Source organism: Phyllobates terribilis, unplaced genomic scaffold, assembly GCF_046119375.1.
Source record: "Phyllobates terribilis strain yellow unplaced genomic scaffold, ASM4611937v1 Scaffold_2__4_contigs__length_985480577, whole genome shotgun sequence".
Lineage (NCBI taxonomy): Eukaryota > Metazoa > Chordata > Amphibia > Anura > Dendrobatidae > Phyllobates > Phyllobates terribilis.
The window spans coordinates 160751326-160823414 of NW_027362762.1; positions in this window are offsets into that span (position 1 = coordinate 160751326).

Consider the following 72089-nt stretch of genomic DNA (forward strand, 5'->3'; position numbering starts at 1 on the left):
CAGTTCCCTTAGTGCTTGCGTGCACTAGAGCAACATTCCGTCACAACATTACATCACAGAGGACAGCCATGTCTGTAATACATACCTCCCATCAACTATGTGTCCGTGTGTCCGTTAACCACCTAACAATATATATATTATTTTTTTTTACCAAATTATTCCTTTTATTATCCTTTCCATATTTTATGGAAGTGCGATAGATATATATATATATATATATATATATATATATAATGGATACTATTCTTTCATAGTGTGATATTTTTCCATATCAATATTATACAGATATACGTCCTAATGTCTCTTTAATGTACAATGTGTGCAGAATTATTAGGCAAGTTGTATTTTAGAGGATCATTTTTATTATTAATCAACAACTATGTTCCCAATCAACCCAAAAAACTCATAAATATCCAAGCTTAATATTTTTGGAAGTTGGAGTGGGCTTTTTTTTAGCTATCTTAGGAGGATATGTGTTTGTGCAGGTAATTATTACTGTGCAGAATTATTAGGCAACTTAATAAAAAAACAAATATAATCCCATCTCACTTGTTTATTTTCACCAGGTAAACCAATATCAGTGCACAAAATTTAGAAATAAACATTTCTGACATGCAAAAACAAAAACAAAAAAATTAGTGATCTGTATAGCCACCTTTCTTTATGATGACACTCAACAGCCTTCCATCCATAGATTCTGTCAGTTGGAGTGATCACTCCTTTTAAGATGCAGACTAACGAGCAGATCTAATTGGATGCAGGTGTTAGTTTTGGAAATTAAAATTTACAGGGTGAGTCCATATTTTTTTCCTCCGAATTGAGTGATTCCATAATTTTTTCCCTCTACTTGCTCTGAAAAAAATGACCCTTACCGAGTACCACATTTTATATCTTAATTTCTTTTAGTGTTTCTTAAAGCCATAAAGTTGCCATTTGAAATGACTTTAGTTTTGTGCCATGTCTGTGAGCTGCTTTTTTTCAACAACATTAAACAACGGAATGAACATCCTCCGAGCCCGGTGATTCCATAATTTTTGCCAGGGGTTGTATACCTAAATACTCAATGTATTGTTATAAACTTAGGATTGTTTCTTTAAAAAAATATGCACCAACATTGAAAGTGTTGTAATATTTATGACAGGAAATGTTATTATTTGGTCAATAAAACCTCTATAAAAGTCGCCCCATTTACTACATTAGGGGTTAATGTTTTTAGGTCGTGCGCCTGTAACTGAAGCAGCCCACACTGACCGGCGGCACTTGATGAGCTGGAGGGCTCTGCTCCCACCCCAGTTGGTGTGACCAGAACCTCTGCACTCCACCTGACTGCAGACCAAAAGTCACAGTGGCGTGCGCCATTGTTACCTTATAAGCTGCTGTTCCTTATGACTGGCCTATGTTTTTAAACCTAGTGATGTCTCCTCAGCCTGGCACGGCCCTGGAAGAAGCATATATATAGATTGATGGGAACCTATATATTGTTATGGTAGTTATGTCTGGTTCCTATAGTGAATGTACTGTATGTTTCTTACTATTAGGCCATCATACTTGTACCCTACATTAGTCACCTTTTAGACCTACAGGTGCATCTCACAAAATTAGAATATGATCAAAAAGTTAATTTATTTCAGTTCTTCAATACAAAAAGTGAAACTCATATATTATATAGAGTCATTACAAACAGAGTGATCTATTTCAAGTGTTTATTTCTGTTAATGTTGATGATTATGGCTTACAGCCAATGAAAACACAAGTCATTATCTCAGAAAATTACAATAATTAACAAAAAACACCTGAAAAGGCTTCCTAAGCATTTAAAAAGGTTCTTTAGTCTGGAGGAAGAGTGGAGAGGACACAATCCAAGCTGCTTGAGGTCTAGTGTGAAGTTCCCACAATCAGTGATGGTTTGGGGAGCCATGTCATCTGCTGGTGTAAGTCCATTGTGTTTTATCAAGACCAAAGTCAGCGCAGCCGTCTACCAGGAAATTTTAGAGCACTTCATACTTCGCTCTGCCGCAAGCTTTTTGGAGATGGAGATTTCATTCTCCAGCAGGACTTGGCACCTGTCCACACTGCCAAAAGTACCAATACCTGGTGTAAAAACAACAGTATCACTGTGCTTGATTGGCCCAGCAAACTCGCCTGACCATAACCCCATAGAGAATCTATGGGGTATTGTCAAGAGGAAGATGAGAGACACCAGAACCAACATTGCAGGCGAGCTGAAGGCTGCTATCAAAGCAACCTGGGCTTCCATAACACCTCAGCAGTGCCACAGACTGATCGCCTCCATGCCACGCCGCATTGATGCAGTAATTGATGCAAAAGGAGCCCGACAAAGTATTGAGTGCATTTACTGAACATACATTTCAGAAGGCCAACATTTCAGATTTTAAAATCATTTTTCAAGCTGGTGTTATAAAGTATTCTAATTTACTAAGATAATGACTATTGTGTTTTCATTGGCTGTAAGCCATAATCATCAACATTAACAGAAATAAACACTTGAAATAGATCACTCTGTTTGTAATGACTCTATATAATATATGAGTTTCATTTTTTGTATTGAAGAACTGAAATAAATTAACTTTTTGATGATATTCTAATTTAGTGAGATGCACCTGTATTTTATGTCTTATTGTTTAATTTCAATAAAGGAAAACTATATATTTTTAGACATTTAGGCTTTGTGCCCATGATGCGTTTTTTAAGCGTTTCCGCAGCGGCAAAAACGCTGCAGAAACGCTTAAAAAACGCATGGTAGAAGACCTGCCATGTTCCCCAATGATAATCCGCATGTGCTATGCACATGCTGCGGAAATTTCCGCTGTGGGTTATCATTGCGGAAAAAAACGCAACACTACCAATTATTTTGTGGAAGCGCTGCATTTTCGCCGCCATTGACTTGCACTGAATCGCTTGGATTCCGCATCACTGCATCTGTAGATGCACATTCCATGCATTTCAATGTGCGGATGGTACCCGGGTCTGGAGAAGAGGAGACTCTCCTCTGGACCCGGGTACCATAGAACCTGTAAAAAAAAGAATAAAATAAAAAAAATATATTATATTTACCTTCTGATGGCCCCCGGTCTCCTTGTCTTCGGTTGCCGTCAGATCGCGGTGGACTGAAGGACCTGCGCTGACGTCATTTAGTCATGCGACGGGTCACGCGATCGCTGACGTCAACAGGTCCTTCAATGTACCGCGAGCTGCCGGCAAGCCAGGACGGAGCGAAGCAAGACTGCGGGGCCATCAGAAGGTAAGTATAATATATTTTTTTTTTTTTTACCATTCTTTCGGTCACACTATATAAATCTATGCCGTTTGCATGGATTTATATAGTGTGACCAAGTTGTTGGAAAGCGCTTGATAACCTGCATGCGGAAACGCATGTGAAAAACGCTTCACATCCGCATGTCCCTGGCAGGAAAAACGCATGTACAATCCGCATGTACAATCCGCATGCATTTTTTCTGCCAGGGAGATGCAGAAACGCTCAGGAAAAAATCCGGAGCATTTCTGCATCATGGGCACATAGCCTAATGCTCATTTTCTTCAGTGACCTATCTTCATCACTGAGTTGGTCTAACGATATGTTTATAAGTACTGTCCATAACTGCTTTTTTTTTATAATAGGACGACTATATGTTGATTAATGTATTGTAAGAAGTGATAGTGCTATAACCCTTCCATGTATAATACGAGCTTCCCTGAAAGTTATAATCCACTCAATATGACCTAAGCTGACCCAATGCTATACCAGTGTCCTAAAGTGAACCTGACAGCTGATACGGGCAGTATGTATCAGGCACTGGCTGAATGATCTCAGCCAGGTATGTTTGACTCTGAAACGTATGTAGGCAGAGACCTGTCAATCCAGGGCAGTAGGCGGGAAGAAGCCTGTCTGACTAGTCTACAATGCTCACGTGTAGATTAAATTTTCTTTAATGGAAGTCCACATACAAGACGTTTCAGCCTTCCCAGGCTTTTATCAACTGACAAAAGCCTGGGAAGGCTGAAACGTCTTGTATGTGGACTTCCATTAAAGAAAATTTAATCTACACGTGAGTGCCAGGATTCATTATTTGGTTCCATGCTGTTTGTTCCTCCACATGGCGACTCTAATTACTATTGAATCTAGTCTACAATGCTGACTTGGTTCCCGGCAGCTTTTAAAGTGTTTTCCAGACATACCTGGCTGTGATCATAAAATCAGTGCGGCCCGTGGATTGGGCAGCATGTATCAGCTGTCAGGGTCACTTTAAGGCAAGAAAATCCAGCCATGCACATCTAATAACATAATTTAATAATAAGTTATATTATTGTTATGTTTTTTGTATTTTTTACATATAGAGCTTTGAAACAGACAACGTATGAAGAATTTACGAGAGAACACATGGATTTTCAAAGTAGATATAAACATTATTCATTTACATAACATCAACTTTCTAAATTGTGTATATTTTTAAATCCATATATCTTGTTATCTCTCCATAGATATGGCTTCAGCTACTTTATTCCCATTCACTTATGGCCTGTTTATGTTGCTGATTGTAGTAAGACTTCACTAGTGTTGAGCAAACATGCTTGACACTGCTCGGTACTCGCCCGAGCATCACGCTACTCGGGATGTTCGGCGAGCACCGAGCATTTCCGGGTTACTCGGGCGGGAGCTCGGGTCTCCGCCCTGCATGTTTGGCGCTCTTTACAGAGCCAATGAACATGCAGGGATTGCCAGCCAGTCACTGTAATGCCGCAGCCATGTTGTTTGTGGGCATTACAGTGATTGGCTGGCCGCACAGCGTCACCTCGAGTATTTAAAACCGGGCGCCGCCATCTTGGACACAGTCGCTCCGGATCAGACAGTGTAGGGACAGCGCTGCTGATTTAGGGAGAGATATATCCTGCAAAATAGTTAGTGTAGGGTCTGTAAAGGCTGCCAGATCAAACAAACAGTCCTTCTCAGGACTAATATCCATCCCAGGTATATCAGGCAGGCAGGCAGGCTGTATAGGAGACGCAGTGGTTATACCAGCAAACGCTGCATTACAGTCCTGTGTGCTGCGCCTGTTGCTGAAATTGCAGGACTTAGCTCCAGGTCCCGGGGGCCAGGAAAAATCCTTTTTTTTAATCTAAATCCTCTTTTTTTTTTCCTCCTTCACAATGTACAAATACCCATCTTATTAACCTTTTGGTGTCCCCCCTCCCAAAAAAAAAAGTGTGCCTCTGATTTTTCAGACACAAATATATCTGTTGAAAATAGTCTGGTGTAGGCCAGAGAAATAGAAGTGTGGTTTTGCAGTTCTATGGGCCATTTGTATCTAAAAAAAACTGTTTGAGTGTGTCGCTCACTGTTCAGCCGCAAATATATATATATTTTAAAAAGCCTGGTTTCCACCAGTAAATTATTACTGTGGTTTTGATGTTCCACTGTAAAACATCTCTATTATCCTGTTTTTGGCATTTTTTGCTGTATAAAAATAATAATAGTGTCTCCCTGATTTTTCAGACACAAATATATCTGTTGAAAATAGTCTGGTGTAGGCCAGAGAGACAGAAGTGTGCTTTTGCTGTTCCACGGTAAAAAATCTCTATTATCCTGCTTTTTGCATTTTTTGCTGTAAAAAAAAATAAAAATAGTGTCTCCCTGATTTTTCAGACACAAATATATCTGTTGAAAATAGTCTGGTGTAGGCCAGAGAAATACAAGTGTGGTTTTGCAGTTCCACGGTACAAACCTCTGTATTATCCACTTTTGGGCCATTTGTATCTAAAAACACAGTTTGAGTGTGTCGCTCACTGTTCAGCCGCAAATATATATATATTTTAAAAAGCCTGGTATACACCAGTAAATTATTACTGTGGTTTTGATGTTCCACGGTAAAACATCTCTATTATCCTGTTTTTGGCATTTTTTGCTGTATAAAAATAATAATAGTGTCTCCCTGATTTTTCAGACACAAATATATCTGTTGAAAATAGTCTGGTGTAGGCCAGAGAGACAGAAGTGTGCTTTTGCTGTTCCACGGTAAAAAATCTCTATTATCCTGCTTTTTGCATTTTTTGCTGTAAAAAAAAAAAATATAGTGTCTCCCTGATTTTTCAGACACAAATATATCTGTTGAAAATAGTCTGGTGGAGGCCAGAGAGACAGAAGTGTGCTTTTGCTGTTCCACGGTAAAAAATCTCTATTATCCTGCTTTTTGCATTTTTTGCTGTAAAAAAAAAAGAAATTGTGTCTCCCTGATTTTTCAGACACAAATATATCTGTTGAAAATAGTCTGGTGTAGGCCAGAGAGACTGAAGTGTGCTTTTGCTGTTCCACGGTAAAAAATCTCTATTATCCTGCTTTTTGCATTTTTTGCTGTAAAAATAAAAAAAAATAGTGTCTCCCTGATTTTTCAGACACAAATATATCTGTTGAAAATAGTCTGGTGTAGGCCAGAGAAATACAAGTGTGGTTTTGCAGTTCCACGGTACAAACCTCTGTATTATCCACTTTTGGGCCATTTGTATCTAAAAAAAACAGTTTGAGTGTGTCGCTCACTGTTCAGCCGCAAATATATATATATTTTAAAATGCCTGGTATATACCAGTAAATTATTACTGTGCTTTTGCTGTTCCACAGTAAAACATCTCTATTATCCTGCTTTTTGCATTTTTTGCTGTAAAAAAAAAAAAATAGTGTCTCCCTGATTTTTCAGACACAAATATATCTGTTGAAAATAGTCTGGTGTAGACCCGAGAAATACAAGTGTGGTTTTGCAGTTCCACGGTACAAACCTCTGTATTATCCACTTTTAGGCCATTTGTATCTAAAAAAAACTGTTTGAGTGTGTCGCTCACTGTTCAGCCGCAAATATATATATATTTTAAAAAGCCTGGTATACACCAGTAAATTATAACTGTGGTTTTGCTGTTCCACGGTAAAAAATCTCTATTATTCAGGTTTTGGTAGTTTTTTCCATAAAGAAAAACAGTAGTGTCTCCTGACTGTTGTGACACAAAAATATATCTGTTGAAAATAGTCTTGTGTAGGCCCGACATCCCAGTGTGGTTTCGCAGTTCCACGGGTCAAATCCCTGTACTATCCAGTTTTGGGCCTTTGGTATCTAAAAAAAAAGCAGTTTGAGTGTGTCGCTCACTGTTCAGCCGTAAATATCTCTATTTAAAAAAGTGTGGTATATCCCAGTAAACAATAACTGTGGTTTTCCTCTACCACGGTTCTAATCTACTCTTTATTACCCATTTTCCATTGATAGTGCAAGTGTAAGCTATTTTACTTCATTTACAATGGGCAAGGCGCGTGGCAAGGGACGTGGAAGTGGACGTTCTGGTGATGGTTCGTGCAGAGGACGGGGCCGTGGCCAAGGTGAAAATGTGCCACAACCAACAGCCACATCTTCTCGCTCCCACTTCTTGACCGAATTACTAGGGAAGCACAGAACAACACCAGTATTGAGAACTGATCAGTGTGAACAGGTTATTAATTGGATAGCAGACAATACTTCCAGTTACCTGGGCACCACCACCTCCGGTCTGTCTTCCACACGGTCAACTCTTAGTAGCCGTGAGTCTCGACCGCATACTCCTCCTCACCCTGATGCTCCTTCCTCCCACCATGCCGAGTGTCGTCAGTAGTGTTGCGCCACCCCCGTAGTGTTCGAGTTCGGTTCGGTTCGTCGAACACCCGTGTGTTCGCCGAACTGTTCGTCGAACTGTTCGTCGAACACCTTCGAACACCGTTAAAACCAATGGCAGGCAAACAAAAACACATAGAAACACATAGAAAACACCTTCAAAGGTGTCCAAAAGCTGACAAACTGCTCAGAAGACATAACTAACACATGGAAAAGTGACAAGTACATATAGTCATGCGAAAATAAAAGAGGTGGAGGAGTAAAAGGAGGGGGAGACACAGATATAGGCATGTCATGCCCTTCTAAAAATCCAAAAAGTGAGAAGCCGACACGGCCAGTCCGCTCCTGCCTGTGCCACCTCCGTGTCGCCGGGTTTGTGCCAGAGCCGCGGTGAACCCTGATGGCCAGCCCCCCTCTCCCAATACTGGTGCCTGTCCGCTGGTGGGTCGAGCGAGCCCCCTGTGGTGGAGGCAGCTCTAAGCTTTTTAATTTAAATTGTCTCTCTAATTTGAATGAATACACTTTAAATCCATTTACAAGGATCTATTGGAGGGCAAGTCTCATGCCAGCAGCCGCGTAATTCCAGCTCCAGTAGCATCCACTAAAGCTGCTGCAGTTAAAAAGCTTTTATAAGGATCGAGCTCGGCTGTCCACCGCAAGGCATCCTACTGCCAGTCCCAGCCCCTATGCCTTGGGGTGCCTCCTGATGCTCTTCACTGAGTATCCCATGGTCCCGAAGCATTTCCTTTGAAAAAATTAAGTGTCTAAACTACAGGTGGTGTAGCTTGCTTAACAGCCGGGATAATCCGCTGACTAGCAGACACTGCTACTAGGCACAAAGTATTTCCTGGGCTAGATGCAGTTAAAAATTTGTAATTAGATACTCTCGTTGGATGCTGAGAAAGCATTCCATAGAGTCTCCTGGCACGCCATATATGATTCTCTTAAAAAGCTTGGGGTAGGGGTCTAGGGGACCCTTTTATAGCCAAAATCACGGCCCTGTATCACAATACGTCACCTAGGCTGAAGATAAATGGAACTGTAGCACCCTGAGGGCTCGGTTGCTACAGAGGTATTGCACCTCACCCAGAGGTGTGATATTTCACTCTCAGGTAAGGATGGAGTGTGGATCAGGACCCGACACCTGCATGCATTACACCACATTGCCGTGGGGCAGGGCGACCAATATGCCTCTGAGATGGGCACGACAGTCCCTGTCCCTGGCTGGAGTGGGGGGAGGGAACACTGAGGAAGGGGAACCCTGTAGTGCAGGAGCAGGGAGGAAGCAGTTCCTGGGTGCATTGAGAAGGGAGTATAAAAGGTGGGCACCATCTTAGTTCAGTGCAGAGAAGTCTGAGCAGAAGTGGCAGGGAGCAGGGGCTCTGCATGAGCTCTGCTCCGGAGGCGGGCCTAGTAACAGAGGCCCAGGCCTGGAAGAGGGAGAAGGAAGGAAGAGGAGCGGAGAAGGCTCCAGGAACGAGGAATGAAGGGATCCCAGGGGTGCGGACGGGCGAGTCGCCACCGCACGCCCGAATCCACCTGCGTGGAGGGGTCAGGCCAAAGGGGGAGACCGGTCCCCGAAACTAGTGGAGGCAGGAAACGACCCTCAGCTAGAAACCGGAGGCTGTGACATTTTATGTGGCGCAGCCCCTCGCTACACCCGCTAGGAAGGCACCACATAGGGTCAGGGAAACTGGCTCCAAGTTTACCAAGAGGAGGCCCGAGGCAGCCGGACAGAAGTGTTGGTAAGAAAGGCCAGACAAAGGACACACAAAGGGGGTCCTGTGAAGCGCTCCAAAGTTATCTGGGAGTTGTCTGAGCCCCTCACCTGGTGAGCACAGTACGACGTGGGCAGCCGTTACCTGCAGATGTGGTCTGGATAATAAGAACTGTGAGTAAAGGCCCTGGACTGCATCACTGACTCCGTGTCGTTACTGCTGCTGCCCTGCACCATCACCCCCATCCTCCGCATACACTGCCCTGAGGCTATACTCCTCCCGTGGGGAGTTATGCTACGCTCTGCTGCACCCACAACACCAGCCTCAGCGGTCTGCCCTGCAGCGGCGGTTCACTCTGACCGCAATCCACGGGTGGCGTAGTCGGACATTTAAACATCAAAACCACATAAATAGTTCCGCCACTGGTTTGACCACCCTGAGCCACGGAACCGGGTCGCCGCCACGAAGACTACAACCACCAGCATCCACCAAAAAGGGTCCGGCTCCGGGTGTCCCAAGGCCCAGGGGGTGCATCAGAACATTTTCATCACCTTTCACAATCACCAATGGGACAAGGCAGGGATGTCCTCTGTCCCCTCTCTTATACATCCTAGTGACGGAGCACCTGCTCTGATCAATTCGCCATAACCCCAATATTAGGTGGATTGAGGTGGGAGGCACCGAGTACAAGTGCTATCTATTTGCTGATGATGTCCTAGTATATATCACTCAATCACATATATCCATCCATGCTGTTATGGCTGAAATAGATCACTTTGTTACATGGTCAAATTTTAAAATCAATGCAGCGAAGTCTGAGGCCCTCGATGTCTCCCTCCCCAAATCCATATAGGATTCCATCCAGTCCAACTTTCCCTTTGCCTGGCCCTCACAGGGTATCAAATACTTAGGAATTCCTATTCATAGAGACCTCTCCCATCTATGTTATCTTAATTTTGGGCCCTTTATTGAACAACTCCATACAGACCACGGTTGGCAAGTTAGAACTGTAAGATTCACTACGTGAACCACTGGTGTTTTGTGGAAAAGCACATGTACACTGCGTTCCAAATTATTATGCAAAAAGTGTTTAGGAGTGATAAGGGAAGAATTTGTTTGTTTGTCAGTTAAACTCATTGATGGTGATGTGTGTCAGGGCTCTTTATATCACTGTAAGCAATTGCAGACACCTGTGCTAATTAGTTTGGCAGGTGTGTCCAATGAAAGGCAAGACTACTTAACAAGGCTGTCTCACATTATTAAGCAGCCTACATTTTCTGCCAAAATGGGAAAGAAAAAGGATGTGTCGGCTGCTGAGAAGCAACAAATTGTGGAGTGTTTAGGTCAAGGCATGACTACAATCAACATTGTGCGATGATCAGGATGAAGTGTCTTGGCAATCAAGAAGTATGTAGCTGATTCACAGTACACACGTGTGCGTGCTGATAAGGGCAAATTGAGGACTCTTTCCTACAGGCAATTACGTCAGGTTGAAAGAGCAGTGGCAAAAAAGCCTTGTCATAGCAGCAGACAAGTTTTTGAAGCTGCTTGTGCCTCCAACGTCCCCCGAACAACAAGATGCAGGGTCCTTCAGAGGTTTGCAGCTGTGCATACGCCATCCTGTCGACCTCCTCTATCCACTTCACACAAGCAGAAACGGCTCCAGTGGGCCAAACATTACATGAAGACTGATTTCAAAACTGTTTTGTTCACGGATGAGTGCCGTGCAGCGCTCGATGGTCCAGATGGATGGAGTGGAGGATGGCTGGTTGATGGACACCCCACGCAAACACGGCTACAGCGCCAACAAGGAGGAGGTGGAGTAATGTTTTGGGCTGGAATCATGGGGAGAGAGATTGTCGGTCCCTTTAGGATCCCTGAAGGCGCTAAAGATGAACTCCATAATGTATGTGGATTTTCTCAAACAGCACTTCCTGCCATGGTTCAAGAAGAAGAACCGTGTATTTCACAGCAAGATCATTTTTCTGCATGATAATGCACCATCTCATGCTGCACATAAAACATCTGCATCTCTGGCTGATATGGGCATAAAAGGGGACAAACTTATGGTGTGACCCCCATGCTCCCCTGACCTGTACCCCATTCAGAACCTTTGGAGCATCATTAAAAGGAGTGTCTATGATGGCGGGAGGCAGTTCACATCTAAGCAACAGCTCTGGGAGGGTATTCTGTCCTCATGCAAAACAATTGAAGCAGAAACCATCCAAAACCTGACAAATTCAATGGACGAGAGAGTTCAGAAGCTCCTTTCGAACAAGGGGTCCTATGTGAAAATGTAACATCACCTAGAATAAAGTTTTGAGTTGAAAACTGTTTGATTTCAGTTTCTAACAACCTGCTAATGCTTATAATTTCAAAAATGACCATTTTTTTGGTCTTTATTAAAATGAAAAGGTTGATCGAAAAGTTTGGGGGATCTAAGAGTGTGGCAACCCAGTAGTCATGATTACTTCGAATTCTGACAATATGAGGGTCATGCTGCAGGTAGTGCAGCAAGAAGGCACTTATGTGTCTTCCGCATCTCGGAGCCCCAAAATTATTTTCCGGGCTAGATGCAGCTAAAAATTATTATTAATTTTAAAACTGGTGAAGCTTTAGTATAGATGGCCTAATAGGATCAGTGCTGCACACTGCTACAAAGCCCAAATTATTTTCCAGCCAAGATACAGATAAACATGATTAGTAATTTGAAAGCTTAAAACGGTTGGTAGGGTGATTTTAACCAATCATCAAGCTTTTACTCTCCCCAGGATGACACAGGGGTAGAAAAGTCGTTTCGGATCCATGATTTGTTCATCTTTATGAACGTGAGTCTGTCTACATTATCAGTGGAGAGCCGCGTGCGCTTATCTGTCAGCACACCACCAGCAGCGCTGAACACACGTTCAGACAGAACGCTGGCTGCGGGGCATGACAAGATCTCCAAGGCGTAAGTGGCTAGCTCCGGCCATTTATCCAGATTGGAAGCCCAAAAAGAGCAAGGGTCCAGTGACACAGTCATGGCTTCAATGTTTACTTGGAGATACTCCTGTACCATCGTCTCTAGGCGTTGACTATGTGTCAGACTTCTTGTCTCCTGTGGCCTTGCAAAGGATGGGCTAAAAAAGTGGTGAAATGATTCCGCAAAATTGATGTTACCAGCAGATACTGTGGTTCTGTTACGGTTTGAGTGCTGAACACTTGACGGTCCCACGGTTGGCAAGTTGGAACTGTGAGATTCACTACGTGCACCACTGGTATTTTGTGGAAAAGCACATGTAAGATTCTGCAACAGTCTCTGCTGATACTCCTGCATGCGTGCATCCCTTTCTATGGCAGGAATAATTTCTGCAAATTTACTTTTGTACCGGGGATCTAACAGTGTGGCAACCCAGTAGTCAGGATTATTTCTAATTCTCACAATTCGAGGGTCATGTTGCAGGTAGTGCAGCAAGAAGGCACTCATGTGTGTTGCGCATCCAGGAGCACCAAGTCCCTGTTGTGTTGGTGGCGAGGTAACAATCATGCTTCCTTCCTCTGTCCTCTCCCCCCAACCTCGCACAACAGAAATGTGATCAAGGTCTCCCTCATCTGATGAGTCTTCCATCAGTTCGTCCTCCACTTCTTCCTGGGCTCCTGCACCTTCCTCACTAGTTTGGCTGCTACCATGCGCCCTGGTAAAACCATCTCCCCCACCCTCACATGCCTGCCGCCTTGGTGCTGCCGACCGTCTGGACCTTGCAGATGTTAGCCCTTCCGCATACAACTCCTCCTCCTCTACTTCCTCCACCTCCTCTTGTGCCACCACCTGACTCCGAATTCTGTTTAACATGTGCTCCAGCATGTAAATCACCGGAATAGTCATGCTGATAATGGCATCGTCAGCACTAAACATCTTCGTCGCCATTTCAAAACTGTGCAGAAGGGTGCATAGGTCCCTGATCTGAGACCACTCCTCCAGCGTGATTTGCCCCACCTCTGAATCTCGTTGGCCCAGGCTATACGTCAAAACGTATTGCACCAGGGCTTGTCGGTGCTGCCACAGTCGCTGCAACATGTGCAGAGTTGAATTCCACCGGGTAGGCACATCGCATTTTAGCCGGTGAAGTGGCAGGCCCAACGACTTCTGTAGAGATGTAAGTCGCTGAGCTGCGGGATGCGAACGGCGGAAGTGAGCACACAGCGACCGTGCCCTCTGCAGAAGGCCATCTAGTCTGGGATAGTGGGCTAAAAATTGCTGGACAACCAGGTTCAACACGTGAGCCATACAAGGCACGTGTGTGACATTGCCCCGGCGAAGGGCCGCACCCAGGTTTGCAGCATTGTCGCACACGGCCTTCCCTGGTTTCAGGTCCAGTGGAGACAACCATTCATGAAATTGGTTCTCCAGAGCTGACCACAACTCCTCAGCTGTGTGACTCACATTTCCCAGACATTTCAATGTAAAAACCGCCTAATGACGTTGAGCCCTACTGCCAGCATAGTAAGGAGGTGTGCAGGATCCCTTCTGCGCAGTTAGAAAGCTTGTGGCATGACCAGACAGGCTTTGGGTGCAGGTGGAAGACCGAGAGGAGGTTGAGGAGGCAGAAGCAGTGGAGGAACTTTGACATAAAGAGGATTGACGCACAACTCGTGGGGACGGCAAGACTTGGACAGCAGCCCCTTGTCCTGCTGTCACCATAGTTACCCAGTGCCCAGTCAGCGACATGTAACGCCCCTGTCCATGCCTACTCGTCCAAGTGTCTGTGGTGAAATGCACCCTGTCACACACAGAGTTTCTCAAAGAAGCGGTGATGTTGTGTGCGACATGCTAGTGGAGCGCAGGCACACCTTTCTTTGAGAAGTAGTGCCGACTGGGCATCTGGTACTGGGGCACTGCGACGGACATAAGGTCTCGAAAATCCTCTGTGTCCACCAGGCGGAAAGGCAGCATTTCTGTAGCCAACAGCTTGCAGATGGTGAAATTCAACCTCTTAGCTTTCTCATGGCTAGGAGGAAATGGTCTTTTACTTGTCCACATCTGAGGGACCGAGGGCTGGCTATTGTGCTTAGACGGGGTTGATAAGGGTGTCCCCGGCAAACTGCCGGTCTGTGAGGAAGATGCAGGCGGACATGTTAGGTTGCCTTGATCCAAATGTGGTGCTATCGATGTCGGACAGCGCTCAACACCAGCTGGTGTTACCACCTCCAAAGAAAATGATGACCTGCCAATCACGCTGGCTGTTGCGGGTAAAGAGGTGGCAGGTCTGCGCCCCAAAACAGGTGTGACTGATGTCCCCCCAGTCACAGAGGATGAAGAGGCCGCGGATGCACAAGATATGGCAGACGGTGGTTGGCCCGGCCGGCTAGGCCGCATTGTAGCACACTGAGCTTCCCACTGCAACTTATGCTTCATGTCCATGTGCCGGTTCATGCATGAAGTACTCAAACTATGTATTTTTTGGCCTCTACTTAGCTTTTGCTGACAAATGTTACAGATAACACGAGTTGGGTCATCTTTATCGATCTGAAAAAATGCCCAGGCTATGCAAGGCTTAGCACCCATGCGACCTGAAGAGCCACCACGACTTGTGGTGAGAGGCAGAGTTGTGTTTGAGGATGCAGTTGTTGACGTGCTTCCAGTACTACGTCTCTGTCCAGGAAGGCGCAACCTGACCTCGTCGTCACTAGCATCTTCCTCCACCTCCTCTGCTGACCTCATCTCTTGGCTGACTGTGGGTTGACAGTAAGTGGGATCTCCAACCTCATCATCATCACCCTGTGTGTTCTCACACCCGTCGTCCTCAGAGCCAACCTGTTCCTGCCCTGACAAAAAACTAAAGTTGTCGCTCCAATCAGGTATTTGAGTCTTATCATCGTCTTCCTCATTGTCTCCACCAACAGGAGTTACAGTTTGGGAATGAGGGTCTACATTATGGTCAGAACCTTCTGCGTCTGGTCCTGGATCCGACTCATAAAGATTCTGGGCATCAGTGCAGATCATTTCCTCGTCTGGATTCAGAGAAGCGCTGGAGTCGACCTCTGATTCCCAGGCTATAGTATGAGTAAACAGCTCTGCAGACTCAACCATCTGTTCTACCTCATACTCAGACGGGCAGCTGGAGATTTGGGAGCTGTGAGGAAGCAAGTGCGATTTGGGTGACACCTTTGAGGACTGGAGTATTTGTGATGTTGAAGTTGATGTGGAGGAGAGCCCACTTAAAGGAGCACTTGATATCCGTTGAAGCACCTGCTGTTTTTGTGCCTCATCTGGAATTTGTAGCGATTGGCGTGGCCGTAAGAAAGGGATCTTATCACATTGTCCGCTAAAAGAAGTAGACATTTTAGTTTGGCTGGAAGATGGTCTTTCTTCTGCAGATGTTACTGTTGCTTTAACACCTACCCCACGGACACAACCTTTTTTCCCCTTCCCAACACGCCTATTCCCCTTTCCACCAGCAGCAGGCCTTTTTCCACTCATTTTGGTGGTTAACTAATTCACAACTCTGGAGTTGTTTGCACAAAAAAACAATGGATGGTAACCGAGCAGAGCTGAGTGGCCAAACTGTGGTATTAGGCCAAAACTATTGGCTGGGTTAGATGCAGAAAAAAATTATATTCAATTTGCAACCTGATGGAGGTCAGTATAGATGGACTAATACAACAAGTCCCACACACAGCTAGAAGCCCAATATTTTTTCAGAGGTAGATGCAGAAAAAATTATATTCAGTTTGCAACCTGATGGAGGTCAGTATAGATGGACTAATATAACAAGTCCCACACACAGCTAGAAGCCCAATATTTTTTCAGAGGTAGATGCAGAAAAAAATGTATTCAGTTTGCAACCTGATGGAGGTCTGTATAGATGGATTAATAGAACAAGACCCACACACAGCTAGAAGCCCAATATTTTTTCAGAGGTAGATGCAGAAAAAAATTATATTCAGTTTGCAACCTGATGGAGGTCTGTATAGATGGATTAATAGAACAAGACCCACACACAGCTAGAAGCCCAAATATTTTTTCAGAGGTACTGTAGATGCAGATAAAAATTATTTTTAATTTGCAACCTGATGGAGGTCAGTATAGATGGACTAATAGAGAAAGTCCGACACACTACTAGAAGGCCAAATATTTTTTCAGAGCTAGATGCAGAAAAAAATTATATTCAGTTTGCAACCTGATGGAGGTCAGTATAGATGGATTAATAGAACAAGACCCACACACAGCTAGAAGCCCAATATTTTTTCAGAGGTAGATGCAGAAAAAAATATATTCAGTTTGCAACCTGATGGAGGTCAGTATAGATGGACTAACAGAGAAAGTCCCACACACTACTAGAAGGCCAAATATTTTTTCAGAGCTAGATGCAGAAAAAAATTATATTCAGTTTGCAACCTGATGGAGGTCAGTATAGATGGACTAATACAACAAGTCCCACACACAGCTAGAAGCCCAAATATTTTTTCAGAGGTACTGTAGATGCAGATAAAAATTATTTTTAATTTGCAACCTGATGGAGGTCAGTATAGATGGACTAATAGAGAAAGTCCGACACACTACTAGAAGGCCAAATATTTTTTCAGAGCTAGATGCAGAAAAAAATTATATTCAGTTTGCAACCTGATGGAGGTCAGTATAGATGGATTAATAGAACAAGACCCACACACAGCTAGAAGCCCAATATTTTTTCAGAGGTAGATGCAGAAAAAAATATATTCAGTTTGCAACCTGATGGAGGTCTGTATAGATGGATTAATAGAACAAGTCCCACACACAGCTAGAAGCCCAATATTTTTTCAGAGGTAGATGCAGAAAAAAATATATTCAGTTTGCAACCTGATGGAGGTCAGTATAGATGGACTAATACAACAAGTCCCACACACAGCTAGAAGCCCAATATTTTTTCAGAGGTAGATGCAGAAAAAAATTATATTCAGTTTGCAACCTGATGGAGGTCTGTATAGATGGATTAATAGAACAAGACCCACACACAGCTAGAAGCCCAAATATTTTTTCAGAGGTACTGTAGATGCAGATAAAAATTATTTTTAATTTGCAACCTGATGGAGGTCAGTATAGATGGACTAATAGAGAAAGTCCGACACACTACTAGAAGGCCAAATATTTTTTCAGAGCTAGATGCAGAAAAAAATTATATTCAGTTTGCAACCTGATGGAGGTCAGTATAGATGGATTAATAGAACAAGACCCACACACAGCTAGAAGCCCAATATTTTTTCAGAGGTAGATGCAGAAAAAAATATATTCAGTTTGCAACCTGATGGAGGTCAGTATAGATGGACTAATACAACAAGTCCCACACACAGCTAGAAGCCCAATATTTTTTCAGAGGTAGATGCAGAAAAAAATATATTCAGTTTGCAACCTGATGGAGGTCAGTATAGGTGGACTAATAGAACAAGTCCCACACACTGCTAGAAGGCCAAATATTTTTTCAGAGCTAGATGCAGAAAAAAATTAGATTCAGTTTGCAACCTGATGGAGGTCAGTATAGATGGACTAATAGAATGATGCTATGCCCAAAAGATTTTACTTCACTAGGTGCAGTAAAAAAATTGGTATTCTATACACAGGTGGTATATCTTGCAACACAGATAGGCTACTCCACTGACTAACACACTCTGCAATAGGCCAAAAAGGATTAGCTTTGCTAGATTCAGCCAAATGCTGTGAAAAAAACTTGCACAGCACTGGCACAGACCTGCCTGGCAAAAACTGATAGGAACTGATGTAACCTAGTCCTGAAAAGGACTCCAATTACAATTAGTCTTTACTCCCACAACCTATCTATTTAAGAGCACAGACCTGCCTGATAAAAGTCGTAGGAAATGCTGTAACCTAGTCCTTAAAAGGACTGCAATCACAACTATTCCCTACTCCCAAGCTATCTGTATATTTGTGCGAAAATTGGCTTGAAATTAACAAGGTATAGCGCACACAGCAACAGCGGTGCCGTCTAACACGCAGCTGCAGCAGTGAGAAAATGGTGGCGACGGGGAAAATGGCTTGGTCTTATAGGGCAAGGACATGTGACATACACTGCCAATGACACATGCCCTTGCTTGTGTGAAAAAAAGCACTTCGCTCCGTGTGTGCGCTGCTGATAGGCTGACAGATTGCACCTCCCCACTGTAAATGCGGGAAAGAGAAAAAAAAATGGAGATCTTCATTGTTCCTGCAGAGATCCATCCCCTGCCCCTCCCCCCACCCCGCTGTACACTCAAACTGCGTATTAACATTAATTTTCATCATTACTGAGAAAAAATCCAGTTATGATTTTGGTGCACGAACAGTTATCGAACATAACCTCGAACAGCCGAATTTTTCTCAAATTGTTCGTGTTCGCCGAACGGCTCGAACACCGCCCAAAACAGCTCGAATTTGAGATTGGCGAACAGTTCGAGTAGAACAACGCTCATCTCTAGTCGTCAGACAGCAAGTGATCCCACACTTGGACACTCTGAAGAGCTGTTCACTGGTCCATATTTGGGCCCCTCGCCTGATACGCTTGAAGTGGTGTAAGAGGAGATCCCATGTTGCGATGCCCAAATATTTGAACAGCCACGGCCACAGGAAGTCGACGTTGGCAATCTGTCACAAGAGGTGGACGATGACGAGACACAATTGCCAGGAAGTGAGGAAGAGGATCGTGGTGCGCAAGTGGAAGAGGAGGAGGTGGTGGATGATGTAGTAACTGACCCAACGTGGAAGGAGGACATGCAGAGTGAGGCCAGCAGCACACAGGGGGAGGGAGGCAGAGTACCCCAACAGGCAGGAAGAAGCAGTGTGGTGGCCGCAGACAGAAGGCAGGCAACCGTTCCCCGTAACACCAACACGAGGGACGTTGCCAGTACAAGCGGTAGGTCTTCCAGAGTCTGGAATTTTTTTAAAGACTCTGCTGATAACCCCAAAAAGGCCATATGTTCCACCTGCCATGCCAGCATCAGCAGGGGTGACAAAACTACCAGCCTGACCACCACCAGCATGATCAGGCACATGGCAGCAAAGCACCCGACTTTGTGGGGCGAAACTCAGGGTCCTCGACCAGTGTCAGCGGGTGCCACCACTGCTTCTTCCACTGTTGTGCGTGCAATAGAACCCCCTGTTGTGTGTGCAAGGCAATCCCCTGTCCATACTGCATGTAAAGATGCCCCCTCCTCTCAGTCTTCACTTGTTATGGCAGTTTCTCAAGAAACAGCATCAACGTCCATGTCCACGTCCCACCGCAGCGTTCAATTGTCCATATCCCAGACCTTTGAACGAAAGCGGAAATTCGCAGCTAACGCCCCACAGGCCACAGTCCTAAATTCGCACATTTCACGACTGCTTGCATTGGAAATGCTGCCTTTTAGGCTGCTGGAGACGGAATCCTTCCGCAATCTTATGGCGGTGGCCGTCCCTCGGTACTCGGTCCCCAGGTGACACTATTTTGCCTGGTGTGCCATCCCCGCACTACACAAGCACGTGTCCCAAAGCATCTGCCGTGCCCTCAACAACGCAGTTACTGGGAGAGTCCGCCTGACAACGGACACGTGGACAAGTGCTTGTGGCCAGGGACGGTACATCTCTCTGACGGCACACTGGGTAAACATAGTGGAAGCCGAGACCCAGTCGGACCTTGGGACGGAACACATCCTCCCCACACCGAGGATTGCGGGCCCTATGTCAGTCAGAGTTGCCCCCACAGTGTACAGCTCCTGCGCATCCTCCTCCTCCTCCTCCTCCTCATGTTCAGCCTCCATCTCAGATATCACCACATCAGTTACAAGCTGGAAGCATTGCAGTACTGCCTCCGCCAAGCGGCAACAGGCTGTGCTGAAACTCATAAGCTTAGGTGATAAACCTCACACTGCTTGTGAGTTGTGGACAGCTGTGAAAGAGCAGGCAGATCTGTGGCTGAGACCGCTGAACCTACATCCCGGCATGGTCGTGTGTGACAATGGCCGTAACCTGGTGGCGGCTCTGAGGCGAGGTGAGATCACACACGTACCATGCCTGGCTCATGTGCTTAACTTCATGGTTCAGCGGTTTCTTAAATCGTACCCCGAGTTGCCAGATCTGCTCGTGAAAGTACGCCGCCTGTCAGCTCATTTTCGCAAGTCGGCTACAGCTTCCGCCGCCCTTACTGTGTTGCAGCAGCGTTTGCAGCTTCCGGCACACCGACTGGTGTGTGATGTCCCCACACGTTGGAACTCTACCCTCCACATGTTGCAAAGGATTTGTGAGCAGAAGAGAGCAGTTGTGGAGTACCAGCTGCAACAAGGCCGTCGATATTCAGGTCAGACTCCACACATAAGACCTCAGGAGTGGACCTGGATGTCTGACATATGTACCATCCTGACAAACTTTGAGGAGGCCACCAAGATGGTGAGTGGCGATGACGCCATCATTAGTGTCAGCATCCCACTTGTCGGTCTTTTGCAATGCTCTCTGCAGAGAATTAAAGAGGAGGCATTGCAGCCAGAGTATGATGAGATGGATCAAGAAGCCGTAGCGGGCGATTACACACAGCCCAGCCACATCTCATCCCAACGTGCATTGGGGGACAATGAGGGAGAGGAGGAAGAGGAGGAGGAGGAAGAACAGGAGCTGCTATCATGCGTTGTAGACGGTAGTACCTGTACAAGTGTCATACCGTCGGTTCAGCGTGGGTGGCCTGAGGACAGGGGGGAGGAGGAAGAGGAGGAGGAGGAGGAGGAGGAGAGCATGGTCAGTCGTCATCTTGGTGAGGACACGGAAATCTTGCCCGTTACCAGTCTGGCACGGATGGCTGACTTTATGTTACGCTGCCTTAACCGTGACCCTCGCGTTGTCAAAATGTTGGTTGACAGTCATTACTGGTTGGTGACACTTGTAGACCCCCGCTACAAGGAGAACTTTCACTCTCTTATTCCTGAGGTGGAGAGGTCTACAAAAATGGGGCAATACCAGAAGGCCCTTGCTGCAGAACTCTTAAAAAAATTCCCATCTGAACACGCTAGCGGCAGAGGTCACAGTTCGTTGCCCAACCAAGGCGTACAGGCGAGAGAGATGCAACTCCAATCCAGCAGAGGCAGGGGAACACTGTCAACGGTCTGGGACAGTTTTCTGACACCCGCCCAGCTTACAGGCCCTGAGGCGCGGGGTACTCTCACAAGGAGTGGAATGTTTCAAAAGATGATGATCGTACCAGCGTCCTCCGTGATTCCTCTGTGCCTTTTAATTATTGGGTATCCAAGCTGGACACTTGGAATGAACTCGCTCTGTACGCCTTGGAGGTCCTGGCCTGCCCTGCCGCTAGTGTGTTATCGGAGCGTGTTTTTAGTGCCGCTGGGGGAATTATAACTGATAAGCTGTCACGCTGTCTCTGTATACTGGAGGTAGGGGGCCTAAGCTGACCCTAAGCTGGGGCCCTGACTAATCCCTCAACCTGGAGGTACTGTTAAAGGTACAGAGGTCCAGGCCGCCAGCGTAACCCCTACCTCCTGAGGATCCCTGCACCTAAGTAATCTAGTCCTGAGAAGGACCCCGATCACAACAAAAGGGGACAAGTAATAATATGCCCACACACAGTACTTAGACGAACGAGACAGTACAAGGGAAAAACCAAAACCACCTTGCATACAACAACTACACAACTACAACAGAGGGAACAACAACAGGAAAGGAGATAAATGATAAAGCGAGGAAGGGAAAGAACACTCCAAATACACTTATCTCAGAAACTCCAAACACCACGATCCGCTCTGTTAGTCAGAATGAAATGCTTTCACCGACGCTTCCCAAACAGACCAGCAGGCATATGAAGGAGTCTCACTACAGCAGTATTGATTGCAGCTGGGCGAGGCTGGACCTCGTCTAGCACAGAGAGAGAGAGAATTAACTCCCTCACTGCTGAAAAACACAAAGCACCAACAAGTCAGCTGCGAGAAGTCAGGCTGTGTACTCGTGACGATCTTCATGGCGACACACCCGTGACAGTACCCCCCCTTCTACGAGGGGCCTCCGGACCCTCAGGGCCAGGTTTATCCGGGTGAGTCGTGTGGAAGGCCCGAACTAATCGGTCTGCGTTAATATCCGACGCAGGAACCCACATCCTAAGTTGGTCGGTGAAAATGTCACGCTGTCTCTGTATACTGGAGGTAGGGGGCCTAAGCTGACCCTAAGCTGGGGCCCTGACTAATCCCTCAACCTGGAGGTACTGTTAAAGGTACAGAGGTCCAGGCCGCCAGCGTAACCCCTACCTCCTGAGGATCCCTGCACCTAAGTAATCTAGTCCTGAGAAGGACCCCGATCACAACAAAAGGGGACAAGTAATAATATGCCCACACACAGTACTTAGACGAACGAGACAGTACAAGGGAAAAACCAAAACCACCTTGCATACAACAACTACACAACTACAACAGAGGGAACAACAACGGGAAAGGAGATAAATGATAAAGCGAGGAAGGGAAAGAACACTCCAAATACACTTATCTCAGAAACTCCAAACACCACGATCCGCTCTGTTAGTCAGAATGAAATGCTTTCACCGACGCTTCCCAAACAGATCAGCAGGCATATGAAGGAGTCTCACTACAGCAATATTGATTGCAGCTGGGCGAGGCTGGACCTCGTCTAGCACAGAGAGAGAGAGAATTAACTCCCTCACTGCCGAAAAACACAAAGCACCAACAAGTCAGCTGCGAGAAGTCAGGCTGTGTACTCGTGACGATCTTCGTGGCGACACACCCGTGACATAAGCGCACTCGCCTGTCAACTGACAATGCTGACAAGCTGACCCTTATCAAAATGAACAAGGGCTGGATTGGGCCAGACTTCTCATCACCACCAAATGATAGCAGAGTAACATAAAGTCAAATCCACTGTGTTATTTCGGGAGGTGTATTCACATGCACCGCTTCACACCCACACATGGGTATACGCTTCCTCGTTTCGGCTGTTTAATCTTCTTCTCCTTATCCTCAGCCTTCACCACCACTATACCACCAGGGTGCCAGCATTGCAAGTTCCTCCGTCCTAATTTTTGGCAGCTTTTGCTGGGAAAGCATAAGCAAATACCATGGGACACCCACTCCCCAATAATGGGACTTATGTTTGTAATATGCTGTACTGCATGGCTCTTGTAAGGGGCATTGCAAGTTGCTCCGTCCTAATTTTTGGCAGCTTTTGCTGGGAAACCATAAGCAAATACTATGGGAGACCCACACCCCAATAATGGGACTTATGTTTGTCATATGCTGTACTGCATGGCTCTTGTAAGGGGCATTGCAAGTTGCTCCGTCCTAATTTTTGGCAGCTTTTGCTTGGAAAGCATAAGCAAATACTATGGGAGACCCACTCCCCAATAATGGGACTTATGTTTGTAATATGCTGTACTGCATGGCTGTTGTAAGGGGCATTGCAAGTTGCTCCGTCCTAATTTTTGGCAGCTTTTGCTGGGAAAGCATAAGGAAATACTATGGGAGACCCACTCCCCAATAATGGGACTTATGTTTGTAATATGCTGTACTGCATGGCTCTTGTAAGGGGCATTGCAAGTTGCTCCGTCCTAATTTTTGGCAGCTTTTGCTTGCAAGGCATAAGCAAATACTATGGGACACCCACTCCCCAATAATGGGACTTATGTTTGTAATATGCTGTACTGCATGTGACGCGCCCCCTGGGCCGTGTGTACACGTGTGTGGGATACCCGGTGCCGGGTCTCTGGGGTCTGTAGTCTCCGTGGCGGTGACCCGGTCCCGTGGCTCAGGCTGGTCAAACCAGTGGCAGTCTTTCTTAGGTTTTGAGGTTAATTGTCCGACTGCGCCACCCGTGGATTGCGGTCAGGGAGTACCACCGCTGCGAGGCAGACTGCTGAGGCTGGTGTTGTGTGCGCAGCATAGAATGGGATAACTCCCCTCGGGAGGAGTATAGCCTTAGGGCAGTGAGTGTGGATGATGGGGGTGATGGTGCACGAGCGCAGCAGGAACGACTCAGAGTCTTTGCAGTGCAGTTCAGGGTCTTTACTGATGATTATAAGGTAGACCCTCCCGGGAGTACTGGCTAGCATAAGAGGCCTGGTCAGTCTGTGAGCAAGCAGGAGTTCCCCTGGCCAGGTGGAGTTGTAGGCCTCCCCGTCTGTCTGCACTCTTCCTGGCTACCTTGCTGTAAGCGGGTAGAAGTAGCCCACGTCCCTGAGTGTACCGTGTAGTGCTCACCCGTATGGCTGGTGACTTGGGGCCTTCTGTTAGCCTCCGCTCCACGACGGCGGTGCTGGTCCCTTGCTTGTGACTGAGCCTCCGGGCTTCTATGGCCAGAGGACCTGAAATCCCCTGCCGGCTGGTTTCTGCTGCTGGATATATAAGTCCTCACAGCTTCGGACTCCTGTGTCCGGTTCCTATTGTCTTCTGCCAGGGCGAGCTCTCCTCAGCTTCCAGCCCCTGGTCTTTAGCTCCTAGCTCCTACAGAGCTCCTTGCTGTTACTTTCCCTTGCTCTCACTCTGACTCTGACTGTTCTCTGACTCACTCAACCCCGCCCCAGATCCAGTTTATAAGGGCAGAATTCTCCCCTCCCAGGACTGGGGCAGGAGGATGTTGCATGTTTAAGGGATCCTGACCAGGAAACCTCCCACTTGCTCTCCGACGTAATATCTCTATTACTGTGGTGACCAGACCCCTGGGGTGCCACACATGGCTCTTGTAAGGGGCATTGCAGTTCCTCATAATTTTTGGAAAGCCTTCCATTCACTGCTTTGGCCAACAGTGCACGGGAGACCCAGTTGCTATAAATGGAAAAAAAGGTTTACTTAACGCCCTCTGACCTTCATGTCATTTCCAAGGGGCATTGGAGTGGCTCGAAATTTTGGGTAGGCATTGCACTCACTGTGTGCCCTATAACTTTGTAGCCGAACCGCTCCTTTTGTTACAGAAACATATCCTACAAGATATATCTGGTTGACTGGCCTGATATTGATGTGAATGGTCTCTGTTCCTCCTGCTCTTTCTCCTTTGCCACCACCTCATCCATCATTTATCACCTGAAGCTTTGTTTTAACGGGAGTCATAGAACTGGGATAGTAGCAGGAAAACATCCAGCAATCCTCGAAGGAGGTAGGATATGTGCCAAAACGTGGACCACCTCAGGCCTAGCCGCTACTACATACATGCGCTTGCATTCCAAGAAAATAAAGCAGATGCTAACTTCTATCATCATCATCATGCTCCTCACCTTGGCACTCTCAACTCCCCTGATAGAGAAACCAGGGCCCACCGGAGGAGTCTGGTTCTCTGGTGGGCTCGTCCAATGCTGCCCTAAAGCTGGCCAGGCTAAGAAAAGTGTGGCGGAAGGTGACAGGAGAAATCAGGGCGGCTGGGGACCGAGTATGGACACCTGGCCGCCACCTGGCGGCTGGGGACCGAGCGTGGACACCCGGCCACCGGGCGGCTGGGGACAGAGTATGGATACCTCGCTGCCGAAGCGGCCATGAGGTAGTGGCCAGCTTCGGCCTCCTCCAAACTAAAAGGCCCCATTTCAAGTGAAAGCTAGCAGTATGGTATTGCAGCCTGCGGGTGGGTGGGTGGTTGGCTGCATATTTTCGCTTGCATTGCAAGGAATGGGGGAGGTACAATTGAACACTGCCCTGGGACAAGGATTTGCACGGGGATAGTTGCAAGTCTGCATCTTCTGATGCGGCAAGGATCACTTCTGATGGGCACACTTTTAGACAGTGACCTGGGGGTCAGAGATGCTTCCAGGGGTCTTCCCCATGCTGATCCCTTGTCTTTTCAGCACTGTATGCATGTGTTACACAGCACATGGCCAGATAAGGTTGTAAAATGTTAAAATGACATTTCCCGGTGAACGCATTTGTCACGATTGAAAGCAATACAAAAGTGCAAAAACGCATGAAAAATGCTACTTGTGAACATAGCCCAAGGTGTGGAGGAGCATTTTTGTTTTTGGTTATTTATTTTACCTTATACACAAGTTTTTACCCTGGAAAGGATATTCCTTAACATATTTCACAGGAAAACCGTTTCAGTTTCGTTTTTGAACGTTTTATTGTGAGCCCGCAAAAGTGGCTTAATACCTCTGACCACGTTGTTGACAGCAGTGACCTGGGGGTCAGAAATGCTTCCAGGGGCGATCCCCATGCTGCCCCCATGTCTTTTGAGCACTGTCACTATCGTTTTGGGCACTTTTTAGGCTTTCTACAGACTGCCGGTGGTGCTGCCGCAAAAATGCTCGGGTCTCTCATAGACTAACATTGGGCTCGTTGCTCGGGTCGAGCACCTGAGTATCACGGTAAGCTCGGCCCGAGGTTCGAGCACCCGAGCATTTTAGTGATCGCTCAACACTATCAGTCGTCATCTTAGTGAGGACACGGAAGTCTTGCCCGTTACCAGTCTGGCACCCATGGCTGACTTTATGTTACGCTGCCTTAACTGTGACCCTCGCATTGTCAAAATGTTGGGTGACAGTCATTACTGGTTGATGACACTTTTAGACCCCTTCTACAAGGAGAACTTTCACTCTCTTATACCTGAGTTGGAGAGGTCTAAAAAAATGGAGCAGTACCAGAAGGCCCTTGCTGCAGAACTATTAAAAAAATTCCCATCTGAACACGGTAGCGGCAGAGGTCACAGTTCTCTGCCCAACTAAGGCATACAGGCGAGAGAGACGCAACTCCAATCCAGCAGAGGCAGGGGAACACTGTCAATGTTCTAGGACAGTTTTCTGAGACCTGCCCAGCTTACAGGCCCTGAGGCGCAGGGTACTCTCACAAGGAGTGGAAAGTTTCAAAAGATGGTGAGGGAGTACCAGCGTCCTCCGTGATTCCTCGTGCCTTTTAATTATTGGATATCCAAGCTGGACACTTGGAATGAACTCACTCTGTATGCCTTGGAGGTCCTGGCCTGCCCTGCCGCTGGCGTGTTATCGGAGCGTGTTTTTAGTGCCGCTGGGGGAATTATAACTGATAAGCGCACTCGCCTGTCAACTGACAATGCTGACAAGCTGACCCTTATCAAAATGAACAAGGGCTGGATTGGGCCAGACTTCTCATCACCACCAAATGACAGCAGAGTAACATAAAGTCAAATCCACTGTGTTATTTCGGGAGGTGTATTCCCATGCATCGCTTCACACCCACACATGGGTATACGCTTCCTCATTTCGGCTGTTTTTTGCTCTTCTCCTTATCCTCAGCCTCCACGACCACTATACCACCAGGGTGACCGTGGTCCATGTTGCCAGCATTGCTAGTTCCTCTGTCCTAATTTTTGGCAGCTTTTGCTTGGAAGGCATAGGCAAAGACTATGGGAGACCCACTCCCCAATAATGGGAATAATGTTTTTAATATGCTGTACTGCATGGCTTTTGTAAGGGACATTGCAATTTCCCCCTTCCTAATTTTTGGCAGCTTTTGCTTGGAAGGCATAGGCAAAGACTCTGGGAGACCTACTCCCCAATAATGGGAATAATGTTTTTAATATGCTGTACTGCATGGCTCTTGTAAGGGGCATTAAAATAGTCTTGTTAAGCTACTGTGACCTCCACGTCTCTTCCAAGGGTCGTTAATATTGTCTTTTTATTCCACTGCGACCTCCACCACTCTTCCAAGGGGCATTAAAAGCATCTTGTTAAGCTACTGTGACCTCCACTTCTCTTCCACAGGGCGTTGATATTGTCTTTTTATTCCACTGTAACCTCCACCACTCTTCCAAGGGGCATTGATATTGTCTTTTTATTCCACTGCGACCTCCACCACTCTTCCAAGGGGCATTAAAACCGTCTTGTTAAGCTACTGTGACCTCCACGTCTCTTCCACGGGGCATTGATATTGTCTTTTTATTCCACTGTAACCTCCACCACTCTTCCAAGGGGCATTAAAACTGTCTTGTTAAACCACTCTGAACTCCACGTCTCTTCTAAGGGGCATTAAAACCGTCTTGTTAAACCACTCTGAACTCCACAGCTCTTCCAAGGGGCATTGACATGTTGTTTTTAATTACCTCTAACCTCCACGACTCTTGCAACGGGCATTGCATTTCCTCCTAATTTTTGTCAGCTTTTGCTTTTCAATGCATAGGCGAACACTAAGGGAGACCCACTCCCCAATAATGGGTAAAAGGTTTTTAATACGCTGTAATCCACGTCTGTTTCAAGGGGCATTGCAGTGCCTAATAATTTTTGGAAAGCCTTCCATTCCCTGCTTAGGCCAACAGTGTACAGGAGACCCAGTTGCTATTAATGGAAAAAACGGTTTAGTTAAGACCCTCTGACCTCCATGTCACTTCCAAGGGGCATTGGAGTGCCTCGAAATTTTTGGTAGGCATTGCATTCACTGTATGCCTTATAACTGTGTAGCTGAACCGCTCCTTTTGTTACAGAAACATATCCTACAAGACATGTGTGGTTGGCTGGCCTGATATTGATGTGAATGGTCCCTGTTCCTCCTGCTCTTTCTCCTTTGCCACCACCTCATCCATCATTCATCACCTGAAGCTTTGTTTTAACGGGAGTCATAGAACTGGGAGAGTAGCAGGAAAACATCCAGCAATCCTCGAAGGAGGTAGAATATGCGCCAAAACGCTGACCACCTCAGGCCTAGCTGCTACTACATACATGCGCTTGCATTCCAAGGAACAGAAAGCTAAGGAGGTGGATGGCCTCATGATCATGAATAATTTACTCATTGTGTAGGAGGCCGATCACTGCTGCTGTCTACCTTCTGAACTTTGTGTTGAAGCCTGATTGACCCAGGACCCGCAATCCTCTATGTCTGGAGGACGTGTTGTATCCCAGTGTCCAACTGTGTCCCGGCTTCCACAATATTAACCCAGTGTGAAGGCGTCAGTGAGATGGACCATTCCTGGCCACATTCACTTGTCCACGTGTTTGTGGTTAGGCTGTCCTTCCCACTAAATGCACTGGGGAGGGCACAGGTAATGTTTTGGTATGCGCGCTTGTGTATAAGGCGCACCGGGACAAATAGGGGCGGCTGGGGACCGTTTATGGACACCCGGCCACCCCCACGCGGCTGGGGACTGTGTGTGGGCACCCGGCCGCGGGGCGGCTGGGGACTGAGTATGGACACCCGGCCGCCCCCTGGCGGCTGGGGACCAAGCGTGGACACCCGGCCGCCGGGCGGCTGGGGACTGAGTATGAATACCAGATTCCACCTCCACATGCCTAAAAGGCCTAATTTCAAGTGCAAGCAAGCTAGCAGTATGGTATTGCAGCCTGGGGGTGGGTGGGTGGCAGGCTGCATACTTGCGCTTGTATTGCAAGTTATGGGGGAGGTACAATTGAACACTGCCCTGGGACAAGGACTTGCACGGGGATAGTTGCAAGTCTGCATCTTCTGATGCGGCAAGGATCACTTCTGATGGGCACACTTTTAGGCAGTGACCTGGGTGTCAGAAATGCTTCCAGGGGTCTTCCCCATGCTGTTCCCATGTCTTTTTAGCACTGTATGCATGTGTCACATAGCACATGGCCAGATAAGGTTGTAAAATGTTAAAATGACATTTCCCAGTGAATGCATTTGTCACGGTTGAAAGCAATACAAACGTGCAAAAACGCGTAAAAAATGCTACTTGTGAACATAGCCCAAGGTGTGGAGGAGTATTTTTGTTTTTGGTTATTTATTTTACCTTATACACAAGTCTTTACCCTGGAAAGGATGTTCCTTAACCCCTTTCCGACCTGGTCAGTAATAGTACGCACCAGGTCGGGAAGGCTGGTTCAGCGGGGGCTCCGGCGGTGAGCCCGCACTGAAGCGAGCACATGTCAGCTGATTATTGGAATCGCAATCCACCCGCGGCTGTTAACATGTTAAATCTCTGACAGTGGTATTTAACTCGCGCTTCCGGGAGTCCTAAGCCCTGCCCATCAGTGACCCCGTCACGTGATCGCGGGTCACCAATGGGTGGGCATGACAACTCAGGGTCTGCAGCAGACGCCTGTGGTTGTCATGTCTCAATTGCTATGAGCGCCACCTAGTGGTCAACACTCATAGCAAGTGAGCATTTCTCCTGCATACAAGCGATCTGCTCATCGCTTGTATGCAGTAGAAGCAATCAGACAACTGCTGCTTCTAGTCTCCTCTGGAGACTATAGAAGCAAGCAGAAAGTGTAAAAAAAAAGTTTTAAAAAAAATAAAAAAAATAAAAAATATATTAAAGTTTAAGTCACCCCCCTTTCGCCCCATTCAAAATAAAATATATATATATATAAAAAAAAACACATACACATATTTGGTATCGCCGCGTTCAGAATCGCCCGATCTATCAATATAAAAGAAGAATTAATACAATCAGTAAACGGCGTAACGAGAAAAAAATTTAAACGCCAGAATTAAGTTTTTTTGGTCGCTACAACTTTGCAATAAAATGCAATAACGGGCGATCAAAACATCGGATCTACCCCAAAATGGTATCAATAAAAACGTCAGCCCGGCACGCAAAAAATAAGCCCTCACCTGGCCCCAGATCCCGAAAAATGGAGAAGCTAAGGGTCTCGGAAAATGGCGGCATTTTTTTTGTTTTTTTTAGCAAGCTTTGGATTTTTTTTCACCACTTAAATAAAAAAGAACCTATACATGTTTGGTGTCTATGAACTCATAACGACCTGGAAAATAATGATGGCAGGTCAGTTTTAGCAATCTGTGAACGTGGTAAAAAAAGGACCCAAAAAACAACTGTGGAATTGCATTTTTTTTGCAGTTTCACTGCACTTGGAATTTTTTTCCCATTTTCCAGCACACGATATGGTAAAACCAGTGATGGTGTTTAAAAGTACAACTCGTCCCGCAAAAAATAAGCCCTCACATGGCCATATTGAACGAAAATTAAAAAAGTTCTGGCTCTGGGAAGAAGGGGAGCAAAAAAGGAAAACACAAAAACAGAAAGACCCATGGTCGTTAAGGGGTTAACATATTTCACAGGAAAGCACTTTCACTTTCGTTTTTGAACGTTTTATTGTGAGCCTGTAAAAGTGGCTTAATACCTCTGACCACGTTGTTGACAGCAGTGACCTGGGGGTCAGAAATGCTTCCAGGGACGATCCCCATGCTGTCCCCATGTCATTTGAGCACTGTCACTATCGTTTTGGGCACTTTTTAGGCTTTCTACAGACTGCCGGGGGAGCCGCCGCAAAAATGTTCGGGTCTCCCATAGACTAACATTGGGCTCGTTGCTCGGGTCGAGCACCCGAGTATCACAGTGAGCTCGGCCTGAGCTTCGAGCACCCGAGAATTTTAGTGCTCGCTCAACACTCGACTTCACCTATTCTGCTGTCAGAAACAAGCTTCTAAAAATCACCCAAACTTTGGTACAATTATTAGTACTGGATAATTAACATATGATGATAATCATTATTCTAGTCTAACTCAAAAATAGATTATTTCCAAACTTTTTGTAAATTACTTTACATTCACAGAATTACCAACATCTGGTAGTATGAGGAGCTTAAAAATACAACATGGCCACCAAATGGAGATGGCACTTATGGGTAAAGGTCAGTGATCTACATCCTGCTGGTAGAGTTTCATGGTACCTACAGAAAATTGAAATCCCCTTGTGGCTGGGAGGGTAGCTTCAACAAAATGAGTAGTATCGTTCAATTATTTATACTTGTGTAATATCCTAATACTTTTGGTTAGGTTCATTAATTGAGAGGAGCTATTTATATTACTTTATAACCATTTCTTATTCTTTTTTTTTGTAATCAATTTAAAAACTTGGGGGAAAAAATCTCAAAATTGCTAAATGTAAATTTTCCCTAGCATGCCACCTAGTGTTATTTTTAATGTACTGCCATAAAGATATACTTTGCATAAATTATTCGGGAGGAATGTTGAGGGTGGGTGAGCAGTGACTGGAGTATAGAACAGCGAAGTAAAAGAACTTACTGTAACCCGTATTAAATTATGCTGTTAGCACATGGGATGCATTGTTCACCTTGTACCTGATAACTAATCCTGCTGATGCTTTTATCATTGAGACAGAAAATGCATGGGAAGTTTGTAAGAATATCATTCTTTAGCAGATCATCATGTTTCTCAGGCTGGGTGCCCACGTAGCGTTTTTCAAGCGTTTATGCTGCGGAATTTCCGCAGTGGAAACGCTTGTGAAACGCTAGGTAATCCGCACCTCATGGTCCCCAAGGGGATTCCGCATGTTCTATGCACATGCTGCGGATTTTTCCGCAGCGATTATGCTGCGTACAAAAATCTGCAGCATGTCATTTAATTTTGCGGAAGTGCAGCGGAACTCCTGCCATTGACTTGCATTGAGACGCACAGAAACCGCGACTGTACATTTGTACAAGCGGCTTCTATGCGTCTTTATGTGCGGATGGTACCCAGTTCTGGAGGAGAGGAGACTCTCATCCAGACCTGGGTACCATTGTACCTGTAAAAAAAATAATAAAATAACAAATAAAGTTTATACTCACCTGTCCGGCGGCTTCTCTCTGAATGCCGGCATCGCTTGAGGACCTGCGGTGAAGTCACAGTCATGTGACCGCAGGCCCTTCACCGCTCTGTCTCGCGATATGCCGGCAGCCGGGAACCAGACAGGAACGAGCGCTGCAGCCACGCCGGGGCCTCGGGGGTGAGTATAGCTTTATTTGTTTTAATTTTTACGGTTCACACTGTATAAATCCATTCCGTTTGGATTTATACAGTGTGACCTAGTTGTCAAGCACTTTCCAAGTGATGCTATCGCCTGGAAAGCGCTTGTCGATCTGCATGCGGAAACGTATGTGAATCCGCATGTGGATCCGCATGTATTCTGCAGGAAAAACGCATGCACAATCTGCATGCGTTTTTTCTGCCAGGGAGATGCAGAAATGCTGCAGAAATTTTCTGCTTCATTTCTGCATCGTGGGCACATAGCCTTATTCTCTGAATGCAAAAAGTGTGAATTTTTGCACTTTGCCATTGAGCTCTTTAGTTTCTTGCTGGTCTCTCAAAGTCAGCAGTGCAGCCACTTTTCCACTTTTCTATCTTTGACAAACACAAAAGTAGATAGTCACTTTTCCTTTTAACCCTTATCCATGTATAATTTTTAATGCATTTTGCACATTCCCTATGCCAGCATAAGGATGAAAGGGTTAATTCAGCTATTGATACTCTGGTGGGTCTGCTTTGGCTGAGTGGCTTCTTCTAGATAATGTTATCTTGAATCTGTCTGAGGACATTTTACATGAGGTTGATAGAGCTTCAGGTTGGAGCAATCCCATATAAGCACAATGATCCTTTTATAGGAAGTAGCTGTAAGGAGTCTTTCAGGCTGTGATGTTCCAGCAGTGGACGATGGGGGTAAAACAGAGGTGCCTTTTTCATGATCAGGCAAGTAGCTAAAGCATTGGACATTCCTCAGCTTTTTCAAGCACTGAAAGTTTTCTACTATTTATTGCTTCTCAGAAGTGCAGATTTCCTTATATATTAAAGCATTAGTCAAGTAAGGAAGTAGAATAATTCTTCCTGGAACTTATATCCATTTAGTTTTTTTTAATGTCCTAAATGAGCTGTTTCATTATTATTCTATTGCATTGCAATAGATTGCTGGATGAGGTAGCAGAGCCAAACTGAGGTAGGCAGAATATTTTTCGGCGATCCCTTAACCCAATATCGGGGTCATATAATGCATGAAAATCTTATGCTTGACAGAAAGGGTTAGTTCACACACAAGCCCGGGGTTGGGAAAGAGGCAAACTAGACGTCCCCCAGCATTTACTACAGAAACTGTATTGATAATAGCAGTCCTGCATTATCATTGTAGTTTTTGATGTTGAGATGCAGAGGACTTGTGGTGGCATCACTTTCATGGGACCGTAGTCTCACCATAGGTACTGTACCATGCGGGAGTCTAGAAGAACTGAAGAAGAGGAGACAGCCTGCTAATTATTCTACAGTGTGTGTATATGTATGTGCTCTGTGTATTCAGAATGACTCTGCATGTATGTGCTTTGTGTATGCATGTCTTTGTATGTATGTATGTATTGTATGTATGTGTTCTGTGTATACATGTGTGCATGCAATGTGTATATACAGGGTGGACCATTTATATGGATACACCTAAATTAAATGGGAATGGTTGGTGATATCAACTTCCTGTTTGTGGCACATTAGTATATGGGAGGGAGAAAACTTTTCCAGATGGGTGGTGGCCATGACGGCCATTTTGAAGTTGGCAATTTTGGATCCAACTTTATTTTTTTTAATGGGAAGAGGGTCACATCAAACTTATTGAGAATTTCATAAGAAAAACAATGGTGTGCTTGGTTTTTATGTAACTTTTTTATTTCATGAGTTTTTTACAAGTTTATGACCACTTATAAAATGTGTTCAAAGTGCTGCCCATTGTGTTGGATTGTCAATGCAACCCTCTTCTCCCACTCTTGACACACTGATAGCAACACTGCAGAAGAAATGCTAGCACAGGCTTCCAATATCCGTTGTTTCAGTTGCTGCACATCTCGTATCTTCACAGCAATGGCCAACTTCAAAATGGCCACCATGGTCACCACCCATCTGGAAAAGTTTTCCCACTCCCATATACTAATGTGCCACAAGCAGGAAGTTGATATCACCAGCCATTCACATTTAATTTAGGTGTATCCATATAAATGGCACACTCTGTACATATGGGTGTGTAACATGCATTGTGCGGATATCTATGTGTAACATACAGTGTTTGTGTCGCTTACGGTGTGTATGTAGCATCCACATGTATAAATACCATAAGAAAAGAGGAGAGCTCATAGGTGTAAACATGTCCGCAATCGCCTAACGAATTAGGAAAATGCTGCTCATTCATCAGGTGACTGGATTGCTTATGCAGGAACAAACATCATTGTTCTCAGCAGCACATCGCCCGAGGTAAACTGTAGAGGTGCTGCTGATAACATGATACTGTATGGGGACATATTGATCTATTACTGATTGTTCTGTGCCCATCATTCTCCGTCACCCTGTGTAAAGAGGCCGACTTAAATATTGTCGATCACGCACATTTAACGGTCTGAACTCAGCACATACAACCCCTGGCAAAAATTATGGAATCACCGGGCTCGGAGGGTGTTCATTCAGTTGTTTAATGTTGTTGAAAAAAAGCAGATCACAGACATGGCACAAAACTAAAGTAATTTCAAATGGCAACTTTAGGGCTTTAAGAAACACTAAAAGAAATTAAGATATAAAATGTGGTACTCAGTAAGGGTAATTTTTTTCAGACCAAGCAGAGGGAAAAAATTGTGGAATCACTCAATTCTGAGGAAAAAATTATGGAATCATGAAAAACAAACACACAAAAGACCACTCCAATACATCACTAGTATTTTGTTGCACCACCTCTGGCTTAAATAACAGCTTGCAGTCTCTGAGGCATGGACTTAATGAGTGACAAACAGTACTCTTCATCAATTTGGCTCCAACTTTCTCTGATTGCTGTTGCCAGATCAGCTTTGCAGGTTGGAGCCTTGTCATGGACCATTTTCTTCAACTTCCACCAAAGATTTTCAATTGGATTGAGATCCGAACTATTTGCAGGCCATGACATTGACCTTATGTGTCGTCTTTCAAGGAATGTTTTCACAGTTTTTGCTCTATGGCAGGATGCATTATCATCTTGAAAAATGATGTCATCATCCTCAAACATCCTTTCAATTGATGGGATAAGAAAACTGTCCAAAATATCAATGTAAACTTGGGCATTTATTGAAGATGTAATGACAGCCATCTCCCCAGTGCCTTTACCTGACATGCAGCCCCATATCATCAATGACTGTGAAAATTTGCATGTTTTCTTCATGCAGTCATCTTTATAAATTTCATTGGAACGGCACCAAACAAAAGTTCCAGCATCATCACCTTGCCCAATGCAGATTTGCGATTCATCACTGAATATTACTTTCATCCAGTCATCCACAGTCCACGATTGCTTTTCCTTAGCCCATTGTAACCTTGTTTTTTCTGTTTAGGTGTTAATGATAGCTTATGTTTAGCTTTTCTGTATGTAAATCCCATTTCCTTTAGGCGGTTTCTTACAGTTCGGTCACAGACATGGACTCCAGTTTCCTCCCATTCCTTCTTCATTTGTTTTGTTGTGCATTTCCTGTTTTGGAGACATATTGCTTTAAGTTTCCGGTCTTGACCCTTTGATGTCTTCCTTGGTCTACCAGTATGTTTGCCTTTAACAACCTTCCCATGTTGTTTGTATTTGGTCCAGATTTTAGACACAGCTGACTGTAAACAACCAACATCTTTTGCAACATTGCGTGATGATTTACCTTCTTTTAAGAGTTTGATAATCCTCTCCTTTGTTTCAATTGACATCTCTCATGTTGGAGCCATGATTCAAGTCAGTCCATTTGGTGCAACAGCTCTCCAAGGTGTGATCACTCCTTTTTAGATGCAGACTAAGGAGCAGATCTAATTTGATGCAGGTGTTAGTTTCGTAAATTAAAATTTACAGGGTGATTCTGTTATGCACACGCCCGGGCTAGAGCGGCGTGTGCATGTGATTGGTAGTGATTCCACTGGACCGTGCCGGAGAGTGTATGCCTGGAGGGGCGTAACTAAGTATCTACCCGATCCGACCAAGGTGGCACGACGGCATACGACGCCAGTGCACCAAGGAGGAACCGAGCAGAGGGACCAGGTGCTACTCCAGGACAGACCCCGGACACGGCTGTTGACCCACACAGGGAAATACAGGAACAGACTGGTATGCAGGCAGGCGGGTATGCAGGCAGGCGGGTATGCAGGCAGGCGGGTATGCAGGCAGGCGGGTAAAGGCAAGCACAGCTAGAGTGCAGACGGGGAGGCACTAGCAGGTAGGAACACAGGCGGGATAGAGCCCAGTACACACCGGGACTCAGGAACAATACAGGCAGGATAGGGCCCAGTACACACTGGGACTCAGGAACAATACAGGCAGGATAGGGCCCAGTACACACTGGGACTCAGGAACAATACAGGCAGGATAGGGTACAGGCAGGGCAGGACAGGACTGCCGGAGCAGCGGGCAGAAGCAGGGCAGGACAGGACTGCAGGAGCAGCGGGCAGAAGCAGGGCAGGACAGGACTCTGTTCACACGGAACAGACAGGAAGGGAAAGACAGAGCCAGACACCCACAGGGTACTTGCAGTGAAGTAGCGAGTGGACCAAAAACTCACAAACGGGAGTACAGAGACAACAAGCAGGAGTTAGGTACGAGTACAGACTCTGCAGGAAAAGGAAGGGAATGGACATAGACAAAACAGGTAAAGGATAGGAGAGAGTTCAGACTGGAACTGAGTGTACGGAGGAGACCGACACTGCAGCGGGATACAGGAGCGGGTCTGGGAATACTGCCCCCAGAGAGGCGGGACGAACAGGCAAGGAGCGTGTTCAGACAGGACAGACAAGATACAGGACACAGTTCAGACACGGGAGCTGACACCGCAAGGCAGGAGACATACAGGACTTAGTTCAGACACGGGAACTAATACCGTAAAGCAGGAGACATACAGGACACAGTTCAGACACGGGAGCTGACACCGCCAGGCAGGAGACATACAGGACTTAGTTCAGACACGCCTGGAAACAAGCCTCCAGGAAAGGCGGACAGGGAAACAAAGACGGGACCTGGCACCTTCAGAGTGCAAGCACACACTGAAAGAAACACATATGCTCAGGCCGGGATAGAAGGGAGCTGCTGAGCTATATACCAAGAGACAGACAGCGATAGGCTGAGGACGCACAAGGGGTGTGACCCACAGCAGGTACAAAAGGCAGGAAGTGATCGGGCGCCGCCCTTAAGCAGCAGAAACAGACACAGACACAAACAAGACAGCATGGAGGGAAGCCAGAGAGACATTCTGGACAGGAGATCAAGTGCGCGCTCCTGCACAGTGGGAGATGGACCACTATGCAAGGACGCCGCCAGGTATGTTACAGTACCTCCCCCCTTACGCCCCCTCTTCTTCAGGCCTGCCAGAATCTTCCGCAGGGAATTCGAGGACCAGTCGTTCACTGGGTTGGAGGGGGACAGAGACTTAAGGGTAATCTCTGCTTCGAGGTACATCTTGTCAAGCTCACAGGAAGAAATAGACGGGTTATCAGGTACATAATGAGGAAAAGTCACTGTCTCTTTGTTATCTGGTGGTACCCCGGAGGATTCAGGAAACAACTGGAGGTCCTCCGCCGGGTCAGAAGAGTACTGAGGCTCAGAGAAAACATCTGCTTCAGAGTACACAAGGTCGGACTCACTGGAGGAAGCAGGCGAGGTATCAGGTACAGGAAATAGGAAAGTCTCTGTCCATTCACCACCAGGTGGCACCCCGAAGGGTTCTAAACACAACTGGAGGTCCTCCGCCTGGTCGGAGGGGTGTAGAGACTCGGGAGTAACTTCTGCTTCGGAGAACACTAGGTCGGACTCACTGGAGGAAGCAGGCGAGGTATCAGGTACAGGAAATAGGAAAGTCTCTGTCCATTCACCACCAGGTGGCACCCCGAAGGGTTCTAAACACAACTGGAGGTCCTCCGCCTGGTCGGAGGGGTGTAGAGACTCGGGAGTAACTTCTGCTTCGGAGAACACTAGGTCGGACTCACTGGAGGAAGCAGGCGAGGTATCGGGTACCGAGTATAGGAAAGTCTCTGTCCATTCACCACCAGGTGGCACCCCGAAGGGTTCTAAACACAACTGGAGGTCCTCCGCCTGGTCGGAGGGGTGTAGAGACTCGGGAGTAACTTCTGCTTCGGAGAACACTAGGTCGGACTCACTGGAGGAAGCAGGCGAGGTATCGGGTACCGAGTATAGGAAAGTCTCTGTCCATTCACCACCAGGTGGCACCCCGAAGGGTTCTAAACACAACTGGAGGTCCTCCGCCTGGTCGGAGGGGTGTAGAGACTCGGGAGTAACCTCTGCTTCGGAGTACACCAGGTTGGACTCACTGGACGAAGCGAGCGAGGTATCAGGTACAGAGTATAGGAGAGTCTCTGTCCTTTCGTTACCAGGTAGCACCCCGAAGGGTTCAGGAGGTCTCAGGGAGGACAGACCCAGGCGTGACTGCTTGCCTCTAAGTCTAGCACGTCTGGACTGCCTCTTGAGGTTGGAAGAAGTATTCCGGAAAGCGTAGTCACCCTGTGAGGATTCTGGGTGGGCAGTAGTCTCATTGGGCTGGAGAACTATTACGCTACCCACACACATTACCCATTGGGGCTGCTCCGGGATATTGGGAAGTGAAGCTTCAGCAGGAGCCTCCGGGTTAGGATCATCGAAGACCATTAGAAAGGCCACCAGGAAGGCCATTAGGTCCCGGAGGATCGGATCCTGTGTCTCATATAGGGGGTTGATCCATTCCAAGGCATCCCCCGCCAGGTAAGACATAATAAAGGCCACTTTAGCCCAATCGGAAGGAAAATAAAGAGGGTAGGCCTTAAAGTGTAGCATGCATTGCTCCACAAATGCACGACACTGTCTTGGATCCCCATAGTAACGTGGCGGATCCGCAGGAACGAGAGCTGATAGATCCATCTGGACGGTGCGTAATTCGCCTGGAACTCAGCTAAGGGAAAAAAAATTTATTTATTTATTTTAATGCAAGTCTTCGCTGGAAACTTCTCAGAGAGCGAAGGCCGTGGGGCTCAACGGGAACCATGGCCTGAGCATGCTGTTATGCACACGCCCGGGCTAGAGCGGCGTGTGCATGTGATTGGTAGTGATTCCACTGGACCGTGCCGGAGAGTGTATGCCTGGAGGGGCGTAACTAAGTATCTACCCGATCCGACCAAGGTGGCACGACGGCATACGACGCCAGTGCACCAAGGAGGAACCGAGCAGAGGGACCAGGTGCTACTCCAGGACAGACCCCGGACACGGCTGTTGACCCACACAGGGAAATACAGGAACAGACTGGTATGCAGGCAGGCGGGTATGCAGGCAGGCGGGTATGCAGGCAGGCGGGTATGCAGGCAGGCGGGTAAAGGCAAGCACAGCTAGAGTGCAGACGGGGAGGCACTAGCAGGTAGGAACACAGGCGGGATAGAGCCCAGTACACACCGGGACTCAGGAACAATACAGGCAGGATAGGGCCCAGTACACACTGGGACTCAGGAACAATACAGGCAGGATAGGGCCCAGTACACACTGGGACTCAGGAACAATACAGGCAGGATAGGGTACAGGCAGGGCAGGACAGGACTGCCGGAGCAGCGGGCAGAAGCAGGGCAGGACAGGACTGCAGGAGCAGCGGGCAGAAGCAGGGCAGGACAGGACTCTGTTCACACGGAACAGACAGGAAGGGAAAGACAGAGCCAGACACCCACAGGGTACTTGCAGTGAAGTAGCGAGTGGACCAAAAACTCACAAACGGGAGTACAGAGACAACAAGCAGGAGTTAGGTACGAGTACAGACTCTGCAGGAAAAGGAAGGGAATGGACATAGACAAAACAGGTAAAGGATAGGAGAGAGTTCAGACTGGAACTGAGTGTACGGAGGAGACCGACACTGCAGCGGGATACAGGAGCGGGTCTGGGAATACTGCCCCCAGAGAGGCGGGACGAACAGGCAAGGAGCGTGTTCAGACAGGACAGACAAGATACAGGACACAGTTCAGACACGGGAGCTGACACCGCCAGGCAGGAGACATACAGGACTTAGTTCAGACACGCCTGGAAACAAGCCTCCAGGAAAGGCGGACAGGGAAACAAAGACGGGACCTGGCACCTTCAGAGTGCAAGCACACACTGAAAGAAACACATATGCTCAGGCCGGGATAGAAGGGAGCTGCTGAGCTATATACCAAGAGACAGACAGCGATAGGCTGAGGACGCACAAGGGGTGTGACCCACAGCAGGTACAAAAGGCAGGAAGTGATCGGGCGCCGCCCTTAAGCAGCAGAAACAGACACAGACACAAACAAGACAGCATGGAGGGAAGCCAGAGAGACATTCTGGACAGGAGATCAAGTGCGCGCTCCTGCACAGTGGGAGATGGACCACTATGCAAGGACGCCGCCAGGTATGTTACAGATTCCATAATTTTTTCCTCAGAATTGAGTGATTCCATAATTTTTTCCCTCTGCTTGGTCTGAAAAAAATTACCCATACTGAGTACCACATTTTTAATCTTGATTTCTTTTAGTGCTTCTTAAAGCCATAAAGTTGCCATTTGAAATGACTTTAGTTTTGTGCCATGTCTGTGATCTGCTTTTTTTCAACAACATTAAACAACTGAATGAACATCCTCCGAGCCTGGTGATTCCATTATTTTTGCCAGGGGTTGTATAAATGCAACTTAAATGTTTGTGTGTGATGGTGCATTATGTTAGCATTTGGGGCCCCACTTAAACCTTTTGCCCAAGGCCCCAATTTGTCTAAAATCGGTTGTGTTCACATGTTACAATTTTGCTGCCTTTTTCTGGGTAGAAGAAGATTTCCTTTTTTTTTTTTTTACAAGAAAATCACTGATGAAACACCGACCAAACAGGAAAATATGATATGAGCTATCATGTGAGAACTTGTACTTCTGGTAGGTATTGATGAACGATGCTACTTTGATCAGTTTAATATTCACCATGTATCTGTCCAATTCACAGCATAGATTTGGTGTTCTATGTACTTTCCATACACTGATACACTTTCCAGCCCAGATTTTTTCACATGACATCCAGAAACTTAAATGTATTTTATTGGGAATATATACACTGTATGTGATATACTAACACAGTAACAAGTGTTTTTAAAGTGTAAAGGAAATGACACATGTTTTTCTAAATATTTTAAAAATATAAATGTGAAAATTGTGATATTCATTTTTACTCAGCCCACCTGAATCAATACTTTCTAGGACCACCATTCACTTCAATGACTGCTGCAAGTCTTTTGGGGTATATCTCTACCTGCTTTGCGCATATAGAGGCTGAAATTGTGGCCCATTCTTCTTTGCAAACTTCCTTTAGCTCAGTGAGATTGGATGGTGAGCGTTTATGAACAGTATTTTTTGAGTCGTGCCACAAATTCTCAATGAGATTTAAGTCTGTACTTTCACTGGACCATTTACACACATGAATATGCTTTGATCTAAACCATTACATTATAGCACTGAGAGTATGCTTAAGGGTCGTTGTTCTACTAGAAGGTGAACCTACAAGTCAGTTTCAAGTCTTCTGCAGCCTCAAACAGGGTTTCCTCCAGAATTGCACTGTATTTAGCTCCATCCATGTTCCCATCAACTCTGACCAGCATCCATGTCCCTGCTGCAGAAAATCATCCTCACAGCATGATGCCGCCTCCACCATTTTTGATGGTGGGGACGGTGTTTTCAGGTTGATGTACAGTGTTAGTTTTCCGCCACACATAGTGTTTTGCATTTAGCCCAAAAAGTTCTACTTTGGTCTCGTCTGGCCAGAGCACCTTCTTCCATATGGTAGCTTTGTCACATACAGTACAGACCAAAAGTTTGGACACACCTTCTCATTTAAAGCTTTTTCTGTATTTTCTTGACTTTGAAAACTGTACATTCACACTGAATGCATCAAAACTATGAATTAACAATGTGGAATTATATACTTAACAAAAAAGTGTGAAACAACTGAAAATATGTCTTATATTCTAGGTTCTTCAAAGTAGCCACCTTTTGCTTTGATGACTGCTTTGCATACTCTTGGCATTCTCTTGATGAACTTCAAGAGGTAGTCACCGGAAATGGTCTTCCAACAATCTTGAAGGAGTTCCCAGAGATGGTTAGCACTTGTTGGCCCTTTTGCCTTCACTCTGCGGTCCAGCTCACCCCAAACCATCTTGATTGGGTTCAGGTCTGGTGACTGTGGAGGCCAGGTCATCTGGCGTAGCACCCCATCACTCTCCTTCTTGGTCAAATAGCCCTTATACAGCCTGGAGGTGTGTTTGGGGTCATTGTCCTTGAAAAATAAATGAGGGTCCAACTAAATGCAAACCGGATGGAATAGCATGCCGCTACAAGATGCTGTGGTAGCCATGCTGGTTCAGTATGCCTTCAATTTTGAATAAATCCCCAACAGTGTCACTAGCAAAGCACCCCCACACCATAACACCTCCTCTTCCATGCTTCACGGTGGGACCCAGGCATGTAGAGTCCATCCGTTCACCTTTTCTGCGTCGCACAAAGACACGGTGGTTGGAACCAAAAATCTCAAATTTGGACTCAGACAAAAGCACAGATTTCCACTGGTCTAATGTCCATTCCTTGTGTTCTTTAGCCAAAACAAGTCTCTTCAGCTTGTTGCCTGTCCTTAGCAGTGGTTTCCTAGCAGCTATTTTACCATGAAGGCCTGCTGCACAAAGTCTCCTCTTAACAGTTGTTGTAGAGATGTGTCTGCTGCTTGAACTCTGTGTGGCATTGACCTGGTCTCTAATCTGAGCTGCTGTTAACCTGCGATTTCTGAGGCTGGTGACTCGGATTAACTTATCCTCAGAAGTAGAGGTGACTCTTGGTCTTCCTTTCCTGGGGCGGTCCTCATGAGAGCCAGTTTCTTTGTAGTGCTTGATGGTTTTTTCAACTGCACTGTGGGACATTTTCAAAGTTTGCCCAATTTTTCGGACTGACTGACCTTCATTTCTTAAAGTAATGATGGCCACTTGTTTTTCTTTACTTAGCTGCTTTTTTCTTGCCATAATACAAATTCTAACAGTCTATTCAGTAGGACTATCAGCTGTGTATCCACCTGACTTCTGCACAACACAACTGATGGTCCCAACCCATTTATAAGGCAAGAAATCCCACTTATTAAACCTTACAGGGCACGCCTGTGAAGTGAAAACCATTTCCGGTGACTACCTCTTGAAGCTCATCAAGAGAATGCCAAGATTGTGCAAAACAGTCATCAAAGCAAAAAGTGGCTACTTTGAAGAGCCTAGAATATAAGACATATTTTCAGTTGTTTCACACTTTTTTGTTAAGTATATAATTCCACATGTGTTAATTCATAGTTTTGATGCCTTCAGTGTGAATGTACAATTTTCAAAGTCATGAAAATACAGAAAAATCTTTAATTGAGAAGGTGTGTCCAAACTTTTGGTCTGTACTGTACATGGTATGTGGAAGAAGGTTTAGCATCAATTAGATCAATTATTTTGCAATCATTCAAAAACAAATTCTACCAATAATTGCCCAGAGTAAAATGACCTTAAAGGGTTTGAATCATTAGACACAGACTGACTGTTTAAATTGAGATGCTGTGTACTGTATATTGAAAGGTGACATATATACATTTATATACAAAACACAGTGCCCAACATACACAGCTCATAAACAGATGTGTGGTGCTGTTTTTGAAAACATGCAGCCATATAATTCCCCACAATCGCTTTAAGGGACTAATGGATCTTTCTGAAGCCTATACTTTTGTGTAGAAGCAGAGTTTGGCCCAGCTCCAATGTTGCACTGAATCACACGCTAAACACTGACTGACACTATTTTTAAGCTACAATAAAACCTGAGTTTTTGTGTACAATTTGGAAAATATAAATAAAAGATGCAATAAGCCACAAAAGTGAAGAATATTCCATTCATTCCATTAATGCAGGTTCACTTACTAAAAATGTAAATATAAAAGAAAGTAAATGTAATAAAAATAAATAAGTATATTTGGCAGTACAGAATGTACCTGACACACTATTTATTAGATAATGTGAAATATAACTAGCGTGGATGTTCGGGTCCGTCGGGTTTGGCCGCACTTTTAAAACAAGTTTGGTTTGGGTACCAGAACGGTACCCAAACTCAAACCCGAACACAGACCCCTTTCAAATGTATGGGGGGCCCAAACATCCAGTCTTTCCCATGCTATCATCTGGGTAACAGCGGGAAACACCGGATCTGATCGGCGGTAACCTTACACGTTACCGCTGGTCACATCGCTGTGGTTCACATGCTGTCACACAGATGACAGCGTGGGCGCCAGCAGTTGTGACCAGTGGTGAAAAGGTTACCGCCGGTCTGGCGTCAGCTGATGAGAGTACTACTCTCAATAGCGTACGCCTGGTCTCGCTGATAGCAGCGAGAGCAGGAGACGCTGATGAGAGTATTCACCAGCCGGCGCCTGTCCATAGTAATACAATTGTCAGTGAGCTAATTAGGACAGTGCTTGTGTAGCTTACGGTACTTGTATTTAGCTAATAAATAAATAAAAGAAAAAAATGGCGTGGGGTCCCCCTTATTTTTACTAACCAGCTGAGGGAAAGCGGACCGCTGGGGGCTGGTGTTGTTATTCTGGGAAGGGGCCAATATTCATACAGGTTCCCAGGCTAATATCATCCCGCAGCTGTCTACGTAGCCTTTACTGGTTATTAAAATGGGGGGACCCAAAAAAAAATTACATGGCGTCTCCCCTATATTCAATAATTAGCAAAGGCTAAACAGACAGCTGTGGGCTGATATTAATAGTCTGAGAAGAGGCTATGGATATTGGCCCCCTCCCACACTAAAAATATCAGCCCTCAGCTGCCCCAGAAATGGTGCATTCTTTAGATGCACCAATTCTTGTGCTTAGCCTCAGCCCTTCCCACTTGCCCTGGTGCGTTGGCAAGTGGGGTAATAATTTTGGGGTTGATGTCAACTGTTTTATGTCTGCTGACATCAAGCCCAGATAGGTGAGTATAACTTTTATATATTTTTTTTACATTAATAAATGGGTAAAAGAAGGTTGGGGAGTGTTTATTTCAATTAAAGGACTTTTTTCTGTGTGTGTCTTTATTACTTCTCACTACGGGGTAATGGGTGGTGTCTGATAGATGCTTCTTCATTACTAACCACTGGACTTGATGTCAGCTGACATCAACCCCAAAACTATTATCTCACTTGCCACCACACCAGCGCAAATGAGAAGAGAAGGGCAAAGCACCAGAATTGGCGCATCTAATGGATGCGCCTTTTCTGGGGTGGCTGTGGTCTGCTATTTTTAGGCTGGGGAGGGCCAAATATCTATGGCCCCTTCCCAGTCTGAGAATACCAGCCCCCAGCTGTCTGCTTTAGCTTGGCTGGTTATCAAAAATGGGGATGACCCCATGCTGTTTTTTTAATTATTTATTTATTTATTTATTTAAATAATTTAAAAAAAACAGCATGGGGACCCCTTTATTTTTGATAACTAGCCAAGATAAAGCTGACAGCTGGTGACTGCAGCCCGCAACTGTTAGATTTACTTGCGCTGGTCATCAATAATAGAGGAGTCCCCACATCTTTTTTTTATTATTATTATTTTTTTTACACAGTATGCGAGCCAGTCACAGCCATACCAATACTTGACATGGCTGTGATTGAGCTGAAAGTGCCCACACTGTTAAAGCTTGTTGATTGGCTGCGCTGTAGCCTTTCAACAAGATTTGTTTGGGCTGCTGAACCCGAACAGTAACACGGACTTCAAGGAGAAGTCCGTGTTCGGGGTCTGTATACGGAACCCAAACTTTACTGTTCGGGTTCGCCCATCCCTAAATATAAACTATAATAGAAATATGCAATGAAACACAAAGCAATAAAAAATACCTTTTTTCTTGGTTTTGCGAAGAGGATTTGGCCATGAAAACAATTTTGAAATTTTATGAAATGTTCCACAAATATTTGAATACCAGTAAGAATAGTGAGGAAGATTTCTAGTGCAAAGTCTTGATTAATAATGGTTAATGGGTGATCTATGGCTGTAATAAAGAATGCAGACTCCCTGATACATAGGGTCAGGTTAAAGGGGGTTCCCAACCTGCTTTTAATATGTGGACCCCTTTGTAACCTGTGCCAAAAGTCTGTTGTTTTACCCAAGCTCTGTCCCTCTCTTTGATGTGTAACCACCATGTTCTGTGCCTCAACTCTAAGGTGCAACTACCAAGCTTTATGCTTTTATTCTGTTTTGTTATTGCAAAGCTCTGTGCCTCTCCTCTTGCCAGGCCAACAGCCTCTATGCTGTGTGACTTCAGACAAAGGGGCAGTCAGTGAAGCAGGAAGAGGCGGTGCAGGGCGGGAAATAGACCAGGAGTGACAGAGGCTTCAGGTGTACAACCTCATTTGCATATCAAGTCAAACACTGATTTCTCAGTAACTGAGACATAGACAGGCAATGTAAAGGTGTTGCTGGACATGTCTTTCAAACAGCTGCATGCACATACAAATAGTTTGGGGGTGAAATCCTGCTGACAGATCCCCTTTAAGACACTCCTTTTATGTCTTAAAGATGTACTCCCTGCCCCACTTCTGCTGCACTTCTTTTTATCTTTTTATAAATCATTTGAGAAGGCAATTTGCATATATAATCCCCAACAGGAGTATTGTATGGCTTATAAACCTCCTTCCAATGGCATGCCAAGCATGTCACTTTTCACAAGGAGCAACATTACCCCTTATATCTCCATACTGCGTGCAACTGCCAAGATTTTACCGAGTTTACTCTAGTTGTTGTGCTTAGTAACTTTCTTGTCCAGTTGAACCTTGTTAAGTCCATGTGAATTACTTACATTCTCAAATGGTGTACAGAGTAAAGGGTCATAGGCCACACACCCTTAACTAACCCTCTTATAAGTGTCACTCCAGATTAATTATTGCGTCAGATCTGTCTGTAACTCTATCCATGTCTGGTTTATGACATGAAAAGAAGATTCAAGATGATACAAGATGGACTCCAGTTCCGCTATCCACTGCACAGCTGGTTTTCCTGATATAGTCAATTGGATTGGAAGAACCAGTCCATAGTGGATAAATTATGGTGACACCCTAGGTTCTCAGGTTGGTGGGGACCCTAGGTCATGTAATCATTGTTCTCTATTCTGGCCAATATACATTCCATACAGTGACATTAGCAATATTTTCTCACTGGAATCTAAAACATGTAAAAACTCTCACAAAGATGACTGGACAATAATTATTGTACTAGCTGGACTTTGTGCTGTCTAGAATTCTTGGATCAAACTTGGCTACTTAAGAAAGCCATCCTAAGCAATGGAAGATGAAGATATGTGAAGCTTGTTAAAAGTGATTAAAAAAGTGCTATTAATTCTTGTCAACCTTATGATAAACTATAATTGCAACGGTAGCCCTAAAGTACTGTTACTTCAGCTTTCGTATTATAATTATATTAATTATATTTGCCATAAAAGTCTGATTGGTAGGGAATCAGGATCTGACTGTTGAAACTTAATATCAAACATGAGGGTGACAGGTTTCTCATTCCTAAAGGAGAAATGACCATGCTTACTAGGCTGGTGTATATGTCCGACTGACTGTAGCTACATACCTAAAACAGAGGAACCCATGAGGTAGCTCAGACAGCATCCAGTGCATGCACATGTGGTGCCCCTGAGGGTTCGGTCGCCACAAGGGGGGATACTGCAGCCTGTCAGCACGTGTAGTGTCTCCTCACCAAGGTAAGGAAGGTGCACTGGTCAGGACCCTGAATCTACATTCAACACTACATACTCCTGACCTATGGGAGGCAAGTATGCACCATAGTGCTGCCTCAGCAGGATCACAAGTGGGGGAACCAAAAGTTAGGGGAACCATGTAGTGGGTGAAGGGTAGAACACAGTTTTAGTTTACACACATAATTTACTATATAATAGCCAGCCATCTTAAGCACAAGGTTCTTGTATTGTGGTCTTTACAGCTTGCAGCGGCCTTGTGTAGGAGCCTGCAGTGTGCTGAAGATGCACGGTCCTCGTGCTCTGACCATGACACGAGGAGCGGGTATGAGTTAACAGTGTCTCTATCCCGGTCAAGTTCCCTTGCTTAAGAAGGTCGGGAGCTATAGTGACAGCTCCACAAGCAAAAGGATCCCAGGGAGCTCAGATGGAGCGGCGTACGCCACCTGTACTCTCCATTCAGGCCCTGCCAGAGGGATTCCTGCTGCAAGAGGTGTACCGGCCCCCGACATCTGACTTTGCCACTTCACGTCTCTGTCAGAGAAGCCCGGTAGGCTACAGTGGATCCCGTCGGGTGACGGGCGGAACGGAATTGCCGCCTTACCCTATATCTGTGCATAGTCCAGAGGGACACCCAGCCTTTCCACCCACACGGACAGGAGAGGTTCAAAGGGGACTGTTAGGAACACTCGGAGGGTCCTGATCGAGGTACCTGAATACCTTGGGTGCGCTGAGCCCTCATCCCTGGTGGCCGCAGTGATCCGTGAGGAGCAGGGAGAAGCCTTACCACTGCTTAAAAGAACAGTGAGTAAAAGACCTGGAAGACTATCCCTATGGCCTCTGGTTCCTTCATTTCTGCACTGCACCACACAGCACCTGAGTGACCCAGGACTACTCTCCCCATCCTCCTGTCACATCTGCCCTGAGGCCCTGCTCCGCCTGTGGGGAGTTATAACATCGCCTTCTGCCACCACATCCAGCCTCAGAGGACTGCCAGCGGCGCTGGTGGCGCATCACCAGACACCACAGGTGGCGTAGTCGATAAATACCACTCAACCCTGAAAGCCCTTACATCCTTTTTAATGTGACGGCCCTGGTCACGGGACGGGTCCAGGCCATGGCTTCATCCCCTCAACATCTGACCCGGCTCCGAGTACCCCCCATCTTCCCAGGGCAGGGCTGAGAGCGTCACATCACTGGCGTAGTCGGCAGGATCTCGTGCCCGCAGCAACGGAGAAGATTGCCCATTGCTACCGGGTACTGCGGGCCTTTTTCTACAGACTGTCCTTTGTCACTTAAAATGGCGTCCGCCCAAGAAGAACAGACGCCATAATGTGCAGAAAGGACAGCGTCTCGGCACCTCCCATCGTGGGCCTGGCTCCCCAATGGCGCCAAAAGAGCAGACCGCCCCCTCCATTAGAGACTGTCCACGGGGTAGTGTCCATCACCCCGAAGGGGACGTCCGAGGGAGTGCCAGTCGGCCTTCAGCCCAGGAGCCACCCCAAAAAGGAGGGTGAGACGAGGAGGTGCAGCCATTGTTGTGCGAGTTCCAGCATCGTCACCACAAGCAGCGACGATGAATGCCAGAGGAGACGGAGCCAGGCCCCCTCCCTACCTGGGAGCCCCTGCGGTCCCCAGCTATGGACCGACCAAACTGGCCCGGGAGTTCATGGAGGCGGCTATGCGGAAGCGAGAGGAGCGGCGGCGAAGCAGTGAGGCCTTGACCCAGGAGGCGGCTGCCCCAGAAGGAGAGTCCCTGGAGGGCGCCTGCGGCCTAGCATGGGGTGAGTCGGAAGCCCTTACCCCGGCCGTGGAACAGGCCGAGCCCCTCCTGGACCTGTGGTCCGAGTGCCAGTTCCCAGGTGCGGTATCCTGGGAGGAAGCCTTCTCCGTGGAGCCCCAAACCGCCGCCATCGCCGGAGACCTCCCTGGTCTCTCACCTCCCGGTCCGGAGGAACCCGGTTCTGCATGGGGGTCAATGGGCCCCCAACCCTGACTGGTCCCCATACTCGGGCCTGCTGCAGCAACCCCTAATGCCGCTTTCGGCCCCCTCCATTACCTGCCCGGCGGCAGAAGAGTGGCCTGGGAAAACCAGGGGGGCGACCTAATGGGCTTCCCCAGGGAGACCCGAGTGGAAGCTCAGAGGAGGAGCGAGTATTGCTCCCAGCAAATCCAGCAGCTGAGTCAGGAGCAGCAGGAACGGGAGCTTCGCTGTCAGCAGCTTCAAGTGCGGGCCAAAGCTGCCAAGTCCAGGGCCCGCCAGAGGGAGGCATCCAACCCAAGCCCCCGTGAAGAAGGGCAGGTGGTCCGCTTCCACCATGAGGCAGGATGGGGCTTCATAAGGAGTCCCGGGCTGGAGCGGGACGTCTTCTTTAACCGGCGTGACGTCGAGCCCCAGCTCAAGAAGGGACAAACTGGCCGGAGTCTTGCCGTGGGCGACGTGGTAACATACACCCGCCACCGTGGAGAGCGAGGTTGGTACGCCCTGGATATTCATAAAGTGTCCAGTAGCGAGGCCCCTGCGCACTCCGCTGCGGAGGACCGGCTAGCCTCTGTCGGGAGGAATGAGCCCTTTCCCCGGCGGGAACATATGGACTGAGCAGCCCCCGGCTGCTGTTGTTAAAGTTTTGAGTTAAATGCTGCTATTTTATGTTTTTCCCCCCCTTTACAGAGACTTTGGTCCCTGCGGACTATGGCAGGCGGCAGACTGTGTTTGTATATAGTTATGCATCTATTTAGGTGCTTCCTATTGGTTTTATGCAAAACCGTGCCTCTTCTTCTACCTCAGACCTCAGAAGCAAAACCTGTCTGGAGTGGCTCTTGTGGAGGTCCAACACCGGATCTTCATGCCCTGCAGCCACCCCAGGGCCCACGTAGAGGGTTTAGGACAGGTCCCTATTGCTACTGAACTTACTGTCGCTACCTTTTAATAAGTCTGCTGCCATAGTCAAAAGTCTCTTGTCCTAATTTGTACTTTTATAATTTTATACTTTTGCACTTGACTGTTATGCAACGTTCAAGTGTCCTTACCTCCCATAAAGGGAAGATTGTTATGTTTTCATAAAAATGTCTTTACCAGGCTTTGCTCTCTTTGCAGCCCGCGGACGTGCTGTGTTTTACCAGGGGGGAATGTGGCGCCCCTGAGGGTTCGGTCGCCTCAAGGGGGGATACTGCAGCCTGTCAGCAGGTGTAGTGTCTCCTCACCCAGGTAAGGAAGGTGCACTGGTCAGGACCCTGAATCTGCATTCAACACTACACACTCCTGACCTATGGGAGGCAAGTATGCACCATAGTGCTGTCTCAGCAGGATCACAAGTGGGGGAACCAAAAGTTAGGGGAACCATGTAGTGGGTGAAGGGTAGAACACAGTTTTAGTTTACACACATAATTTAATATATAATAGCCAGCCATTTTAAGCACAAGGTTCTTGTATTGTGGTCTTTACAGCTTGCAGCGGCCTTGTGTAGGAGCCTGCAGTGTGCTGAAGATGCACGGTCCTCGTGCTCTGACCTTGACACGAGGAGCGGGTATGAGTTAACAGTGTCTCTATCCCGGTCAAGTTCCCTTGCTTAAGAAGGTCGGGAGCTATAGTGACAGCTCCACAAGCAAAAGGATCCCAGGGAGCACAGACGGAGCGACATACACCACCTGTACTCTCCATTCTGGCCCTGCCAGAGGGACTCCTGCTGCAAGAGGGGTATCGGCCCCCGACATCTGACTCTGCCACTTCAGGTCTCTGTCCCAGGACTACTCTCCCCATCCTCCTGTCACATCTGCCCTGAGGCCCTGCTCCGCCTGTGGGGAGTTATAACATCGCCTGCTGCCACTACATCCAGCCTCAGAGGACTGCCAGCGGCGCTGGTGGCGCATCACCAGACACCACAGGTGGCGTAGTCGATAAATACCACTCAACCCTGAAAGCCCTTACATCCTTTTTAATGTGACGGCCCTGGGCACGGGACAGGTCCAGGCCACGGCTGCATCCCCTCAACATCTGACCCGGCTCCGAGTATCCCCCATCTTTCCAGGGCAGGGCTGCGAGCGTCACATACAGACCGTGGATGAAGCAGAGGCCAATACAGTAATAATAATGTAAAACTTTAAATCCACTTGACATTGTACACATTACATTATAAGGCTTTTATAAACATCTTTTATGTGGTAATCATCCAAAAATATAAAAATAGCTGATTCCGCTAATCAAATAATGATGATAAAGAAGCACTAGTACCCGCCATTCTCTTGCATCGGGTAACTTTTCCTAAAAGAAGACAGCCCTCACACTAGGTGACCAAGGATGGAACAGCAGTAGATTATCCATTTTAAGAGAATCTGTTAGAAGGATTTCACCCCCAAACTATTTACAGGTATATGCACATGTAGCTCTTTTTAAAGACAAGACAAGCAATACCTTTAACTAGACAATCTGTTTCTCTGTTACTGAAAAATGTTTACATTTATACTCAAATGAATCAGAAGAGATATGGTAAATCTGAAGCCTCTGTCACTTCAGCTCTATTCCCTGCCCAGTTCTGCTTCCTATTGCTTGAGTGACAGCCTCTATTCTGTGTGAATTCAGTCAAAGAAATCGTCAGTCAAGCGGGAAGAGGCGGCGCTGTGCTGGAAACAGACCTGGAGTGACAGAGTGTCACGAAAGGTGTGGGAAAGACTAAGTGCAACACGAAAGGTATAAGGGGAAGGGAGCACAGACACTAGGAAAAGGGGGGAGTGGAGGCCTCCTAGGCTGATTTGATATCACCCTGTCTCCCCTATTGTCCCTATATTGGTTCCTCACCAATCGTTGCACAGGAACCTAAAACCCTGTATTTCCCTAGAACTAGGCCCTGGCTATGGAAGGGGGCAGAGTGAGCGCAAATCAGTCCCCTGTAACAACTAAAGACAACAAGGTAGACAGACATGGGGGAAAGTAACTTAGCTTGAGCCGACTTCAGAGAGATAGCACACACGTTCTCATAGCACCAGAGAAGAAGTGAGAACTGCACTTGCTCCAAGCTTTCACAAGGAAACATGTAAATATCAAAGCAGACTGAAAGTATTTAAACACCCAGGCCAGTGGGTTAATTAGAGCAGAAGGGAGGTGGCTGCTGGGTCCTAGAGTGAGACAGCTTCTAAGGTGTCTGTAATGCCAAAGAGATCTCCTGCAACCAACTGCAGGGTGACGGTCTGTCACATCTGACACACCCGTGACAGTACCCCCTCCTCTACGAGTGGCATCCGGACACTCAGGACTGGGTTTCTCAGGATAAGAGAAATAAATGAACCAACCTGGGAGCATTCACCTCTGATGCTGAAACCCACATCCTCTCTTCTGGACCATAACCCTTTCAGTGCACCAAGTATTGTAGGGAACAACGTTGGAGACGAGAATCTACAATCCTCAAAATCTGAAACTTCAGATTACCATCAACCATTACTGGGGGCGGTGGTAGGGGTGAGGGCTCAAGAGGTTACACATATTTCTTGCCGCCACAGGCAAAGATTAGGGCCTAATGTGTCCCTTCTCCAGACTTTCCGCAATGAAATCCTTCATGGCTTGTCTCTCAGGACCAGAAAGATTATACAGTCTGGACTTCGGTAGTTTAGCTCCCGTGGTCAGGTTAATAGGACAGTCATATGTATGATGTGGAGGCAAATCCTGACACCCTCAGAAAAAAACGTCCTCAAAGCCAGACAGAAAAGAAGGTAATATTTCCATAGAGACTGTAGCAAGGGAAATATCTAAACAGTTCTCATGGCAGTAATCTCCCTATTCAATAATCTCTCCGGTTTGCCAATCCACAAACGGATTATGTTTCACCGGCCAGGGAAGACCCAAAACAATTGGGGTGGGAAGACTGTCCAGGACATAGCAAGGGATGATGTCACAATGAACTGACCCCACTCTCAGTTTTACATTATGTACAATCTGAGTAAATGCTTTCTGTGCAATTGGCGATGAGTCGATGGCAAAGCTGGGAATAGGCTTAACTAAAGTACAGAAAGCAAGACCATGAGTTTTCACAAACTCAGCATCAACTATGCTGACTCCGGCTCCACTGTCAACAAACATAGACATTTTCTCGGTTTTGCTCTCTAGCACCACCTCTGCTGTCAAGAAAAACCGGGAAATGAAGGTTGGCAACAAATGCACCCCTTGCTTATCCAATTCCAGGCTACCAAGAGTTAATCGAGTCTCCTTTTGTTTAGGAATTGAAGGACAGGTCCCACTAAAATGTCCCTTTTTCCAACAGAAAAACTCAATTTGCAGACTCTGTGTTTCGAGGTACTGCCCCTCGTCAGTGTAAAGTGTGAGTCCTGGTTTGGCTGGGTGAGAGGCGTCAGACCAGTATCTAAGGGGTAACATTTCTCCTTGCGGAGAGCGACATGTTAAGCATGTCACAGTGAGGAGACTTTTAAAGCCACAATGCTCCTCTGGGAAATATGCAAATTGTCTCATCAGAGAGGGAGAGGACTAGAACTCTAGTGCCACCTACAGGAAGTAGCAATCCAAAAAGTCAATAGTGACCCTTTAACGAGCCTTATCACATCTGTCACATCTGACACACCCGTAACACATAGGCTTCAGATCTACAGCCTCAGTTGCATATCAATTCAAACACCAATTTCAAGAAAGTACTGGCCATGTAAAGGTATTGCTAGACTTGTCTTTGGAAGAACTACATGCACATATAAACAGTTTAAGGGTGAAATTCTGGAGACAGATTCCCTTTAAGGCCACGTTCCCACTTTCAGTATTTGGTCAGTAATTTACCTCAGTATTTGAAAGCCAAAACCAGGAGTGGAATAATCAGGAAAAAATATATAATAGAAACACGTCACCACTTCTGCATTTTTCACCCACTCCTGGTTTTGGCTTACAAATACTGATGTAAAATACTTACCAAATACTGATGTAAAATACTTACAAAATACTGAAGGTGGTAACGTGGCCTAAGACTCCTTTTTTGTCCTGTGTACTCCCTGCCTTTCTTTGGTACTTCTTTTTATAAATCATTTTTTTTATCTGGTAACAACCTGCTAGCATAAATGCATTAATAAAGTTGTCTCTTTAGTTTATTCTCTATTCCTATTCTCTATTCTCTATTCAACTGTATACAAAGCAACAAAGCAAAAAAAAATACTTTACATATTTAAAGCTTCGAATCACTGAAATGAGGTAAGCAGATTTTACTTTCAGTTCTCCGGCATACCTAAGTTTTCATTCCTTTGCAAGATGTCATCTTCAAAATATTTTCTCATTATGCCCTCTAGTGTGCTTTTTAAAACTTATATTATGGGAATATTCACTGCTGATTATCAATTACTGGAAATGGATATATAAACAATATCCACAGAACGCGTGAGTCATATACGAGTGTAGATTATTGTATGATTCTGTTTGGAAATATTTTTTTCCAGTCGTAACTTTCTAGAAATTGGATTTTGCACCAATCTGCTTAAATGCTCCGAGTGCATGTGTTATTCTAACAGCATATCCTAGAATCCTGACGTCCACAGCATCTATTTAATATAATTAACAAGAATTAGAACTGTTAACTGTTACATTCTCGAGGATCATATTTGCTGCTGACCTCCAGCAGAGGAGGTCCCTCATTGATTCCCACAGCGGTATACCATTGCGAAAAAGGTGCGGGAAACAGTAGATTTCACCCTTTGTATTATAAAGGATGAAACTCACACCTATATCTCCTGTCAATTTACACTGTGGATATATGTTGCCGCATGTACATTAGATTTCTTAACATCTCACTATGCTACTACTGCAAAACATCGCTGATCTCCTGCAAGCAAGCATGTAGCGTAAAATCTGCTCTGTTTTCGCTTTGTGTGAACTCAGCCTTAAGATGGTCATGCACAGCTGACAAGGAATACGACAGATAATCTTCTCCCATATCACAACATAAGGTGGAAGTACATAAGATCTGGGCTGTGATGACTACAGCCCTACAGCCAATGAAAACAATATACTGGCAAGGAGCTGCTGGGAGGCACCACTGTAATGGGGGGTGGGTACATAATTTTTGGTTTAGCAGTAAAGCTGCCTATGTGCAGTACTATACATAATGTAACTATTCCACCGCTCAAGTGCTGAGCTTTCTGTGCAGTGTTTGACAGCTCAGTTGTCCAGTGCAGGGGCGTACTGAGCTGTCTGTGCTTTGATTGACAGCTCGGCCATTCAATCTGAGGCCAGGAGGTGCTGAGCTCTCGTCAGGTGCTCTCAGTTCCCATAATTGCAGATATATAACTGAGCTGGCAGTCCCAGATAGCTGCCAGCCGTAGCTTCAGCTAAGTGTAGTTGGTTTACTCTGTGCCTTGTATTTTGCTTATCTATCTATCACTGCCTGATCTCGGACCTCATTCTGACCATCCGTCTGTTTAACCCCATTTGCTCTGATCCGCTATCCTTTTGGAATTTTGACCTCGGACCGTTACCTGACTACAATTTTGTCTCTTCCATCTGTTTTTGACGTACCCTCCTGGCTAATGACATTGGACTCATCGACTATCCCAACTCACGGCTTGTCCATGAGAAGTGACTCAGCGTCACACATAATGTGGACAAAACTCATAATACTGCACCATGATTGACTTTAGTACTGTTAACCTAAAGCACTGGGATTGTGGATTTGAATTTGACCAAAGACAACATATTCTTGGAGTTTGTATGTTCTCCCTCTATCTGCACTTGTTTTCTCCCAAGAATTTAGATTCTGAGCGCCAATATAGGAACATGGACATATGTGAGTGATGACAATTTTTGGACAACATTACAGAATATGTTTGTTCTATATAAATAATAATAATCAAAAGTCTAATTTTCAAATTATGTTGTTAGAACTAGACTTTCATTATGTTATGTTATGTGCATGTGGTCAAGTAGGTGTGAATAATAAGCCATAATCATCAACATTTTGATGATATTCTAATTTAGTGAGATGCACCTGTATATGTACAGACATCAGATGTCATATACAGGATATGTGATGGTATAATAACTGATGTCTGTACTCATAGTGGAATACATACCAACATATATTATCCTGTATATGACATTGGATGTCTGTACATATAGTATAAGATATATAAGTGATATAATATACTGTGTGCACAGACAACTGATTTTATATACAGGATAACATGTGATATGTGTAATGTCTGATGTCTGTGGTCACAATGTAATATATACCAAATACATATTATCCTGTATATAACATCCAATGTCTGTATCACAGTATAATATATACATTACATACTACCTGTATACTGTATATCCAATGTCTGTATCACAATATAATATATACATCATATATTACTTGTATATAACATCTCATGTCTATGTACATAGTAAACAGTATACAGGAGAATGTGTGACCAATGTATGTCATCTGATGTCTGTAATCAGTGTATCATACACTGATCATATATTATCCTGGACACTGTATGTAGCATATTGTGTGCAGTCATCAGGTGTTATATACAGGATAATATGTAACCGGTATATTATATACTGTGACTACAGACATTAGGTGTTACACTAGGAGTACAGATCATCAAATTTAATATCACATATTAACCTGTATATGACATATGTTGTCTGCACACATAGTATAGGATATATCAGTGACATATTATCCTGTATAGTGGATGTAATATACTGTGTGCACAGACATCCGATGTTAAATACAGGATAATATGTTACTGATGTAATATCTGATGTTCTGTAGTCACAGTATATTATACACCAGTCATATATTCTGAGGTATATTGTATGTAATATACAAAGTGCACAGACATCAGATGGTATATGCGGCACATATACCAGTCACATATTATCCTGTCTCCATATTTCTAAATATAACCAGGTCTACTACAAAGAAGGGATATAACTGGATGTCACTTATATTCTGCTTTAAAGAAACCTCCCACTAACTTTTTTTTCCTCTAATCCTGTGTTAGTGTAGTGTCAGTGTGGTAATATACTCACTGATCTCCGTTTTCTCCGGTATCCAGCACTGCTCCGCTCCACTCCCCTTCTCAGTGATGTCACCGCTCCTCAGAGTCTCCGGATCACAGTGTGATCTGTGTGTCCTGGAAGTCTCTTTTACAATGTTAATCTATAACGCCTCCTCCTGAGCCTCGTTCTGATGCTCAATAGACTTATATTGCAAAAGCTACTTCCAGGTCACACAGAGCACAGTGTGACTAGGAGGAGTCTGAATAGCCGTCAGGTGACTTAGAAGCGGAGCGGCGCAGCGCTGGATACTGGAAAAGATTGCGATTGGTAAGTATATTGTCGTAAAGGGCCTTGCTCGGCTCTCACAGAGGCAGACACAGGAAAACACGTCTTGGGTTAATTCTTGTGAGGTTTACTAGGGTGTGGCATAAACATCAGCTGAGTTCCGCAACATAAACACCTCCTCTCCAGGTACCACAATGAACTTCCACCAAACACAAGTCCTTCTGTGGAGCTCTCTGGCTTCCACACACACAGCCTGGAGACTTCTTTCTCCCGACCACTACAGAGAAAAAAAAACAGTGACCGAGTATTTAACTGCTCCCAGCCACACCCTTGAGGTGGAGATATGGTGAGTAGGCGTCCCGTCCGTCTCTCATCTACTCACAAAGAACCAGACCCAAGATGGCTGTTTAACCTCTTCAGCACCTAACATGCTAAAGAAAACTCTAGGTTCAGTTCACTGAGGCCAGCAGCCTCAGTGAAACATATCTCCCCTCACATACTTCACCAGTGACTATGTCATAATATTTACACACTGACATTACACTACACTAGCATTTACAAAAAAAAGTTAATGGGGACGTCTTACAATGGAGGCCAGTATATATGAATCAATTCTTTAAGGACAACATGCAATTTACTAGCCACACACTTTTTTCCAATACTGTTTTCCGGGCACTACATTAATTTCTGTAGTCCCTCTGTCACTGCAGACTGATGAATCGTGATAGAGCGCTGTGCACACACTGTCACGATTCCTCTGTATTCCCATCGCAGTGATCACAAGTATGTGATTTGCATAGTTATGGTCACTTGCCGCCTAGAGTCTCAGCCGCCTCTATCGGTAGCACACTGATAGAAGTGGCTGAGAATTTAGTCGGCATTTGTCCACAACTATCCCATCATTACTCCAGCTTTATCTTTTTAAAGTCTTGTAACCTCTACTCTTATTATGAATCACCCATAGGTAAACACAATAAGGATGGGTAAAGTAATGTCTTTATTGTCTGTATACAGTTATATGAAAAAGTTTGGGCACCCCTATTAATCTTAAGCTTAATGTTTTATAAAAATTGGTGTTTTTGCAACAGCTATTTCAGTTTGATATATGTAATAACTGTTGGACACAGTAATGTTTCTGCCTTGAAATGAGGTTTATTGTACTAACAGAAAATGTGCAATCTGCATTCAAACAAAATTTGTCAGGTGCATAAGTATGGGCACCCTGGTCATTTTCTTGTTTTAAATACTCCTACCTACTTTTTTCTGACTTACTAAAGCACTTTTTTTGGTTTTGTAACCTCATTGAGCTTTGAACTTCATAGCCAGGTGTATGCAATCATGAGAAAAGCTACTTAAAGTGGCCACTTGCAAGTTGTTCTCCTGTTTGAATCTCCTCTGAAGAGTGGCATCATGGGCTCCTCAAAACAACTGTCAAATGATCTGAAAACAAAGATTATTCAACATAGTTGTTCAGGGGATGGATGCAAAAAGCTGTCTCACAGATTTAACCTGTCAGTTTCCACTGTGAGGAACATAGTAAGGAAATGGAAGAACACAGGGACAGTTCTTGCTAAGGCCAGAAGTGGCAGGCCAAGAAAAACATCAGAAAGGCAGAGAAGAAGAATGGTGAGATCAGTCAAGGACAATCCTCAGACCACCTCCAGAGAGCTGCAGCATCAACTTGCTGCAGATGGTGTCACTGTGCATCGGTCAACTATACAACGCACTTTGCACAAGGAGAAGCTGTATGGGAGAGTGATGCGAAAGAAGCCGTTTCTGCAAGCACACCACAAACAGAGTCGGCTGAGGTATGCAAAAGCACATTTGGAGAAGCCAATTTCTTTTTGGAAGAAGGTCCTGTGGACTGATGAAACCAAGATTGAGTTGTTTTGTCATACAAAAAGGCGTTATGCATGGCGGCAAAAAAACACAGCATTCCAAGAAAAACACTTGCTACCCACAGTAAAATTTGGTGGAGGTTCCATCATGCTTTGGGGCTGTGTGGCCAATGCCGGCACCGGGAATCTTGTTAAAATTGAGGGATGCATGGATTCCACTCAGTATCAGCAGATTCTTGACAATAATGTTCAAGAATCAGTGATAAAGTTGAAGTTACGCAGGGGATGGATCTTTCAGCAAGACAATGATCCAAAACACCGCTCCAAATCTACTCAGGCATTCATGCAGAGGAACAATTACAATGTTCTGGAATGGCCATCCCAGTCCCCAGACCTGAATATCATTGAACATCTGTGGGATCATTTGAAGAGGGCTGTCCATGCTCGGCGACCATCAAACTAAACTGAACTAGAATTGTTTTGTAAAGAGGAATGGTCAAAAATACCTTCATCCAGGATCCAGGAACTCATTAAAAGCTACAGGAAGCGACTAGAGGCTGTTTTTTTTTTGCAAAAGGAGGATCTACTAAATATTAATGTCACTTTTCTGGTGAGGTGCCCATACTTATGCACCTGTCAAATTTTGTTTGAATGCGGATTGCACATTTTCTGTTAGTACAATAAACCTCATTTCAAGGCAGAAACATTACTGTGTCCAACAGTTATTATATATATCAAACTGAAATAGCTGTTGCAAAAACACCAATTTTTATAAAACATTAAGTTTAAGATTAATAGGGGTGCCCAAACTTTTTCATATAACTGTAAGTCCCCTCTAAAATTGTAAAGTGCTGTGGAATATCTTGGCGCCATAGAAAAAAAATCATTATTATTATTACACTATTGCATCCAGCTTCAATCGCCCCTTAACTGGCAGAATATTCCTATCTCTAGCTTACCATATTTATCTCTTTCCTCATCACTATATGAACAGACAGATCTGCTCTTCTGGGTCAAGCTACTCACAAAATTCACCATATGGTCTTCATAGTTGTTCGCTAGACCCTGTGCTAATACATCTGTAACACAGGTACTTTAGATGCAGTGACACAGAAACACAGAGCAGCCAGTACAGGGTTAATAAAACAAGGGGGATTTACTGTAACAGGGTTAATCTCCAAGCAGCGAGTAACAGGGGAAATATGGGGACAACAAGGGAAGTAGCAGGTAATATGCTATAACTGACAATCCACAGTTGGGCTAGATGTAGCAGAGTCAACACGGTTGTAATTGGCAGTTTTTGCACTTAGCTGACTCTTGCTCCTCACAAGGCAGTTGCCGGCTGGTGCTGGTGTTGCTTTTGTTCTGGCTTCCCCGCCTAAACAAAGCTCCGTCTTCTGGCAGCAGCGGGCGGTCTCCGGTTTGGCCCACTGAGTCCCTAGTCCATAACAGTGCACCTCACTTGCTGGGCTCCAGGGATCCTGCGTCTCTTCTCCCTCTAGTCGGGCTTGACTCCCACTGTCCACTACTGCTTTTCCCAAGCAAAAACTCCTTTTCCACCCTCTTCCTAGACACGAGCTCAGCTCCCCGGTCACCTGACACCTCAGCTCTCTCTCTGGACACACCCCCAGCTTCCTGGTCACCTGACTCCTGTCTCACAGTCTGTCTTCCCCCTGCAACAAGAGGCACGGCCCCGGCAGTTCTGGATCCCTTGTTCTGAAAGTACTTACACCCCTGTCTTCACCCTTACACATCAAACTGGCAGACAGAAACGAGCAACACATGATGGGCCCGTGAGCCACATGTTACTCCCAAGCTACAAGCTGTTGACGCGCCCAGGGGATGGGGAGGACTCGGCGCCCAGGCCTTGCTGTTAGTTTTGGGGGATGTCGCGGTAGTCGGCTCCCGGGCCCGTACCCTGGGCCTCTCTTTAAAAGGGTGGATAATTATGTGAAAGTTCGTGACGCCACCCGTGGTATCTGGTGAGGATCACCAGCGCTGCTACAGTCCTCTGAGGCCGGTGATCAGGCAGCTTAGATGGTGCGGTTCCCCACAGTTGGAGCGGGGCCTTATGGCAGCGTAGAAGAAGGGATGCAGGACAGAGGGGACCCAGCCGGGTCAGAGGAAGAATAGGCACACACACGAAAGTTCACTTCAGTACCTTTACTGGTGGTGTTTCAGGCACGGTCCAGGGCACTGTAGGGTGAAGGGTGCATTTCAGGACTCTCCCCAGTGAGCGGGTGTGGGGCCTCCTGTTTCTTGACTTTTCCTGTTAAGTTTATGACCTTCCTGGAGCTAGGCCTAACTTGGTCTCTGTCTTGCACCTGCTGACCTGGTGGTAGGGCCTTCTGTTGGAGTTCACACTCCCTGGAATTTCGGGCCTCAGTGACTCCTGACCCTGGTATATCAATCAGCTTTTGGTGTTCCTGGGACATATAGTTCTCCAGAGGTTCCGGTGGTTTCTGCTGGTTCTAGAGATCCTTGCAGACGCGGACCCGCTGTCCGGTATATGGTCTTGGGGTGAGCTGGCTAAGCTCCTCTGCCCCCTATGTAGCTTGCTACTCCACTCGCCTTCGGCCACTCGGGGCCCTCACTAGGCTTCACACTGACAGTAGGCCTCGCTACTCTTCACCGCTCTTATGGCGTCGGCACGCCGTAGGCTCACTAACCTGAGCTTCACTCTAGGCTTTTTCACTAGAGGAACTGAACTGAGAACTTTGTCCCTCTCTGGCTCTGAGCAGGGACTCTGTTCTGTAGACCGAGCTCGACTCTGTACTTGCTGAACTCTCCAGAGGAACTGCCTGCCTAACTCCACCTTCCCTATTTATATCCCTATCCGGGCTCCCTCTGATGGTCTGAGGTGGATGGTGGAGGTGTGTGTATGCTGTGAGGGCCTCTTGTGGAGGAATCTGTCCATGCACCCCTCTAGGATCTGTGGCACGAATGCGCAGCAGGGGCGCCACATTGTCCTATAGTATGTGAGTTAACTTGTAAAAGTAAAAAAATAAAAATAAATAATAATAATGCTAAAAAATAAATTATGCATTAAATCAGAGAAGTAGCCAGTATTCAATCGGTTAATACAGGTAAGTCACTAATGCAGCAAGTGTAATAGAAAGAAATCATTGTGGTTTGAATAAATACAAAGTGCATAGCCTTTGATTTAGTACTGTATGTAATATTAAAAAAATAACTTATCATAGAAGTCACAGCTGCATTGCTGAAAGCACTTTATCACAAAGGAAGCGAAAGATGCTTTTATCTCATGTTTATTTGGTTTCAAGTAGAGTGTAGTGTTGAGCCACCCCCGTAGTGTTCGAGTTCGGTTCGGTTCGTCGAACACCCGTGTGTTCGCCGAACTGTTCGTCGAACTGTTCGTCGAACACCTTCGAACACCGTTAAAACCAATGGCAGGCAAACAAAAACACATAGAAACACATAGAAAACACCTTCAAAGGTGTCCAAAAGCTGACAAACTGCTCAGAAGACACAACTAACACATGGAAAAGTGACAAGTACATATAGTCATGCGAAAAGAAAAGAGGTGGAGGAGTAAAAGGAGGGGGAGACACAGATATAGGCATGTCATGCCCTTCTAAAATCCAAAAAGTGAGAAGCCGAGACGGCCAGTCCGCTCCTGCCCGTGCCACCTCCGTGTCGCCGGGTTTGTGCCAGAGCCGCGGTGAACCCTGACGGCCAGTCCCCCTCTCCCAATACTGGTGCCTGTCCGCTGGTGGGTCGAGAGAGCCCCCCTGTGGTGGAGGCAGCTCTAAGCTTTTTAATTTAAATTGTCCCTCTAATTTGAATGAATACACTTTAAATCCATTTACAAGGATCTATTGGAGGGCAAGTCTCATGCCACCAGCCGCGTAATTCCAGCTCCAGTAGCGTCCACTAAAGCTGCTGCAGTTAAAAAGCTTTTATAAGGATCGAGCTCGGCTGTCCACCGCAAGGCATCCTAGTGCCAGTCCCAGCCCCTATGCCTTGGGGTGCCTCCTGATGCTCTTCACTAAGTATCCCGTGGTCCCGAAGCATTTCCTTTGAAAAAATTAAGTGTCCAAACTACAGGTGGTGTAGCTTGCTTAACAGCCGGGATAATCCGCTGACTAGCAGACACTGCTACTAGGCACAAAGTATTTCCTGGGCTAGATGCAGTTAAAAATTTGTAAGTAGATACTCTCGTTGGATGCTGAGAAAGCATTCCATAGAGTCTCCTGGCACGCCATATATGATTCTCTTAAAAAGCTTGGGGTAGGGGTCTAGGGGACCCTTTTATAGCCAAAATCATGGCCCTGTATCACAATACGTCACCTAGGCTGAAGATAAATGGAACTGTAGCACCGAGGGCTCGGTTGCTACAGACGTATTGCACCTCACCCAGAGGTGTGATATCTCACTCTCAGATAAGGATGGAGTGTGGATCAGGACCCGACACCTGCATGCATTACACCACATTGCCGTGGGGCAGGGCGACCAATATGCCCCTGAGATGGGCACGACAGTCCCTGTCCCTGGCTGGAGTGGGGGGAGGGAACACTGAGGAAGGGGAACCCTGCAGTGCAGGAGCAGGGAGGAAGCAGTTCCTGGGTGCATTGAGAAGGGAGTATAAAAGGTGGGCACCATCTTAGTTCAGTGCAGAGAAGTCTGAGCAGAAGTGGCAGGGAGCAGGGGCTCTGCATGAGCTCTGCTCCGGAGGCGGGCCTAGTAACAGAGGCCCAGGCCTGCAAGAGGGAGAAGGAAGGAAGAGGAGCGGAGAAGGCTCCAGGAACGAGGAATGAAGGGATCCCAGGGGTGCGGACGAGCGAGTCGCCACCGCACGCCCGAATCCACCTGCGTGGAGGGGTCAGGCCAAAGGGGGAGACCGGTCCCCGAACTAGTGGAGGCAGGAAACGACCCTCAGCTAGAAACCGGAGGCTCTGACATTTTATGTGGCGCAGCCCCTTGCTCCACCCGCTAGGAAGGCACCACATAGGGTCAGGGAAACTGGCGCCAAGTTTACCAAGAGGAGGCCCGAGGCAGCCGGACAGAAGTGTTGGTAAGAAAAGCCAGACAAAGGACACACCAAGGGGGTCCTGTGAAGCGCTCCAAAGTTATCTGGGAGTTGTCTGAGCCCCTCACCTGGTGAGCACAGTACGACGTGGGCAGCCGTTACCTGCAGACGTGGTCTGGATAATAAGAACTGTGAGTAAAGGCCCTGAACTGCATCACTGACTCCATGTCGTTACTGCTGCTGCCCTGCACCATCACCCCCATCCTCCGCATACACTGCCCTGAGGCTATACTCCTCCTGTGGGGAGTTATGCTACGCTCTGCTGCACCCACAACACCAGCCTTAGCGGTCTGCCCTGTAGCGGCGGTTCACTCTGACCGCAATCCACGGGTGGCATAGTCGGACATTTAAACATCAAAACCACATAAATAGTTCCGCCACTGGTTTGACCGCCCTGAGCCACGGAACCGGATTGCCGCCACGAAGACTACAACCACCAGCATCCACCAAAAAGGGTCCGGCTCCGGGTGTCCCAAGGCCCAGGGGGTGCGTCAGAACATTTTCATCACCTTTCACAATCACCAATGGGACAAGGCAGGGATGTCCTCTGTCCCCTCTCTTATACATCCTAGTGACGGAGCACCTGCTCTCATCAATTCGCCATAACCCCAATATTAGGTGGATTGAGGTGGGAGGCACCGAGTACAAGTGCTCTCTATTTGCTGATGATGTCCTAGTATATATCACTCAATCACATATATCCATCCCTGCTGTTATGGCTGAAATAGATCACTTTGTTAAATGGTAAAATTTTAAAATCAATGCAGCGAAGTCTGAGGCCCTCGATGTCTCCCTCCCTAAATCCATATAGGATTCCATCCAGTCCAACTTTCCCTTTGCCTGGCCCTCACAGGGTATCAAATACTTAGGAATTCCTATTCATAGAGACCTCTCCCATCTATGTTATCTTAATTTTGGGCCCTTTATTGAACAATTCCATACAGACCACGGTTGGCAAGTTAGAACTGTAAGATTCACTACGTGAACCACTGGTGTTTTGTGGAAAAGCACATGTACACCGCGTTCCAAATTATTATGCAAAAAGTGTTTAGGAGTGATAAGGGAAGAATTTGTTTGTTTGTCAGTTAAACTCATTGATGGTGATGTGTGTCAGGGCTCTTTATATCACTGTAAGCAATTGCAGACACCTGTGCTAATTAGTTTGGCAGGTGTGTCCAATGAAAGGCAAGACTACTTAAGAAGGCTCTCTCACATTATTAAGCAGCCTACATTTTCTGCCAAAATGGGAAAGAAAAAGGATGTGTCGGCTGCTGAGAAGCAACAAATTGTGGAGTGTTTAGGTCAAGGCATGACTACAATCAACATTGTGCGATGATCAGGATGAAGTGTCTTGGCAATCAAGAAGTATGTAGCTGATTCACAGTACACACGTGTGCGTGCTGATAAGGGCAAATTGAGGACTCTTTCCTACAGGCAATTACGTCAGGTTGAAACAGCAGCGGCAAAAAAGCCTTGTCATAGCAGCAGACAAGTTTTTGAAGCTGCTTGTGCCTCCAACGTCCCCCGAACAACAAGATGCAGGGTCCTTCAGAGGTTTGCAGCTGTGCATATGCCATCCTGTCGACCTCCTCTATCCACTTCACACAAGCAGAAACGGCTCCAGTGGGCCAAACATTACATGAAGACTGATTTCAAAACTGTTTTGTTCACGGATGAGTGCCGTGCAGCGCTCGATGGTCCAGATGAATGGAGTGGAGGATGGCTGGTTGATGGACACCCCACGCAAACACGGCTACAGCGCCAACAAGGAGGAGGTGGAGTAATGTTTTGGGCTGGAATCATGGGGAGAGAGATTGTCGGCCCCTTTAGGATCCCTGAAGGCGCTAAAGATGAACTCCATAATGTATGTGGATTTTCTCAAACAGCACTTCCTGCCATGGTTCAAGAAGAAGAACCGTGTATTTCACAGCAAGATCATTTTTCTGCATGATAATGCACCATCTCATGCTGCACATAAAACATCTGCATCTCTGGCTGATATGGGCATAAAAGGGGACAAACTTATGGTGTGACCCCCATGCTCCCCTGACCTCTACCCCATTCAGAACCTTTGGAGCATCATTAAAAGGAGTGTCTATGATGGCGGGAGGCAGTTCACATCTAAGCAACAGCTCTGGGAGGGTATTCTGTCCTCATGCAAAACAATTGAAGCAGAAACCATCCAAAACCTGACAAATTCAATGGACGAGAGAGTTCAGAAGCTCCTTTCGAACAAGGGGTCCTATGTGAAAATGTAACATCACCTAGAATAAAGTTTTGAGTTGAAAACTGTTTGATTTCAGTTTCTAACAACCTGCTAATGCTTATAATTTCAAAAATGACCATTTTTTTGGTCTTTATTAAAATGAAAAGGTTGATCGAAAAGTTTGGGGGATCTAAGAGTGTGGCAACCCAGTAGTCATGATTACTTCGAATTCTGACAATATGAGGGTCATGCTGCAGGTAGTGCAGCAAGAAGGCACTTATGTGTCTTGCGCATCTCGGAGCCCCAAAATTATTTTCCGGGCTAGATGCAGCTAAAAATTATTTTTAATTTTAAATCTGGTGAAGCTTATTATAGATGGCCTAATAGGATCAGTGCTGCACACTGCTACAAAGCCCAAATTATTTTCCAGTCAAGATACAGATAAACATGATTAGTAATTTGAAAGCTTAAAACGGTTGGTAGGGTGATTTTAACCAATCATCAAGCTTTTACTCTCCCCAGGATGACACAGGGGTAGAAAAGTCGTTTCGGATCCATGATTTGTTCATCTTTATGAACGTGAGTCTGTCTACATTATCAGTGGAGAGCCGCGTGCGCTTATCTGTCAGCACACCACCAGCAGCGCTGAACACACGTTCAGACAGAACGCTGGCTGCGGGGCATGACAAGATCTCCAAGGCGTAAGTGGCTAGCTCCGGCCATTTATCCAGATTGGAAGCCCAAAAAGAGCAAGGGTCCAGTGACACAGTCGTGGCTTCAATGTTTACTTGGAGATACTCCTGTACCATCGTCTCTAGGCGTTGACTATGTGTCAGACTTCTTGTCTCCTGTGGCCTTGCAAAGGATGGGCTAAAAAAGTGGTGAAATGATTCCGCAAAATTGATGTTACCAGCAGATACTGTGGTTCTGTTACGGTTTGAGTGCTGAACACTTGACGGTCCCACGGTTGGCAAGTTGGAACTGTGAGATTCACTACGTGCACCACTGGTATTTTGTGGAAAAGCACATGTAAGATTCTGCAACAGTCTCTGCTGATACTCCTGCATGCGTGCATCCCTTTCTATGGCAGGAATAATTTCTGCAAATTTACTTTTGTACCGGGGATCTAACAGTGTGGCAACCCAGTAGTCAGGATTATTTCTAATTCTCACAATTCGAGGGTCATGTTGCAGGTAGTGCAGCAAGAAGGCACTCATGTGTGTTGCGCATCCAGGAGCACCAAGTCCCTGTTGTGTTGGTGGCGAGGTAGCAATCATGCTTCCTTCCTCTGTCCTCTCCCCCCAACCTCGCACAACAGAAATGTGATCAAGGTCTCCCTCATCTGATGAGTCTTCCATCAGTTCGTCCTCCACTTCTTCCTGGGCTCCTGCACCTTCCTCACTAGTTTGGCTGCTACCATGCGCCCTGGTAAAATCATCTCCCCCACCCTCACATGCCTGCCGCCTTGGTGCTGCCGACCGTCTGGACCTTGCAGATGTTAGCCCTTCCGCATACAACTCCTCCTCCTCTACTTCCTCCACCTCCTCTTGTGCCACCACCTGACTCCGAATTCTGTTTAACATGTGCTCCAGCATGTAAATCACCGGAATAGTCATGCTGATAATGGCATCGTCAGCACTAAACATCTTCGTCGCCATTTCAAAACTGTGCAGAAGGGTGCATAGGTCCCTGATCTGAGACCACTCCTCCAGCGTGATTTGCCCCACCTCTGAATCTCGTTGGCCCAGGCTATACGTCAGAACGTATTGCACCAGGGCTTGTCGGTGCTGCCACAGTCGCTGCAACATGTGCAGAGTTGAATTCCACCGGGTAGGCACATCGCATTTTAGCCGGTGAAGTGGCAGGCCCAACGACTTCTGTAGAGATGTAAGTCGCTGAGCTGCGGGATGCGAACGGCGGAAGTGAGCACACAGCGACCGTGCCCTCTGCAGAAGGCCATCTAGTCTGGGATAGTGGGCTAAAAATTGCTGGACAACCAGGTTCAACACGTGAGCCATACAAGGCACGTGTGTGACATTGCCCCGGCGAAGGGCCGCACCCAGGTTTGCAGCATTGTCGCACACGGCCTTCCCTGGTTTCAGGTCCAGTGGAGACAACCATTCATGAAATTGGTTCTCCAGAGCTGACCACAACTCCTCAGCTGTGTGACTCACATTTCCCAGACATTTCAATGTAAAAACCGCCTGATGACGTTGAGCCCTACTGCCAGCATAGTAAGGAGGTGTGCAGGATCCCTTCTGCGCAGTTAGAAAGCTTGTGGCATGACCAGACAGGCTTTGGGTGCAGGTGGAAGACCGAGAGGAGGTTGAGGAGGCAGAAGCAGTGGAGGAAAAATGACATAAAGAGGATTGACGCACAACTCGTGGGGACGGCAAGACTTGGACAGCAGCCCCTTGTCCTGCTGTCACCATAGTTACCCAGTGCCCAGTCAGCGACATGTAACGCCCCTGTCCATGCCTACTCGTCCAAGTGTCTGTGGTGAAATGCACCCTGTCACACACAGAGTTTCTCAAAGAAGCGGTGATGTTGTGTGCGACATGCTGGTGGAGCGCAGGCACACCTTTCTTTGAGAAGTAGTGCCGACTGGGCATCTGGTACTGGGGCACTGCGACGGACATAAGGTCTCGAAAATCCTCTGTGTCCACCAGGCGGAAAGGCAGCATTTCTGTAGCCAAGAGCTTGCAGATGGTGAAATTCAACCTCTTAGCTTTCTCATGGCTAGGAGGAAATGGTCTTTTACTTGTCCACATCTGAGGGACCGAGGGCTGGCTATTGTGCTTAGACGGGGTTGATAAGGGTGTCCCCGGCAAACTGCCGGTCTGTGAGGAAGATGCAGGCGGACATGTTAGGTTGCCTTGATCCAAAGGTGGTGCTATCGATGTCGGACAGCGCTCAAGACCAGCTGGTGTTACCACCTCCAAAGAAAATGATGACCTGCCAATCACGCTGGCTGTTGCGGGTAAAGAGGTGGCAGGTCTGCGCCCCAAAACAGGTGTGACTGCTGTCCCCCCAGTCACAGAGGATGAAGAGGCCGCGGATGCACAAGATATGGCAGACGGTGGTTGGCCCGGCCGGCTAGACCGCATTGTAGCACACTGAGCTTCCCACTGCAACTTATGCTTCATGTCCATGTGCCGGTTCATGCATGAAGTACTCAAACTATGTATTTTTTGGCCTCTACTTAGCTTTTGCTGACAAATGTTACAGATAACACGAGTTGGGTCATCTTTATCGATCTGAAAAAATGCCCAGGCTATGCAAGGCTTAGCACCCATGCGACCTGAAGAGCCACCACGACTTGTGGTGAGAGGCAGAGTTGTGTTTGAGGATGCAGTTGTTGACGTGCTTCCAGTACTACGTCTCTGTCCAGGAAGGCGCAACCTGACCTCGTCGTCACTAGCATCTTCCTCCACCTCCTCTGCTGACCTCATCTCTTGGCTGACTGTGGGTTGACAGTAAGTGGGATCTCCGACCTCATCATCATCACCCTGTGCGTTATCACACCCGTCGTCCTCAGAGCCAACCTGTTCCTGCCCTGACAAAAAACTAAAGTTGTCGCTCCAATCAGGTATTTGAGTCTTATCATCGTCTTCCTCATTGTCTCCACCAACAGGAGTTACAGTTTGGGAATGAGGGTCTACATTATGGTCAGAACCTTCTGCGTCTGGTCCTGGATCCGACTCATAAAGATTCTGGGCATCAGTGCAGATCATTTCCTCGTCTGGATTCACAGAAGCGCTGGAGTCGACCTCTGATTCCCAGGCTATAGTATGAGTAAACAGCTCTGCAGACTCAACCATCTGTTCTACCTCATACTCAGACGGACAGCTGGAGATTTGGGAGCTGTGAGGAAGCAAGTGCGATTTGGGTGACACCTTTGAGGACTGGAGTATTTGTGATGTTGAAGTTGATGTGGAGGAGAGCCCACTTAAAGGAGCAGATGAGGCACCTGCTGTTTTTGTGCCTCATCTGGAATTTGTAGCGATTGGCGTGGCCGTAAGAAAGG